This window comes from Notamacropus eugenii, chromosome X (assembly GCF_028372415.1).
Source record: "Notamacropus eugenii isolate mMacEug1 chromosome X, mMacEug1.pri_v2, whole genome shotgun sequence".
NCBI classification, from domain to species: Eukaryota; Metazoa; Chordata; class Mammalia; order Diprotodontia; family Macropodidae; genus Notamacropus; species Notamacropus eugenii.
The window spans coordinates 17,576,976-17,640,143 of NC_092879.1; the positions used below are offsets into that span (position 1 = coordinate 17,576,976).

Sequence of the window (63,168 nt, forward strand, 5' to 3'; positions counted from 1 at the left end):
CATAGATAGTATGCAGAAGAGGACGTACATTTTTTTTGACACGGCTAATGTGGGAATTTGTTTTGTGGGGTTAGGTGTATTCGTTATGAGAGCTTAATTTTTCATTCAAATGAGGAAGTTGTGGGAGGGAAAATTAATAAATTCTTATATGAATGAAAGAATGACTTTAGGAGAAACGATTCGACAAACACCGAAATAGACACGCAATAGTATAAGCCGCGGAGTGGGACCCTAAATATGGAATCAAAGAGACCTTCCCTACTTTTCATGGGTAAAAAAAGTATTACTCTGTATTACTCCATCATTACGTTGCTGAAAGACTGTCTCTAACTCAGCTCTTGGGCTCCCTCACTGGAAAATGTCTCTTTAAAAAGTGCCTTTTCAGAAAGGATGAACGACCGAGAATATAACGGACTGAAATATAGAAAATGAGTATTTTACGGGAAAACCAAGCCCTCTCTCTCCCTGCATCCTCCCACCATTCTACTCTCAGACACTCCTGCCGTGCCATGGTGTTGCTGTTGTTGTTGTTGTGTGTGTGTGTGTGTTGTGTGTTCATTCTTCGTTGCCGAAGAAGACCATGACATCAGAGAAATGATGACATGACTTGCACTTGACTTTGTTTTGAGTGAGGGAGGGCTGTGGAAGTTCACCAGCCTCACTTCCCCTCCTGGGCCATCTGGATCCAGTGACCAGATGACTGGAGACGGCCCAGGATGCCATGGGAAACCTTGGCCTTTTAGGCGAGGGTCTTTTCAGGTACTCATTTAGAGTGAGATAATGCCCATTCAGAGAATAGATAAATCACCGTGGGATGGGCAGGACCCTCAGGGTTGTTGTTTTGAAGAGAAAATCTTACTATTGACATTCACTCTAAACCAAGAGGGTCCAAAACAGCCATTGAACGGAGGTGGGGCAGAGACCCTTTCTTGTTCAATCCATGGGCTTCAGAGTGCACGGGGTCTAAGGTTTTAGGGGGAGAAGAAAGAAGGGAAAAGGAGGGGAGAGGAGGGGAGAAGAAGGAAGGAGAGGAGAGGAGTTACCCAGCTAGCTGGGTCCCCATTTAGGCAACTCAGTCTACTCACAGGTTGTGTTCGTCCTTTGTTTTGTAAGAGGACCATGACATCAGAGAAATTTCTCATTTCCTTTCGTATTGGTTGACTAATGATGGAGAAGAAGGTGTTCCCTAAACCAATTAAATCACAGATCTGGACAAAAAGGTTACAAGAATTCAACATAATCTGGTAAAACTCTCACAAAGTGTTGAAGAGTAAAGCAAAATGAACCAAAAGAATATGCTACTGTTAAAGACAACAGACATAAGACCGTGTGAAATACGCAGAAAACGACACCAAGAAGGATTGAGCTGATCCAACATGTTGGACTACAGCCAACCTGGAAGCTGGCTAATGTTATTCCACCTGATGCTCCCAGCATCACAACTCAGGTGGAATGTTAGTGCCAGGTGGCGTGACGTCTGCCCACGCTGGCTGGGAGCTCTTGGTTTAGTCCCGAGATTCTGGGTCTTTTCCAAATTGTCCTCAAACCTGAGCGTGGGCGTGGTTTCAACGTGATTGCCCATATCCCCCCACCCCATTTTGAAGTTGGGGAAACTGAGACCGGGGGAGGGATGGCCCCTCTAGGAAGTTGACTTTTGAATTCAGATAGTTTTCCACCCCCTCGCTGGATGTTCAGGCCGCTACATGCCCTCCCCTTGCTCAGTCTCGCCTCAGTCCTCACCCCCCTCCCCGGGTAACAACTGCTAGATGATTGGCTGGTGCCTTTCACAGCATCGCTTCGATGCCCACAAGAGGAGAGCCTCCAGCGGCTCGCTGTCCTTCCTCTTCCCAGCCACGTTCCTGGGAACAGCCACACTCTGGGACAGAAGACTTTCATGGAAGACTGTTAGTGCCAACGACGTTGTCACTTTCGCAGGGTTATCTGGGACTCGGGCTCCTTACCTGTTCCTTCTTGCAGCCTGACCACGCTTGTCTTCTAAGCGCTTTGTCTCTCTGTGCCCATCACTGAACCGTTCTCCTGTTTGCCATGTAGATTCCGTCGAATAATTGGATGGTAAGAGAAAAACACTCATCTGAGTTGAGGGATGTCTAAGAAAGTTCCTTCTTCAAAGGGCTTTTAAAAGGGTCAAAAAATGTATTGATTGTCCTACCCAAAAAGGGTATACGTATTTGGATGGTTCTGTGCTTTTAAATCTCAGCACTTAGGACCTGCGTGACTGCTCAGTCACCAAAGACCTTGACAGATGATTGCTGATGCCAAAAATGTCACCATACGAATGGGAGATGGTGGGGATGTTGGATTATCTGGTACATGGGATTTCTTCTCCATGCTTATCTCTACGCCCCAAATGATTCCAATACACATTTAGATGATGAGAAAAAAAACCAAGAAATTCCTATATCGACAGATGTCTAGGAAAGTTCCTCCTTCAGAGGGCTTTTACAAAAGTTGAAAATATATTGATTTTGTTGCAAAATAAAAAAATACGTGTGTGTTTTTATTGTTCTGTGAGTTCCTGTAGATCCAGAGATCCACTCAGATATGAAATGAAGCAAGAGTGAGCTTTGCCTTTGTCCTGGTGTTGATACATTCGGATCCCATAAGAATTGGGCCTAGTTCATCTGGGGATTTCCTCTTGGGAAGGTGGGGAGGTCTCCCCGAGTGTCTGTAAGGGCCACTCAAGCTTGTTCTATAACTTCTACTTATGACATGCAGAGACCCCAGCAGGGGGTCTCAAATCATGTCACATGTGCACTCCCTCAAACTTTACAGCTTTGGTGGACCCAGTAGTAAGGGAGTGGGACCAGACCTTTGCAGGGACAATATATAGGATCAAAGACCTAGGTGGCCATCTAGGCTTGGACCTGCAGGTAGAGACCCTGAGGCAGAGAGAGCCACATTGATCTTGGCCATAACCCTGGGTTTGAGACCTTTCCTACCTGGTCTTCTCCCTACACAGAGATCCTGAAAGGCCCTTCCTGCATGCACTGATCTCCAGTGTGAGAAGCTCACTTCCATCCTCCTACTTCCTCTAGGAACAACTGCCCCAAATGAGGTGGGGCTATGTTGTGTTTCAGTTTCTCTTTCCTAAGGCTGTGTGCCCTGACCAGCTCTGTCAGGCCTACAGTCCTGTATGGTTGGCCCAACAGTCTGACTTGTCCCTCTCAGGCAGAGGTCCTTAGTCCTTACTCTGAACTAACTTTGGTCTCTGCTCACCTCTTCCTGCCTCAGGGCTGGGGGCTCTACCCTTAGGGTTAACACATTCACACTGGGTTTTTTTTGCAACCTGGGGGAATTCTCAGTCTTTTATATTTGCCTTTCCAACTCCTGCCCCTCTCTCCTGTAGCTGCTACACACACACACACACACACACACACACACACAAACACACACACACACACGTTACTCACATACCTACAAACTTCACTGCCACCAGGTCATACAAATTACCCTGAGTCATCAAGACAGTAGTGGTAGTGGTAGTAGTAGTAGTAGTAGTAGTAGTAGTAGTAGTAGTAGTAGTAGTAGCAGTAGTAGTAGTAGTGGTAGTAGGTCAAGCAGGTGGTACAGTGGACGGAGTGTCAGGTCTGGGATCAGGAAGATTTATCCCAGTCTCAGACACTTACTAGCTGTGGGACCCTGGGCAAGTCACTTAATCTCTGCCTCAACTTCCCCATCTGGAATATGAGCTAGAGAAGGAAATGGCAAGCCATTCCAGTTTCTTTGCCAAGAAAACCCTAAATGACTGAACAACAACAAAGTAGTAGTAGTAGTACAAGTAGTAGTCAGAACTAGCATTTATTTTTTTTAAATAATTATTTTATTTGTTTTCAGTGTTATATAATCACTTTCACATATCTTAGATTTTTCCCCTCCCCAAGAAGGCTTGCAATCTTTTATAGGTTCTACACATACCTTCCTATTAATTATAAATATAAATTAAATATAATTTAATTAAATATTATTCCTGTTAAATATAATTTCATATAATATTCATGTTGAATAGAAGGATTAAAATGAATGGTAGAAACCATAAAACAAAACAAAATGAGACAAAACATAATAGAAAAGAAAACGGTCTGCTTCATTCTGTGATCCAAATCCATAGTTCTTTCTCTGGATGTGGAAGGCATTTTGCGTCAAAAGTCCATTGGAGGTTTTTTAGGTCCTTGAAATGCTATGAAGGACCAAGTCTACCATAAAAATTCATCACACACTGTGGTTGTTGCTGTGTACAAAGTTCTCCTGGTTCTGCTTCTTTCACTCAGCATCAGTTCGTATGAGTCTTTCCAGGCCTCTCTGAAGTCTTCCTGTTCATCATTTCTCACAGCACAACAGTATTCCCCATTCCCCAGTTGATGGGCATCACTTTGATTTCCAGTTTTGGGCCACCACAAAGAGAGCTGCTATAAATATTTTTGTACTTTTGGGATCCTTTCCCATTTTGGGGATCTCTTGGGGATACAGTCCTAGAAGTGATAGTGCTGGGTCAAAGGGTATGCACATTTTGTAGCCCTTTGGGCATAGTTCCAAATTGATCTCCAGAATGATTGGATCAGCTCACAACTCCACCGACAATGAATTAGTGTTCCAATTCTGCACATCTTCTCCAACATTTTTCATCTTCCTGTTTTGTCATGTTAACCAATCTGATAGGTGTGATGTGGTACGTCAGAGTGGTTTTGATTTGCATCTCTCTTATCAATAGTGATTTAGAGTGTTTTTTCATAGGACTATAGATAGCTTTAATTCCTTCCTTTGAAAACTGCCTGTTCATACCCTTTGACCATTTATCAATTGGAGAATGACTTTTATTCTTGAACATTTGACTCAGTTCCCTGTATGTTGTAGAAGTGAGGCCTTTATCACAGACACTAGTTTCAAAAATTCCCAGTTTTCTGCTTCTCTCCTAATCTTGGTTGCAGTGAGTTTGTTTCTGGAAAAACTTTTCAATTTAATATAATCAAAATTATCCATTTTTCATTTCATAATGTTTTGTACCTCTTGCTTAGTCAAGAATTTTTCCATTCTCCCTAAATCCAATAAATACACGATTCCTTGCTCCACTAATTTGTTTATAGTATCAATCTTTACATCTGGATCATGTACCCATTTGGACTTTATTCCTGTGTCAGGCTATGCCCAGTCTATGTCTATGCCCTGTTTCTGCCACACTGTTATCTAGTTTTCCCAGCAACTTTTGTCAAACTTAGTTTCTTCTTTGCCTATTCCAATTCCTTCAATTTCTTTTTCTTCTCTTATTGCTGCAGCTAATATTTCTAGTACCATACTGAATAATTGTGGTGATGATGGGCATACTTGTTTCACCCCTGATCTTATTGGAAATGCATCTAACTTATCCCCTGTTCGTCCTGGAGGCTGATGAGCTACCCGAGTCTACTCACCTTTCGCAGGTCTTCGGAGGCCAACCGGATAAACGTACTGAGAGAAGAGACTTTCCAGAGTCAAACAAGGGTTAGGCTTTATTCAGGGTCTTAGTTACATATCCATATGCAGGGTGAATTCTTCCTCAGGAGAGAGGAATCCTCCTCCTCCCAAGGGGCAAGGATCATACAGCAAGAGGATGGGAGTGGAAGAGGGGAGGGACCCTCTTCCCTCCAAGGGCCCCGCAGCAAGAAGAGCCCCTGGAGGGGACCCCCGCATTCAGAAGAGGGCCTTCAGGCTTTCCCGTCCCTACTTAAGCTCTCCCGCCGCATAGTTTGCATGTGAATACAGTGCATGCTCTCAGCCCCTAGCTAATTAACAACAGGTATGCTCAGTCCACTGACCAATCTCAAGGGTGGGATGCTCTCCCCAGCTTCCCACTGAGAAGAGGTGGAAATGCAGTAGATAGCCTGTGTTTCACGCCTCAATCCCCAGCTGTTCCCTGAGGGGCCTCGTGAGAACTCTGAGGTTTAGAGGTCCTCACTTTTACCTGCCCGAGACTGTCTACGTGAAAACTGAGCTTACACCCCAACAATTCCCATTGCATAAAATGCTTGTTGAAGGTTTTAGGTAGATACTGCTTATTATTTTATGGAAAGTTCCATTTATTTCTATGCTCTCCAGTGTTTTCAATGGGAATTAGTGTTGAATTTTGTCAAAAGCTTTTTCTGCATTTCTTGAGACAATCGAGTGTTTTTTGTTAGTTTTGTTATGACAGATAACGCTAATAGTTTTCCTAATATTGAACCAGCCCTGCATTCCTGGTCAAAAATTTCTCCATTCTCCATAAATCTGACAAATGTAGTATTCCTTGCTCCCCTAGTTTGTTTATATTATCCATCTTTATAACTACATCATGTATCCATTTTGACTTTCTTCTTGCGTACATTGATCTATGCCCGGTTTTGTAACCTGCAACTTTGCCAAAGTTGTTTATCATTTCAAGTAGTTTTTCACTTGATTCTCTAGAATTGGTGATAATGGACGTCCTTTATCCCCACTGTTATGCAATATGGTACTAGAAATGTTAGCTTTCGCAATGAGAAGAAAAAGAAATTGAAGGAATTAGAATAGGCAAAGAAGAAATTAAGTTATCACTCGTTTCAGATGATATGATGATATACTTAAAGATTCCTAGAGAATCACATAAAAATACTTGAAATAATAAACAACTTTGGCAAAGCTGCAAGTTACAAAATAAGCCCACATAAATCATCTTCATTTCTATATGTTACTAACAAAGCCCAACAGCAAGAGAAAGAAAGAGAAAGTCCATCTAAAGCTACAGTAGACAATGTAAAATATCTGGGAGTCTACCTGCTGAAACAAACCCAGGGACTATACGAACACAATTACAAACAATTTTTGCACAAAGTAAAGTCAGAGCTAAGTAAGTGGAAAAGCATCAGTTGCTCTTGGGTAGGCTGATCTAATATAATAAAAATGACAATTCTACTTAAATTACTTCACTTCTTCAGTGCTATGCCAATCAAAATACCAGAAAACTATTTTTTAGAGCCAGAAAAAGATAATTTCAAAATTTACCTGGAAGAACAAAAGGTTCAGAATATCAAGGGAACTAATGAAAAAAATGCGTGGGAAGGTGACCTAGCCCAACCAGATCACAAATTATATTATGAAGCAGCAATCATCAAAACCGGTTGGTATTGGCTAAGAAATAGAAGGGTAGAGCAATGGAATGGATTAGGTACTCAAGAAACAGTAGACAGTGAATATAGCAATCTACTGTTGATAAAACCAATGACCCCAGCTTCTGGGGTAAGGACTTATTGTTTGAAAAAAAAACTGCTAGGAAAACAGGATAACAGTGTGGTGAAAACTGAGCATAGACCAATGCCTGACACCATACACAAGAAAAATTTCCAAATGGATACATAATCTATGTATAAAAGTTGATACTACAAACACATTAGGGAAACAGGGAATAGTGTATTTTCCAGATTTGTGGAGAATGGAGACATTTTTGACCAAACAAGAGATAGAGAACATTATGAAGTGCAAAATTGATCATTTTGATTACATTAAATTGCAAAGTTTTTGCACAAACAAACCCAATGCAACCAAGATTAGGAAGGAAGTAGAAAACTGGGAAAGAATTTTTTGCAACTAGTGTGTCTGATAAAGCCTTCATTTATAAAATATATTGTATTCTTCCTTCGTTTTTGAAGAAGACCATCATATCAGAGAAATGATGATATGACTTGCACTTGAGTTTGTTTTGAGTGAGGGAGGGATGTGCAAGGTCACCAGCCTCACTTTCTCCTCCTGATTCATCTGGATCCAGTGACAAGATATTCATCGAGATGACTGGAGATGGCCCAGGATGCAGTAGGAGACTAAAAAATGTACATTCCTGCCCTCCAGTAGTTCACAATCTAATGAGGGAGGTAGCATGGAAACCAGTATATAAAGAGAAGATACATAAAGAACAAATTAAAGATTATCAATAGTAGGAAGGCCCAAGAATTAAGCAGGAATGAGAAAATGTTTCCTGTATAAAGGAGAATTTTAGACAGCACTCCAGGGAATCCTGTAGGTGGGGATGAAGAAGAGAATTCCAGGCATGATGCACAACCTGAGAAAATGGCCAGGGAAAGATAGATGATATGTAGACTATACAGGGAGACATATTTTTTTGTCTTGCTCTCTCAAGATATTGTAATATTCCTTTTAGAATCTAGATGTCAACGAATAATTGCAACTTTCCTCAATGACAAAAAAAAATTGCCAGCGTGAGGTACATAGATAGATATGTGTTAAAATCGTATCCTTTTCTGGTCGCCTGACTACCATCCCTTTTCTACTCAGTATATAAATTTCAGCAGAAAATTAGATGGCAAAGAATATTCCAGAAATCACATACAAACCATCCCAAAGATCAAAAGAACATAATTTACAAATTGTTTCACATATTAGCTAAATTTGACATGCTGGTAAGATGCACTGAATCATGGGAAACCATCGTAGTGTTCCTTGTCAAGGCTTCTGGTCCCATGCTATGTAAATTCCTGACAAAATTTAGAACTCAGCTTCAGACCTGCAGTAGTTTCAGACCATCAGGACATCAAGAAAATGCTGATAACTTTGGAATGATGACTTTAAAGTTTTACTGATAACTTTGAGGTGATTTGGAGATGATGCCCTAAGGCCAAGGTGGTACAGAAAGGAGTTGATTTGTTTCCCTAAAAAGACTTATAAAGATGAGACTCAAACTTCTCCACCTTCCCCCCCAACTCTCTTCCACCTCCATCAGGTCCATGATGCCCAGTGCTCTCTACTACAGTTTTGTGGCTGATATTCTCCGCCTCTCTTCCTCCCTATCCTCTTCCACACGCTACCTGCTTTCTTCCCATTCCCTCTCCCCTTCTTCTGTTTTTCTCCGTACTACTTTTGCCTCTGTTTCTGTGCATTTTTAAAGTGTGAGTGCCACCCTGTTTCCCAATGCCAAGTGATCTTTCCGAGCAAATAACCAAAGAACCAGGAGTTTCGACCGAATTTCATAATTTAATTATCAGTTCAGGTAACAGGTAAAAAGGCAAAGTTACAAAATTTATTAGGTGCTTAAGTACTGTAAGTATAATGCTGAGTTTAAAAATACAAGAAAGAGAAAACAGTCCCTCCCCTAAGTGAATTTTTATTCTAGTGAGGAAGACACAACTCAGGAGCACTTGAAATACTAAGAGAAGAGAAGGGTTTAGAGCTGGTGGCTGGAAGGTGAAGTGGAGGCTTGGTTCCAGGCAAGATGAAGGGTAATCTCCTTTATCGGAAGACGTCTTTGAAAGTACAGCTCTGGGTGGATGGAAGGGTGTTGCTGTCCTGGACAGTGATAGGGAAGTTCAGGAAAGGGGAAAGATAATGATTTCTCTTGTGAACATGTTGAGTTTGAGGCATTAATTTCAAACTAGCAAGCTACCATTTCTTTCTTCTTAACCCTCTTTCCTTCCCTGTATAGGGAAGTGGAAGGTTGCTTCATAGTATATAACTTCTTTTGTTGAGCAAAGTTAGTGATACCATCCTAAACATGATATGAGAAGTAAGCCCAGTTCTAGGCAGAAGGAGCATCTTATGGGAAGGTGGTTTTCTCCAGGATAACTTTGAATTTCTATGAAGGGTTTATTTCAATTAAGCTTAGACCCATGTAAGTAATGATATTGATAATATTAACACCAACAATAGTAATAGGAGCAGCAGAGTAGTAGGAGCAGCAGCAGCAGTAGTATAGCAGTAGCAGTCAGTCATATTCGCTGCTACCATTATCGTTGTCATCGTCATAGTAGGAGGAGGAGGAGGAGAAGTCATAGTAGTAAAGGCAGCAGCAGCAGTAGTATGGTGAGTGAAAGGTTAAATGACTGAGGAAACAAAGGTTCAAGTTATTCAATACTCAAGATATTCTTATATCGCCTTATTAATTACTACATTATAATTTCTTAGCAAATAAGTACCAGGCCTTCTTCAGCTTTGGCACTGGACCCTGAATACAGGGGAAGACAGATTTTTATGAATTAAAAGCAATTAGTTAAGTAAGACCAGTTAATTAATAGAAAACAGTTCACTGGGACACAAAATTAGGTAACCTAATTTCTAATTGGAGGAAAGGTTATGGACTTTCCAAGTTTGGAAAGTTTGGAGGGGGAGAGTGAACAGGTATAATTGCCTGGAATCAGAAAAACAAGTGGTGTTCCACTCCACCCCCACCCCCACCCCCCAATCCTGCCAAGTGTCTGTATTCAATAAAAGGAATGGGGAAATAACTTGTTGTTGCTCGATTTGGGGTCAGTTTTCAAATAAGACGTATAGGTTGCTTGAGATTTGTAATTGTGAGAAAACTCCTTGCAGCAGTTCATGGTTAAGGGTCTGTAAGTGTCAGGTAAAGGTGTTACAGCTTCCTAGCCAGACAGGGCTTAGTTCAAATACTGCAATAAAGTTTTCTGACAGTTCTCATAATTGAACAAACTTTTCTCAGAAGACATAAATTGTCTAGACCCAAGGGAACTGAGCTGCCTGTGCAATTAGGTCAAAGATGGAGTCAGTGTGATTTACTTAATTTCCACTGTCACTTGCTATTGTAATCATAGTAGTAGTAGTAGTAGTAGTAGTAGTAGTAGTAGTAGTAGTAGTAGTAGTAGTAGTAGTAGTAGTAGTAGCAGCAGCAGCAGCAGCGGTACTGTTGGTAATGATGGTAGTGGTGAAGTGGTAGTCATTATGAAAATGTTTTTAGTTTATATTTGCCTAGTATTTTAAGATATGTTAAGCTTTTTGCAAATGTTACCTCATTTGGTCCTAACAAAAGTGTTCTCATTTAGAGGATTTTATTGCTCCCATTTTATAGATGACTAAATTGAGGCACAGAGAATTCAGCTGATTTCCCCATGTTCAAACATCTAGGTAGTGCCTGAAGCAGGCCTCCAGTTTAACTTTTTCTGCTTCTAAGTTCTATGCCACAGTGCAGTTTAGCTGCTTCCCATGTTTTAGAAACTTGGAAATACCTACTGATTTATTATTAGTATAGCATCTATACATGTGGGTCTTCCAAATTAGATTTGCATCTACTTTTCCCACATTTTTTGGTCTACTTTGTGTTTCATTCCTCAATTAAGTCAGAGTATGACATCTTTCTCCTGAAAGGTTCATACCTTTTCATTAAATCCTGATGAAGACCAGCATTACTCATACCAGATCACAAAAATACTGGTGACCATTTGGTGATCAGCAAGTACTCTTTGATCATACCTAGATCCTTAACATATATACAGGACTGTGCAGGGAGGGGGAAGGGGATAATCCTAACTAGAAGGAAAATGGCAAGAGTGACCTTTGACAACTTTGATTACAGCTAGTGACTTCATAATTTTTTCTCTCCTGTCCCTTCCTGCTATGTTCCTCCATATTCAGTAAAAATAGCAGTCAGTAGAAAGCATCCCATCTACTCTCACTTCCATCCTCCTCCTATTGCATTGTACCAGAGTCCCAGAAGGATAAGAGAGCCAAGACGCAGAAATCAGAGGTGGCTCAGGACAAAAGGGGAAAACCAGAGTAAAGGGGAAAAAAAGAGAAAATCCTTTCATCAGATCTGCTTTCCTTGAATTCAAAAGGTAAAAGGTTTGTCTTCACATTTGGTTATGAAGTTTTTATTCTATCAAAAAGTGTTCTTTCTAAAAAAGGTAGTTAATTCAAGTGGGAAAGATAATCGCTGGAGATGACCTTGAAGTTTCTCTCAGTCTGACATTCTGTGAGCAACAGATTCTTTGACATTCAGTATTCCAAAAATCTTTCAACTATGATGTCCCATTTCCTCAGGTCTCTTCCCCCTCTAGCATTTTTGATTTCTAGAGACCTTGAGTTTAGACTTTGGGTCTCACACAGCAACATACTGGGATAGGATACCAAGAACCACCTACACTCAAGCCCTCCCCCTCTACACAAAGTCCAGAGACTCTACCCCCAGTTTCTAATGTCACTGTACTCCAGATCTTTTTAACTGGACTCCTGTGTTCACCCTCCACATCTGGTTGTGAACCTTCTCCCACAGTCTCCAGCCAGAAATGTTTTCTCTCCACCAAGAAGTCTGTAGAAAGAAGTCAAGAAAAAGAAAATGGAAGTATAAAATTAGCCAATGAGAAGACGTATTCCTCTTTGCAGATGATATATGGTATATTTAGATCACTCTAGAGAATAAAAAAAAAATTAAAAAAAAAACTAGTGAAACAATGAAAAACTTTAGCAAAGTTGCAGGATACAAAATAAACCCATGTAAATCATCCACACTTCTGTAATACTACCAACAACTACCTGCAGGAAGAGATAGAAAGAAAAATTCCATTTAAAATAGCTACAGACAATATAAAATGGCTGGGAGCCTCCCAGCCAAGACCAACCCATGGATTACATGAAAATGATGACAAAATACTCTTCACACGAAGACAGATGTAAACAAGAGGAGAAATATGAAGTTGTCATAGGTAGGCTAAGCCAATAAAAATGACATTTCTTCCTAAATGAATTGACTTAGTGCTACAAAAATCTATCCAAGACTTATTTTATAGAACTAGAAAAAATAATAATCAAATTCATCTGGAAAGAACATAAGGTAAATAATTAGAAGGGAATTAAAGAAAAAATGTGAACAAACGCAGTGAGGCAGTACTAGATTTGAAAGTATAATACAAAGTAGTGATCATGAAATCCATCTGGTACTAGCTAAGACACAGAGGTATGAATCGGTGGAATAAATTATGTACACAATACACAGTATAAAATGACCACATTAGTCTAGTATTTGGCAAACCAAAATATCCAAACTTTGCCAGGAAGAGATCAATATTTGACAAAAATTGCTAGGAACGCTGGAAAGCAGTTTGGCAGAACCGAGTATAGATGATCATCATGTCCTAACATATACCAATATGAGTTCAAAATGGGTGCATGATTTTTGTATAGACGGTGCGAGGAAAAATGGATCTATAAGAGCTGTGGATAAAAGAACACTTTACATCCAAACAAGAGCTAGTGAGAATTGTGGGAAGTAAATTAGATAATTTTGATTACGTGAAATTTAAAAAGCTTTTGCACAAAAACTCCAATACAGGCAAAATTAGTAAGAAAATAGGTAGATGGGGGGAAATTGAAAGCAAGTTTCTCTGATAAAGATGATATTTTTCAAACGTAAAAGGAACTGAGCCAAATTTACTTTTAAAAAAGAGGCATTCCACAATTGGTCAATAGTCAATCAATATGAACAGGCAGTTTTCAGGAGAAGAAATAAAAGCTATAAATTATGACGTGAAAAAATGCTCTGTGTCACCACAAATTAGAGAAATGCAAATGAAACTAACTCTGAAAGACCACCTCAAACCTATAAGACTGACTAACATGACAGAAAAGGAAAATGACAAATGCTGGAGGGGATGTGGAAAAATTGGGAAACTAATGCCCTCTTGGTAGAATTGTGAACTAGTTCAACCGTTATGGAGAACCATTTGTAACTATGCGCAAAAGACTATAAAAGCATGTATACCCTTTGACAAAGTAAAACCACGAAGAGGGGGAGGGTTTGACACATTGTTCAAGGACATGGACAAGGAGTGGCCGGGCATGGAGAAGTAAGAGCAGAAGGAAGAACACATGGCTAACGGGGCCAGCCATTCCAGGGCCTGGTTGGAGCTGACAGGAAGAATACGCTTGTAGGCAGACAGATGGAGCTGGACATGGAATATTTAGGAGTGACACGGACACGCGGTTCCCCAAGGCAGATGGACAAAATACAAAAATCATCAACCAAACAATCTGGCGGGTCAGCAGACTGAAACCAAGGTCTCCTCTCTCAGCACTGGAGGTCTCAAGCCAAGCCCTGATCCAGTAGTGCTGGTGGTTGTCTCTCTATAGGTCCCTTCTGCTTTTACGTGGAGGACTTTTTAAAGGTTTTTTGGGAGGTGGCAGGTAGGAGGTGACAGAGGTCCAAGCCCAGCAGCAGGAGCAGAAATGTTTTATTTTATTATTTTCTTGTGTTTCTCCTTCTCTCTCTCTCTCTCTCTCTCTCTCTCTCTCTCTCTCTCTCTCTCTCTCTCTCTCTCCCCCTCTCTCTCTCCTGTCATTCCTCTAATGTCTGCTTTTCATAAGGACAGTGCCTTCTTTTATCTGCCCAACTTTTTATCACTACTTTTGTTTTCTCTTATCTCCTTCTCTTACTTACCTCTAGGGCGAGATGGAATTTTAGGATCAATTGTGTCAATATTTATTTTCCCTTTTTGAATGAATTTAGTTGACTGAGCTCCAAGAACTGGCTACCTGACATTCCCAGCCCCAGCCCCTCCCCACCCTGCATTTTTCAATCCAATGCAAAAGCTCTTCCTTGCATGCCTATTTAATATGCAATCATTTCCCCCATTCTTTCTCTCCGTTCTACCTTTTCCCAGAGCATCCATATTTCTCCCCTATTTTTTTTTACATCATCCCCACCTTATTTGGCTCATTCTCAAACCCTGTTTCTAGAGAGAATCCTTCTACCTACTTGAATAACGATAAAATTCTTAGAAGATATGCATTTCATCTTCTCTTAGAGAGAGAGTTCAACCGTATCGTTTCGCTTATGGAGTCTCTTTCATATTTACCTTTCAATGCTTCTTTTGAGTCTTTTATTTCAAAGTCACATTTTCTTTTCAGCTCTGGTCTTTTCATCAGGAATGCTTCAGAGACCTCTGTTTCATTATTCATTTTTTTCTCGATGTGTTTCCCCAGAGAGTAAGCCTATAGTAACTGGAATGTTGTCAGAGAGAGCATCTTCTGCCACAAGTATCTTTTCTTCGGAATGTTCAGAGAGTAGAGGTGGTTCCCCAGAAAGCAAGCCTGGAGTAAGCAGAATGTTCTCAGATTGTGTCTTCAGCCCCAAATGTCTTGTCTGCTGAGTGTTCGGAGGCTAGATGTGCTTCCCCAGAGAGTTAGCCTGTAGTAATTGAAATGTTCCCAGAGAGACTGTCTCCTGCCACAAGTATCTTTTCCTCTGAATATTCAGAGAGTAGACGTGCTTTCCCAGAGAGCAAGCCTGTAGTAAGTAGAATGTTCTCAGAGTACTCCACCCATAAGTATCTCATCCACTGAATGTTCAGAGGCTAGATGTGTTTCCCCAGAGAGTAAGCCCGTAGTAACTGGAATGTTCTCAGAGAGTGTGTCTTCTGCCTCAATTGTCTTTTCCTCTGCGCACTATAGTTATGTTGACTACTTTTCCCTCTTAAAACAACAACAAAAAATATCATTTGTCACATGGCAAGGCTCTCAGGGAGGAGGAGAGGAAGATGGAGAGACACGTGGGATAACATGATATAAGGTACAGAAAACACCAATAAAAAGCTTTTAATTGAGGTCAAGTATCTAAATGTTATTCATGGGGAGGTGGGAAGGGGAAAGAGAGGGGTCTTGGATGTGCAGAGTGATTCTCTGCAGCCTCAGGATCAGAGTTTGCCTTGAGACTTCCAGCGCTGAAAGAAGAGATTTTACGATGTTCTGCCCATTTATCTTTGTGTCTGAAATCTACCTGGCTGTCTTCTATCCATTCGTGCTTGTGTACCGGGTGTCTTTCTTCGATTCATGTGTAACAGCCTTTCCTTTCCTGTTTGTGGCCGTGTCACGCCTCCAGGTGTCTATCCCTGGCTTGTTTTTCTTTTCGATTCTAGTCAGGCCATCATGTGAATGGCCCCACCATCATCTGATCCTTCTCTTGCTCTGACTTCTTGGTCTCTGGGTGCCACATGTCCTTAAACCATCTGCTTGCACCCTCCCTTCACTGTCACCCTCCCTTGCCCAACAGTCCATTTACACAAAGCAAGAACTCTAGTTGAAATAACAGCAACAAAAACCGACGGCATAAGAGTAAAGGTATTTGGCAGGAATTTGATAGAACAACACCTCACAGAATGTATCAAATTAAACTATAAGGGAATACTTGAAGTAAATATGATCATTAAAATGATAGTGAGAAGTGAGGAAGACTATAAATGAAGCATATAAAATATGAAGCTATAATCATTAAAAATTGCTGTAACTTAGACCAACACCTCCCTAAGTTATCCATTCCTTAGGTATAGATTTAGGTCTCCTACACAGAGAAATACGAATGGCCTAAGTAAACAATCAACAAGCATTTTTTAAGTACTTCCTGCAAAACAGGAACTGGGCTAGGTTCTAGAGATGCACTGTCCCCAGCAACTAGAAGCTTAGGTTCTAATGAGACAGAAAATACATAAAAGTATGTGAATATTAAAGACAAAATAAAGGCAAAGTACAAGGTAGACTGAAAGCCAGGTCACTAACAGTTGGGATCAAAAAGGCTTCATGGAATAGGTGATGCTTGAACTGGGTCTGGATGGAAGAGAGGAATTCTCTGATGCCCAAGGAACTCTTCTTCAGAATCGGAAGGGCTCAGAGTTAAAGTTCTGTCTCACATCCATGCTAGCAGCATGACTACAATGAAGTCACCTAACCTCTCAGTACTCCAGACCACTCTGTAAGATCCCGGACACTTTCATATAGGTTGGCAAACTTACTGAGGAGGCAGAAAGATGAAAGAATGCTTGATTTGGAACATTTGGACTTGCCCTTGCCTGAGGCCCCTTGAGCCTGGATTTGAACCCACATTTTCCTAACACCAGGCCCAGTGCTCTAACCAGTGAACCTTTGAGATGGAAAGATTCAGAGATCCTAGAAGGCTATAGCCAAGTCACTCTCCAGGAGGCTACTATTTAAGAAAAAAGCTCATTCTCACTGCAGGGAAGTTCCAGAAGTGCTCAGTCCCTTCTAAATTCACCAGCCACCCTGAGGAAAAGCTCTAGTTGTCCTACCTGACTTGGGTACTCCCCAAATAGCTTTATGTACAGTAGGTGCAACAGTCTGTGAGTGGGAGCTATCACCCCAAAGAGAATGTAAACTGCTTTTAATGTAAACAGCTAGAGAAGCTTCAACTGTCCCAGGGGAAAACTTAGTGTAAATAAAAATAATCCCCGGTCATCCCTGGCTTGTGGCCTTTTTTGTTCTCCTCCTGCACAATACCTGGCCTGACCCATGGGCAGTGCAGGATAAAAACTCTGCCCTGTTGCCACCACAGGGCTGGTCTCCTGAGTAAATTGCCTTACACAACACAATTACTTCCAGGAAGCCCAGTAAATTCGACATATATAATCCTCATTGTCATGGCCTGCATCTTTCTTTGGAATCACACACCTTCCCATTAGGGTACAGCATAAGGAATTCCACCCCTTGGATGATGCGTGTCCTATCAAGTTTGTTCCCCCTGAAACGGAAACAGGAGAGCTTCAGGAAAAATGCTCTCAACATTGAATTTAATTAGCCCAGGCTGGCACCAAAATGGTGGAGAGAGGTTAAAAGGCTGGAAATTTGTTTCACTCTGGGTTTTTTTTTTGTGGGTTATCCTGCTCTAGAAGTTGTTTAGACTCATTTTAAACAGGTATTTGGAGGGTTTGGGGAGAAAGCTCAAATGAGTTCCTGCTTTTAACTCTGCCAGCATGGCTATCCCCACGCCCAATAGACACTTGTAACTCTTAAGAACTGTATCTCTAACAGGGCTGCGAGAAGGAGTATGTACAGACCTAGAACGTGTGTATAAATTGGCTTTGATGGCATGATATAAAAAATTAAGGAGTGAGAACTTGGGCTGTACAGGGAGAAGAAGGAAGGGAGAGGTAGAATGGAATAAATAATGTCACATTTCAAGGTGCAAAAGACCTATTGCAGTGCAAGGAAAGAAGGGAGGGGGTGGGCATGGCCTGAAACTTTTTCTCAATAGATTTGACTCAAAGAGGAAATGACATACACATTCAGCTGGATGTAGAGGGGGACGGGAATACGTGGGGGCACTGATGGAAGGGAGGACACATTGAAGGACGGGGTGGTCAGAATCAACGCACTACTGAGGAGGGATAGGGTGAGAGGGGAGGGAAAGAAAAGTATAAACAGTGTTAATACACAGTTAGTGATCATCACTGTAAATGTGAATGGGATGAAATCCCCCATAAAAGAGGAACAGATAGTAGAGTGGATTACAACCCAGAATCCCACTGTATGTTGTTTAGAAGAAACATTTGAAGCAGAGACACAGAGTAAAGGTTAAAAGCCAAGCAAATGGATTTTGCTTCATCTGAAGGAAGAAAAAACAAACCAGGAATAGCAATCTATATCTGATACAAAGGAAAAGCGAAAAAAGATTTAATGAAAAGAGTCACTAAGTACTTCTTGCTAAAATGCACCAAATGTTACAAGATCCATATTTCCATTAAATGAGTTACAGGAGAAAATTGACAGTAAAACTACTGGAGGGGGTCCTCACCTTTCTGCTCTCAGAACTAGTTCAATCTAACCACAAGACAAAGAGGACAGAACTTATGGAGGTGACTAGAATTTTAGAAAAGATAGATATGAAAGCACTCTGGACAGCAATGAGATAATGGCCATAATTTGTGGGATATATCTAAATTTTATATCACTAAAGGCTTACCTCAGTGACATAGGGAAAGAACTGATCAATCAGTTGGGCATGCAACTAAAAACGGTGGAAACTGAATGAATTGTAAATCCCCAACTAAACTATGATTTGAAAATATTAAAAATCAAAGGAGACTTAAAAGATGAAAAGTTAGAAAAACCACTAAACTAAGAAATCAAATGAAGGAATGAATGAATAGAAGAAAAGATAATGAAAATTAAATCATTTGGTTTAAAAAAGGAAAGATAAATACCAGATGACCAATACCAAAAATAAAAAAGGTGAATTCACCACCAATGAAGAGGAAATTAAAGCAGTGATTAAGTGTTACTTTGGCAGATGTATGTTAATAAATCTGACAATTGAAGTGAAAAAGATGAATACTTCCAAAAATATCAATTGTCCAGAGTAACAGAAAAGGGAATGGAATATGTAATCCCACTTTATAAAAAGAAATTGAACAAGCCATCGATGAACTCCCTAAGAAAACTTTCCCAGGGTGAGATGAATTCACAAGTGAATGTTACCCCACATTTAATTCCAATACTCTTTAACTTATTTCGCAAAATAGACAAAGGAAGAGTCCATTCACATTGCTTTTATGACACAAATATCGTGTTGATACCTAAACCGGAAAGAACTAAGACAGAGAAAGAAAACTATAAGCCAATTTCTCAAATGAATACTGATGCAGGAATTTTAAATAGAGTACCAGCAAGGAGATTGCAGCAATATATCACTAGGATCATGAATTAGGACCAGGTGGGATTTATACGTGGAATGTAGGGCTGCTTCAGTATTAGGAAAACCATCTACTTATGTGACCACGTTAATTAAAAAACAACAGCAGAAATCATGTTTGTCTCAAGAGTGGCAGAAAAAGTTTTTGGCAAAATGCAGCATCCATGCCTGGAAAAAACACTAGAGAACATAGGATTAAATGGACCTTTCATTAAAATGGTAAGCAATATCTCTCTACAACCATAGGCAAGCATTATCTGTCATGAGGATAAACTAGAAGTTTCCCCAATAAGATCAAGGGTGAAACTAGGACGTCCATTATCACCACTGTTATTCAATATTTTCCTGGCAATATTGGCTCTAGCAATAAGGGAAGAAAAAGAAATCGATGGAATTAGAATAGGCAAGAAGGAGACAAAACTGTGACTCTTTGCAGAAGATGGGATGGTATGCTTGAGGAATCCTAGAGAATCAAGTAGAAAACTAGTTGAAATCATTAGCAACTTTTCCACAGTTGCAGGATACAAACTAAACCAACACAAATCATCAGCATTTCCATATATTACCTACAAAGTCCAGCAGCAAGAGATAGAAGGAAAAATTCCATTTAAAATAACCTGAGACAATATGAAATAATTGGGATTCTTCTGCCAAGATAAACCTAGCACCTATATGAACAGAATTACAAAACAATTTTCTCACAAATAACGTCATGTTTAAACAACTGGGAAATCATCTGTTACTCATGGGTTGGCTGAACCAATATAAGAAAGATGACAATTCTACCTGCCTAGTTCAGTGGCATACCAATCAAACTACTCAAAAATTATTTTATTGAGCTAGAAAAAATCATAACAAAATTCATCTGGAAGAACAAAAAGTCAAGAATATCAAGGGAATTAATGAAAATAAATGGAAAGGAAAGTGGCCTAGCCATATCAGATGTCAGACTATACTCAAAGCAGTAAACATCAACAGTATCTGATACTGACTCAGAAATAGTATAGTGTATTAATGTAATGGAATAGGTACAAAAAACACAGTAGCAAATGACCAAAATAATGTATTATTTGATAAACCCAAGTAGCCGTTTTTTGACAAGAACTCACTATTTATAAAAACTTCTAGGAAAAAAAAACGGGAAACAGCATTGCAGAAATTAGGTTTTCACCAAGACCTTAAATTGCATACCATGGTACTCTGCCCAAAGTAGTCTAATTTTTGGTCCCATAAACCTCACAAGATGTCTTGGAGTTTGATAACTAGATCATTTGCTCTCTTCCCTACTTATTTATTCAATCACTAAAAACTATCTGGGGCAAAGAACTCTTCTGTTCCATCTAGTTTCATTTATGATTTCTTGAAATAGAGCTCTGGGAAACCAGGCGTTGAAAAAGCCAAACGAGACTACGGCTTGAAATCAAATCACTCTGGCTCTCACTGAGTGGGGAATAATACAATCTTGCCTATGACACCCTGATGGCTCAGAGTGAGTGTCAATAGCAATTGTTTCTGTTCTGAGCAGAAACCCTGAGGGTCTTCCCTCTCAGATGGATTTTTTTGAGTAGACAAACTAGGACATCTTCTGCCTCATTTTTACCTCATCTTAAATGACTGGATGGGAGTTGCCTCAGACAAAATGAAACTTGAGAATACCTTATCTTGAAAAGGCAAAGGTCTCCCACTGCATCTGGGGCCATCTCCAGTGGTTCTGACAAATGTCTTGTCATTGACCTCAGATGACTCTGGAGGAGAGGATGACTTTGCACACCCTGCCTTGCTTATGTCCAAATCACTTGCAAGTCAAGACATCACCGTCCTGATGTCACTAGTCCTCTTCCAGAAGTAAGGATTAACAAGAACAACAAGGGAAGATCAAAATGGATAGATGATTTAGATGTAAGTGGTGATACCGTAAGCAAATGAGGACAGTCGAATAGTTTTTACCTGTCAGATCTATGGAGAAGGACGATTTTACTATGAAACCAGAGAACAGACAGCAAATGGACAATTTTAATTGTGTTAAGTGAAAAAGGGTTTACCCAAACAAAGCCAATGCAACCAAGATTAAAAGGAAAGCAGAAAGCTGGAAACCATTTTTAGAAAAATTGTCTTTAATCAAGACCTCATTTCTCAAATATATAGAGAACTACATTAAATTTATAAAATACAAGTTATTCCCCAATTGATAAGTTGTTAAAGGATATGATCAGGCAGTTTTCAGATGAAAGAAAACAAAACTATCTATAGTCATGGGGAAAAGTGCACTAAATCTGTATTGATTAGTGAAATGAAAATGAAAATAACTCTGAGGTACTAGATCACACCTAGGAGATTGCTTAAAAGGACGGAAAAGGAAAATAATAAATGTAACAGGAGACATGGAAAAGTGGCACTTAAATGCACTGTTGGTAGAATTATGAATCAGTCCTACCATTCTGGAGAACCATTTCAAACTATGCCCAAAGTGCTAGAAAAGTGTGCATACCCTTTGATCCAGCAATACCACTCCACATTCTATATCCCAAAGAGATCAAAAAGAGAAAAAGACCTATTTGTTCAGAAATATTTGTAACAGCACTTTTTATGGTGGCAAAACCTGGAAATTGAAGGGATGTACTTTGACTGGGGAATGGCAGAACAAGTTGTGACATTTGACTGGAATGGAATATTACTGTTTTACAAGAAATGATGTGCACCCAGACTTCAGAATAACCTGGAAAGACTTAAATGAACTGTTGCAAAATGAACTGAACAGAACTAGGAGAACACTGTCTACATTAACAGCAATACTACATGATGATCAACTGTGAACGACGTACCTGTTCTCAGCAATACAAATATCCAGGACAATTCCAAAGCACTCCTGATGAAAGATGCTATCCACTTCCAGTAAAAGAACTGAATTTTAAATGCAAGTCAAACATACAATTTTTCACTTTCTGTATTTTTTCAGGGTTTTTCCCCTTTGGTTCTAGGTATTATTTCACAACATGACTAATACAGTAATATGACTTGTATGATTGAACATGGATAACTCATACCAGATCCTTTACTCTCTCAGGGAGGGGAAAACTTAAAGAAGGATGGAGGAAATCTGCAATTCAAAGTGTTTTAAAACGAATGTTAAAAATTATCTTTACATGGTTCTGGAGAGAAATGAGATATTATTGAAAAATCTATATGTTGTCCTCAGATTTTCCCATTAGCCTTGGTTCACACAAGTTACATAAAACTTGAGAGGTGGAAGGGACCACAGCAGACAACTGATCCAATGTATACATGAAAGGAATTTCCAGTGTTAGAGACAAATAGCCATTCAACCTTTTCCTTGAATACCAAGGAGGGGCACCTCAACACCTCTTTAAATCAACCCATTATTCTTTTGGAGAATGCTCATTTTCAGGAAGTTTTTCTTGATACCAGACCTGAATTGGCCCCTTTATACCTTCCAACTATTGTTCATTGTCCTGACCTACAGAGCAAGAAGAGCAAGTCTATTCCTTTATCCGTATAACAGGTTTTTGATTCTTGATACTTGATGTCCCAAGTTTCTCTTCAACACTTCATTTAGGCATCTCTTACCATGTGATAATATTCCATTATATGTATATGATGTAATTTTGGGAGCATTTTGCCAATTGAAGGGCACCCCATTAATCTCCACATTGTGACTAGTATAGAAAAGGATGTTATCAATATTTTCGCACACACAGGTGTTTCCCATCTTTCTTTGGTCTTTTTGGTCAATAGACCTTAATATTGGCATAGCTGAGTCAAAAGGTTTTCTTAGTTTAGAGCTTTTGGAATATACTTTAAAAATGATTCTCAGAGTGGTTGGACCAACTCCTAGCAGCACCAACACTGTATTATTGGGCCTGTTTTCACACAGTCTCTCCAACAATTGTCATTCTTCCTTTTTCTCTTGTCATTTTACCAATCAGTTGGTATAGGGCAATTACTTGTCCCCTTGACTATCTATTTACCTTTCTTTGATATCAATGCCCTATGGTTATGAAGGAGAACATCAGAGTTCCTTTAATTGTCATTTTCCTAACTATTAGTAATTTTGAGCACTGTTCCATATTGTTTGTAGATAGTTTAGATTTCTTCCTGGGAAGACTACTGGTTATATGCTTTGATCATTTGTCATTTGGGAAATTATTCTTATATTTGTAAATGAGAATTGATTCTCCATATGCTTTACATATCTGTGAAACTTTCTGAAAAGATGTTTTCCCATTTGTTGGCTGTTTCTCTTCTTACTTGCATTAATTTTCTTTCACAAAAACCTTTGAGATAATTCAAATGAATGTAACGTGAATGACCATTTTTGCCTACTGGAATCCTCTCTATCTCTTCTTTGTTCCTGAACTCTTCCTCTCTATATAGATGAGAAACGTAATTTCTCAATTCTGTAATTTGTTTATAATATCTACCTTTATGTCTAAGTGATACATTCATTGGAATTTGTCTTGGTTTATGTTGCGAGATGTTTATCTTTACTTAATTTTCACCATACTGCTTTACATTGTGCTCAGAAGCTTTTGGCGAGAAGTAAGTTCTTTCCCCCAGTAGTTATGGTCTTTCGATTTCTGGAACACTGAATGACTAGGTTCATTGGCTTCTCAGACTATGTCCAGAATGCCTCTCCTTTATCACATATTCTAAGATTGAGTGATCATTTCCTCCCAGCATTCTCATCATTTCCATTCTAGCAACCAGTTCCTTGCTATTACTGAGATGGTGATCTAGAATAGTCAGTCAATGATGATACATTAAGCACTTTCTATGTGCCAGGCACATTGCTAAGTACTGAGGAGAGAAAGAAAGGAAAAAGACAGTCTCTCCTCTGGAGAAACTCAATCTAATGTGGAAGATAACATGCAAACAGCTACAGACAGATAAGCTCTGGGAAAAATAAAGTGGAAGGAATAAGCAGTGAGAAGGGGCCAGAATTAGAGGGGACAAAAACACTTTTGGTAGGAGGTGGGATTTGATATGGGATCTGAAGGATGCCAGGGAATCCAGGAGGTGGAGATGAAAAGTGAGAGCCTATCAGGTATGGGGCCCAGTCAGTGAAAATGCTAGGAGTCAGGCGATAATGCACTCTTCTCTTTGATGGTTCCTGTCCTTCACAAAAGATCAAATGATCATTAATGCAATTCAAGAAGCTATTAGCCAGAAAGTTGAGTGGAGGAAGCACCAAGCCAAGCTGTCTCAACATTCCCCATCAAACAACTTTAAATTAGTACCTCACATCAAATTCTTGAGTGATATAGCCAACAAAATGTCAGGTTGAGACATTCTTCCAATGCCAAGACAACATGAGAGGCTGAAAGGAGTGATCTGTAACACAGGGGTGGAGGCTGGCCATGTGCATGCTCATGTAATGAAACACCAGTGGTTGGCCTAAGAGGTGACCTGAAAAGGAATACCATTTAAACCAGTTAGTATTGATGACTTTGATTTCATTTTAGTTGGATTGTAGGATTAAGCTCCCTTCTTCAGGAAAAGCTAGCCCTAACAGCTAAGACAAACTAACAAAGGTATTCTTTTAAGTCTAGGTCACCTATAGATTTAATGAATAGACAGCTTGACAAGACTTTCTTATTTAGTAGCTGATAATTTAGGCATAATTTATAATTTAGAGTAATTTAGATAGTTTAGAGTAAGACACATCTCACTGTAGGGACAAAATAATCAAGGTATTAGAAGACCCTTTTTAAAGGCTAAGTTTCCCTTTCTGTCAGCTAGAGAAAGTAGAGTGGACAAAAGGTTAAGTTCTTTAGACCTCCTGAATAAACTGCTTTATTGTTATGCAGCTAGACATAAAGGATGAGACAAGTAGTATAATCTTCTGAGGTTCCCTTACCCTTTCTGCCAAGTACCAGATTGGGGGATGGGGGTGGGGCGGCGCGAGGAGGGTGACTGCTAACTCCAAATCACAAGTTCCTCTTTCCCACTCTTAGTTCAGGCGACAGGCCCCTTGAAAGGAATCTTTCTGGTAATAAAATGCTTCAGCTGTGGATTAAGTACTACTGGGGTAATCCCACTTTGCCAGCTAAATGTTGCCAGCAGTATAAATTTGGGTTAAGAATGCCTGGGAGAAGCAAGGCACTCAGATGTCCTGCCATGTCCAATTGAATTATATTCCAAACAAGTTCCACAAGATTACTGTAATTTCCTATTCCTCTTCTGTCATAAAAAGAAACTCTGAAATCACTCCTTTGTCACTAATTACTGAGGAATTAGTTGACCTGACTTAAAGGAAGCCTGTCAATCATTACTACGAAATCATTATTTATTTAGTTGGAAATTTTGTAACTGAGTCATTTTCTAATTATTTTTGTTATCTCTTTTTATCCTGTTCTTATTATACTATATTATCCTGTTTATTTTATCAATTTTAATAGTCAGAAGCAGCAGAAGCTTTGGGGCTCTCAAGTCAGAGATAATAAGGGGATCTAGTAATTGGCTAGAAAGACATTACAGAGACCCCTGTGCCAGCACAAGATACAACACTGGAAGCTGTTTGGTTGCTCCGTTGTCTTTACAGTTCAAAGGCAGAGAGGAGTACATTCTGGCAAGAGGGTGCAGGGGCCCTGAGGAACATTATCACTAGCGATGCCTGTTTCACAAGGGTACTGAGGAGTAAGGTCACTTCTGATCAAAAGGGAGCAGAGAGCCTCTGGAGCAACATCAATTGCAGTACCAAGGTATCAGTTGTTCTTTCTGTGTAAGGACCAGAGCACAGACCAGGAAAGAAATGAACTAACCTATTCCCAAATCACATCACTTTGGAACCACAAAAACCCTTCAACCCCCTGAACTAGGACTGAGAACAATATTGTGAAAAGTGTGAAAATGCCTAAAGCTTCAGACAATCTGCTCTCCCCCTGCTCCTAGCAGCCTCCCACTAAACACACCTAGGATTTAACCGAAGCATGAAAGGCAATGGTAAAACTCACGACCTCGGACAAAGTAAAAGCTAAAAAGGACCTAATTCGAAGCGATGAGCAGAGAAAGTACATCTTGCTAAAATGTACCATAGACAATAACATAATACCAGTACTAACAAAATAGGCACCAGATGGCAGAGCATCCAACTTCTGAAAAGAAAAATTGAAATGATTTACAGAAGGAAATGGTAAAACTCTACTAAGTGGTGACCCCAACTTTCCTCTCTCAGAATTAGGCAAATCTGTGCATAAAATAAATAAAAAAGATGTTAAGAAGGGGAAAAGAATATTAGAAAGCTTGGATATGATAGAATCCTCTAGAAAACTGAATAGAAATAAAAAGGAATATAACTTTTTCTCATCTCTACATGGCACCTTCAAAAAAATGAACATATATCAGCACATAAAAATCTCCTAAAGAAATGGAGAGATACAGAAATATTAAATGAAGCTTTTACAGATCACAATGCAATATAAATGACCAAGGTGTGGAAACACAGATTAGAAATTAATTGGAAACTCTATAATCTAAACCTAAAAAAATGAGTGGATTGAAGAACAAATCACTTAACTAAACAATAATTTCATTAAAGAGAATTACAACAATGAGGCAGCATATCAAAATTTGTGGAATCCAGCCAAAGCAGCACTTAGGGGAACTTTCTTCCTATCTCTAAATGCTTACATCAATAAAACAGTGATAGAAGAAACGAAGGGAGTATGAAATTTTAAAAAGTAGATAAAGAACAAATGAAAGGTCTCCAATTAAACACCAAAGTGGAAATAAATCAATCAAAGATGAGATTATGAAAATTTTTAAACATTAAAAATAATAAATAAAACTAGGTGCTATCATTAGTTAAGCTGGTTAGCAAAAAGAAAGAAAACCAAATTACTAGTCTCAAAAACAGAAAGGAAAATGCATAACCAATGAAGATGAAATTAAAGTAGTGCTTAGGAATTATTGGGCCCAATTATATGCCAGGAAAACTGGTAATATACATGAAATGGATGAATGCTTACAAAAATACAAAGTGCCCATGTTAACAAGAGGAAATAGAATACGTAAATAAACCTACCTTAAAAGAAGACGTTGAAGACGGTACAAATGAGTTCCCTAGAACAAATCCCCAACACCACATGGATTTGAAAGAGAACTGTACTAAATATTAAAAAAACAAACAACATTTCATCCCCATACTCTATATACTATTTGAAACAATAGGAAAGGAAAGAGTCCTATCAACTTCCTTTTATGGCACAAAGAACGTTTTGATACCTAAATAAGGTTGTGAAAATAAACATAAAGTAATACGCTGTTGGTAGAGCTGTGAAATGATACATGTATTTCAGGAAATAATTTGGAAATCTGCAAGGAAAGTAAAAAAAAAAAATGTCCAAAACCTTTAAAACAAGGACTCCATTGCACCCTGAGGAAGGCATCAATAAGTAAAAAGTCCCCACGTACTTCCAAACATTTATGACAGCACTTTTTGTGACAGCTATGAATTGAAAACAGGGTAGATGCTTGTCAACTGGGGAATGGCTAAACAAGTCATGGAATACTGCTGCCATGCTGTAAGAAATGATGTGTTAGATAAGTCCAGAGAGGTATGGAAAATACTTAACTGATGCAAAGTGAATTCAGCAGAGCCAAGAAAACCATACATATATACACACACACACAGTAAGTACAACAATTTAAGGAGGAAGAATCACATACAAAAAATCAAAAGTACCCATCACAAAATATTAAAGATCAAGTGCGACTGTAAAGGAAACATGAGAATACAGCATCACCCTCACCCTACTCTGTCCAGGAGCTGAGAGGTCCACTGGTGTTACACATTGCAAACCTTTTTCCAGAATGCATTGATCAGTTGTGCTTGCTTTTCTTTTCCTCTCTAAAAGAAAAATGCAATGTGTTACATGGCATAGCTCTGGAGGATGAGGAGAGGGAGAGATACATAGGATACTGTGTTAAGAGAAGCAACAGAAAACACTAATAAAAAATTTTAAAGAGGTCAAGTGTCTCAAGGGAAGTTATGGAGGGATGGAAGAGAAAAGAAAGGATTCTGGGGTTAGTGGCTATCGAGAGCAGATATCAAACTCTGCTACACATCAGTGATTATGAAAACAATTATCGTTGCTGTTTAGTCCTGACTGAGTTTTCCTGACCAGACACTGGAGTGTTTTGGCATTTCCTTCTCTAGCTCATTTGGCAGATGAGGAACTGATGAAAACAGGGTCAGGATTTTCCCAGGGTTGTGCAGCTGATGTCTGAGGCCAGGTTTGAACTCAAGGAGATGAATCTTCCTGTCTTCAGGCCCTGCAGAATACCTAGTTGTCCAGAAAACAACTGGAAATTGTTAAAAACTGAGAGGCTGATAGATGGAAAAGTATGGGTATGTAAGGTACAGAAGCAAGCAAACAAAAGTATTTAATAAATCCAAATACAGAAGCTGGGCTGAGGGAAGGGCAAGACACACTTTTTGATTAAAAAAATAGATGGGATAATGGAAAATCAGTTTCTTAGTAATTTGAAAGTACAGCAACATTTCACACTGCATATTTCAAATTAAAGTATAAATAGACACAAGAATTAGGCGTCAAGGGGGAATCCATAACAGCTTAGAGGAGCAAGGAGGAAATTAGTTTTCACATCTATTATGGGAAGAGATTATGACACAACAATCAACTGTGAAAATCACAGAATGTAAAATGGATGATTCTGCTTCTTTAAATTTGAAATGTTTTTGCTCAAACAGGTGGAATGCAATTAAATAAGGAAAAAGATCTTTGCAGTACTCTAAGGACTGTTGTATATAGAAGATATAGAAGGAACTGATTCCACTTTCCAAGGTTAAGAGCTATTCTCCAATAGATCAAAGGAACAGAAAGTTTTCGAAGGAAGAAATCCAAGCTATCAATAACCTTTTGACAAAATGACCCAAATTACCTCCTAAGGAGAGATGTGCACACTGAAAAAATTCTCTTCTTTCCGTCTGTAAATCATAGAGATTCATAGGTTCAGGGACCATCCCCTCTTTCTGGTCAACAACAAAATACCTAGAAACCGCCCTTTCCCCATGTTCTGATTTAAACCAAAATAAAAAATATATATATATATCCTTTAATTAAACCATTCCAGACAAAGGAGATGCTATGGAGAAGGTGAGTGGAAGAGTCTCTAGACTATCTCCTCTGTCCCCAGCCCTCAGGACAAGCCCAGGATGGGAGGAAGGGAGGAAAAAAGGATGGAAAACTCCACTTGAGGAGGGGATAGAGGGAGGGAGTGTCCCCAAATGCTTCCCCTTGCTGCCCTCTACCTAACCCGAATACACGACACCCCTCCCCCAAGTACAAGAACTCCAGACAAGTTTCTGGGCAGGCAGGAAGCCCCAGGCAACAGAAGACACAAACATGATCACCCCTGCACACACACACACACACACACACACACACACACACAGATTATAGTACCTACATACACAGCACACCCATAAACAAAGATTTTGATAATCCCAAACCCTTCCACTCACCCTTACACACATCCTCCCGGGGCACTAAGGGAAGCTAATTGTGGAGGGCAAGCTCTGTTTCATGCAAAGGCTGGGGACGGGACTGAAGAGAAGAGAAGGAGAAGAAATGGAGAGGGTAAGGTAGGAGCAGGGAGGGGGCACTTGTCTCACTCACATCCGTTTAGGCCCTAGCAGGATCCTCAGGATAGGTCAGTCTGGAAGATGGGGTTAACCGAGGGCAGGGTGGGGTGTAGAGGGGAAGGGGAATAAAAGTGGATGAGGTGCACTCAGATCAGTCTCTGCTTGACCCACACACATCCTCCTCCAGACAAAGAAGAGTTACACTTAACATAGAGTGGGAGGGGGTGAGGACTGTGACTTCACTGCAGAGAGGAGCTAGTCTCCTCCCAGGACAGAAGGGGAAGGGAAGAGGGAGGGAATCTCTAACATCAGCCCCAGAGCAGTGGGGAGCCCCCCCCCCCAGTACTTTCTCTCAACTCCCATGACCTAAACTGGCCAGGGGAGGGGGCCCCAAGCTGACCAGGCTCCCAGGGTCATGAGAGCAGGCTGCTGGGGATGGAGGTGGATCAGCAGCTTAGCTCAGTTTGGGGTTGTGGAGGGTCAGCCACTTAATGGAAACTGCGAGGGGAAGGAGAAAGAGGGGAAGGGGTAGGACAAAGACAGACAGGGGTGGACAAAGGGGGAGGGGAAAGGGGACAAAAAGTAAGTTGGAGGACAAAGAGGAGAAAGGGTAGGTTGAGGGAGGGATGTGCTTCGCTCCACAAAAGGGAAGAAAGAGCACAGGATCTGCAGCAGCGTCTGCAAACCAGCAGTCTTTGAATGGGACTTGGATTCCTCCCATCCCCCAGGGCAGAGGAAGAAAATAGGGCTGGGGAAGGGGCAGGGTTAAGCCTCCTTTCTCCAGGCTGAGAAGACAAAGAACTGGCTTGGTGGGAAGGGTTGGACTGGAACAGACAGGTGGGCACCCAGGTAGGCAGCGTCCCCACCATTTATGTGTGGATACCCTGGTCTAAATGCTGTCATATAAACCTTCCAGAATCTGGAGAAGAGGGAGCCAATCTCTCTTTTCTGCCTCAGTGTTCACGGGACTTAAGAAATTTCTTTCTAAAACTATTTAGACGAGGGGCTTTGTTTTTTCCAGCACCAGCTTCCCAGCCAATAGTGAATTGGCATAGCGGAGAGACACCTGAAATTGCAGGCAGAAGACCTAGCCTAAAGTTCTACCTTATTCATTGAGTGACCATAGGTAAGCCACTTAAACTCTCTAAAGATTAATTTTCCTATCTGTCAAATGGGGGTGACAAGAATACCTGTGCAAGCAAATTGCAAAGTGTCTGTAAGGTTCAAATAAGATGTTTTGCAAAATGCTTTTCAAACCATGAAGCACAAGAGAAGTGTTTGTCCTTATTATTATCGTCATTATTCATCTCCCTTGGTCTTTTTGATGGAATTTACATATCATGCTACTGATTCTTTTCTGGGTAATGTCCTTCAGAACGCTGCACAGAATTACTGTCTCTGGTAACTCAATCAGAGTATTGGGATGTTAATTCATCTGCTGTGGGCTCCATGAATACATCTTTAGGACAATTCTTGGAGGTGACAGGAATGTGTGAATCACATGTTCCTCGCACTGTTCCCACAATGTTTTTAGTCTTCCCCTAGGTCTCCATATGATGCCAGCTTTTCATGCAGGTGGCTTAGAGATTAGGTACACTTGGTATGGTATTAAAAATATTGTTCTTGAATTTTTATGAATTAGTGTTATGACTAGAAGATGGGAGTCAGAGGGCAATGTTATTTTTGTCCCATGACAATGTTTCAGTTCCAGTACAATTCTTTTTTGAATTCCCAAAGACATCTCTCCTGGGGTCATTTGTAATAGGAAAAATCTATCATGTGAAAGATATTGAGCTTCTGATGGATAATTCCAGCCACCAGTTCATGTCTTGTCTAAGTATTGATTAGGTACTAATGTTTTAAAACCTTCAGTGAAGAGTTGCTCAGTTTCTGCCACTTCCTTCCATAGTCTGTGCTGATTGCTAAATCTGGACTCCTGAAGCAAAATCTGCAATTTCAGCTGACAATGATCTGAAGTGGGATTGCCATCAGAAATCCTCCCCATTTCTATAAACAAACCCATATGATGAGCATGTGCTCTATGATTCTCTGTACACACGTTGTTGGATGAAATCCTGTGGATTGTCAGTATGGACTCCATCTGGACTGCACTCTTGGATCTTTGCTATTTTATAGGATTCCCCCAGAGATTGACCACTTTTAGATACACTGGACACATCCAGGCTTGATCATCTATTTCATTTTTGTTGATTCATTTTTAGTATTGCTAAGTGAAGTGTTACACCTCTGTATTCCATAAGTGCTTCTGTCTGTTTTAAACTTGCTTAATATGTGCCTTTAATGAGAAAAGCTGATTTTTGTGTGTTATTATTAGGTAGATTTTTTAGGATACTTTCCAAGTCTATTGTCCATTTTTGAAGAAATGGGAGAGAGTCTTTCTACATTCCGCCCTTCTGGAGGGGGCCTGGGAAGCAGGAAAGGTTCCCTGTGATGTGGCAGGCAGAGGGTTCAAAGGGAGGAGGATGACTCTGAGAGTTACAGGCATGGCTATAGCTGAGGTGGTATGGGAGCTACTGTGGTTATGGCCACATAAAACAAATGCTGTGTGGAGCTTCAGCCAAGGTACGCTTCCTCATCTAAAAGCTCCCTATGCATGCTCAGGAGACAACTGAGACTTGTTTCGCCCGGACTGACTTCCTTTAGGAACAGAGGGAAGGGATTCTCACCAAAATACAAGGACTTGTTGAATGTTTTAACAAGAGTTCCCTCCTGATTTTTTGCCCCACAACCTTTCTTCTGGGGATATCACCTCCATAAAGAAGGGGTTTCATTGTTTTCCTGAAAGGCATTGATAAAAACAGTTTTCAGTTAGGGATTGAGTGACTGCTATCGCTATGGTTCCCCAATGGCCAGAATACACACAGAGTACACATACAAGTATATACAGGAGTATCTCCATTGTTATATTGCACCTTTGCAGCAGGACTGAGACTTCTTGCCAATGGCAGAGATTGCCAAGAATGACACATCACGTTCCACTCTCCATACATACACCCGGTACAGATCCCAGAGGGGCAACAGATGACAGTCCTGCTGAAATGGGAACTACGTCTGGAGAAAGGAATCTGGCCTGCTCAGCACTAAGGCAACACAGGTCTAGGGGGAGCAGTGGGAAGGTAATCAGTATCAAAGGCCTCATGGTGGGAATCCTGTGACTGAGTCTATCACAATCACACACATACCTATGCAAGCATCCTGGCCCTTCTGTGCTTTAGTTTACCCCTTTTTAAGAGCTTTCACCCAATTCAGTAATGCAAGCAGTATAAAGAGCTTTGCATCTGACATTTCACTTCATTTCATTCAACAACAGAACACACTGTCACCCTCCTAATTAGGATCACCCCAGAACTGAAAGTTTTGTTACTTTTTTCATGATTCATATCTCAAGCTAATGTGTACACAATGTAAACTCCTACAGTGACAGTAAGAGTGGTCTACCCAGTGTGACATGGCTAAGATGGGAATGTGACAAAATGGTGGAACTTGGTTCTTCAAATGCGGATGCTGGTACAATAGAGTGATGATGTGTATGTTTTCGTCCTTCATTGCCAAGACCACCATGTCATCAGAGAAATGATGACATGACTTGCACTGGACTTTGTTTTCTGAGTGAGTGAGGTTTGTGCAGGCCACCAGCCTCACTTCTCCTCCAGAGCCATCTGAATCCAGTGACCAGATATTCATCAGGATGACTGAAGATGACCTAGGATGAGGCAATTAGCATTAAGTGACTTCCCCAAGGTCACACAGCTAGTGAGTGTCAAGTGTCTGAGGTGAGATTTGAACTCAGGTCCTCCTGGGAGGAGAAAGGGAGAAATGGAATGAGGCAAACTATGTCTCATAAACTTGGCAAGAAAAAGTTTTTTCAATGAAGGGAGAAGGGGGGAGGTGAGAGGGAAAAAGTGAGGCTTACTCTTACTTTAAATCACTATTTATTAGAGAGTTACAAATCAAAACAACTCTGAGATACCACATCACACCTATCAGATTGACTAACATGACAAAACAGCAAGATGATAAATGCTGGAGAAGATGTGGCAGAGTTGGAACACTAATTCATTGTTGGTGGAGCTGTGAGCTGATCCAACCATTCTAAAGAGGAATTTGGAATTACGCCCAATGGGCTACAAAAATGTGCATACCCTTTGACTCAGCAATACCACTTCTTGGACTGTATCCCAAAGAAATCATAAAAATGGGAAAGGGCCCCACATGTACAAAAATATTTGTAGCAGCTCTCTTTGTGATGACCAAGAACTGCAGATCAAGGGGATGCCCATCAATTGGGGAATGGCTGAATAAACTGTGATACATGAATGTAATGGAATACTATTTTGCTATAAGAAATGATGAACAGGAAGACTTCAGAGAGGCCTGGAAAGACTTATATGAACTGGTGCTGAGTGAAAGTAGCAGAACCAGGAGAACTTTGTACACAGCAACAACCACATTGTGTGGGGAATTTTTCTGGTAGACTTAGTATTTATTGCAATGCAAGGACTTAAAAAATTCCCAATGGACTCTTGAGGCAAAATGCCTTCCACATCCAGAGAAAGAACTATGAAATTTGATTGTAGAATGAAGCAGTTCATTTTCTTTTGTATTATGTTTTGTTTTGTGATTTATCCCATTCATTTTATTTCTTCTGTGCAACATGACTAAGGTGAAAATGTATTTAATAGGAATGTATGTGTAGAACCTATATAAAACTGAATGCCATCTTAGGGAGGGAAAAGGGAGGGAGGGGGAAAGAGGAGGAGGGGGAAAATCTAAGATATATGGAAGTGATTGTAGAACACTGAAAATAAATAAAATAATTTAATTAAAAGAAAAAAAGAAAAAAAATAAACATGGTATATGATACTGCTGGTGGAGGTGGGAGTGGATTGTCAAATGCTGAAGTTTCCATATTGTCTTTACACTTTAACACAGGTTTAGGTTGTATTTTTTTTTTACACAAAACAAATTATTAGTAATACTATAGCAGTTTTGCTTAGTTACTTATAGCTTACAAAGTATGCTGTACCTTACCACTGTATTTTTTTATGTGAATGATTTAAGAGAACTTAATTGTTTAGGTAAATTAGAAACAGTTGCCTTAAAGAAAATGGTATACACTATGCCATTCAATATAGCAAAAATTTGAAATTAATTAGTACAGTATAAGAAAATTTGTACAGGAAACAGACAATGGAGTGGAAACCAAGGATTTGATTGAGAAATAAAGGTTAGGTGAAATAAAAAAGTAGTAAAGGTAAAGGGGCAGCTAGGTTGCACAGTGGAGAGAGCATAGGCCCTTGAGTCAGGATGATCGCAATTCAAATCCAGCCTCAGTTTCATCATCTGTGAAAGGCGCTGGAGAAGGAAATGGCAAAATGCTCTAGTATGTTTGTCAAGAAAATCCAAAATGGGGTCACAAGGAGCCAACAGAACACTAAGAAAGGGAAAATGAGGTCTAGAAAGCTGAGGAGTTATTTCCATTTTCTAGGCCTCAGTTTCCCTTTCTATGACAGCATCATGGTGAACTATATGATATCGTGAGGCCCAGCCAGGTTATGGATAATCACACTCCTGCCACCTCACCTTTCAAGGCCACAGTTTCCCTTTCAGGAACAGCAGGGGGTTGGACTCTATGAACTGAGAGGTTGTGTCACTGTGCCCGTTTGGGGGATATCATGCCATTCGCTTCAGCTTTCTAGGCCTCAGTTTTCCTTTTAATAAGATGTCTGATAAAAGTATGGCACCTGAGAAGACCATGCCAACTTATAGGTGATATTATACTAGGAACCTCAGCTTCTTAGGGTTTGATTTCCTTTCAGTTAGAGTGGGTCTGTGGCTCCAAAATGTAAAATATCACATTGGAAAAACAATTGACCTGGAAAATTCATCCAGGAGAGAAAAATCTGAGAATTATTAGTCCACCAAAAAGCCATGATGAAAGAAAGAGCCTGGACATATCTTCTGAGACATCAAGGAAAATTGCCCTGAGGTCCTAGATCCAGAGGGCAAAACAGTCATTGAAAGAATTCACCAATCACCTCATGAAAGTCATCCCAAAACGAAAACTCCAAAGAATATTGTTGCCAAATCCCACAACCATCAAGTTAAGGAGAAAATACTGCAAGCACTCAGAAAGAAACATCAAGGAAAAATAGTCAGAATCACATGGGACCCTGCAGTTTCTACATTAAAGGATAAGAGGGATTGTTATATAATGTTCTATAAGGCAAAGAGCCTGGACTACAATTAAGAATCAATCACCCAGCAAAACTGAGCATAATATGTCATGCCAGGAGATGGACATTCAATGAAACAAGAGATTTGCAAATGATGAAAAGGCCATAGCTCAATAAAAAATTCAATCTTCAAATACAAGTCTCAAGAGAGGTATTAGAAGGTAAGCAGGGGGAAAAATGAAAACGTTATTCGATATGGGTAAACTGTTTACACCCCTATAAGGGAAGATGATATTTTCAAATCTTGATACTTGTATATTTATTATGATATTTAAAAAAGGATATACATACATAGAGAAAACAGTTATCAATTAACTGATGTGATGATAAAAATGTGATTTATGGGTACGTAGGGACTGTAATGGGACATGTGAAAAGAAAGAGGTAGACCAAGGTAAATTACATCACAGGAAGAAGCACAAAAACATAATATAGTAGAGGGAAAGAGGTGAGGAAGATGAGCACTGTTTGAGATTTACTCTCATCTGATTTGGTTCAAGGAGGGAACAACAAACTCAGTTAAGTGTGGAAATTTAACTTGCCCTACAGGCAGTAGGAGGTGAAAGGAGAAAGAAAGGGGAGGGGAGGTTAAAAGGAAGGGAAGAAATGGTAAGGGACAAGAGGAAATCAATGGAGGGGGGCTGAAAGAAAGGAGGGAAGATTGAGGGAGGCAATGGTCAAAAATTAAAACTCTATTCTGGAGGGGAAGGGAGAAGGGAGAAATAAAAGCGTAAATGGTGGGGAGAGGATGGAGGGAAAGACATAGATAGTAATCATAACTGTGAATGTAAATGGAATGAGCTATCCCATAAAACGGAGGCAGATAGCAGAATGGTTTAAAACCATAATCCAACAATATGTTGTTTGCAACAAACTCATTTGAAACAGGGAGATACACACATGGTCAAGGTAAAAGCTTGGAGCAAAATATATTATTCTTCATCTGATGTAAAAAAGCAAGAGTAACAATTCTAATCTCAGACAAAGCAAACAGAGAAATAGATCTAATCAAAAGAGATAAAGAAGGAAACTACATCCTGCCAAAAGGCACTACAGACGATGAAGCAATATCATTACTAAGCATATATGCACCAAGTGGTATAGCATCCAAATTCTTAGAGAAGTTAATGGAGTTACATGGAGAAATAATCTGGAAAACTATACTACTAGAGCACCTCAACCTCTCCATCTCTGAACATGGTAAATCTAACCTCAAAATAGAGAAGAAAGAAGTTAGGGAGGTGAATAAAACTCTGAATAAGGTAGATATGATAGATCTCTGGGGAAAATTGAATGAGGATAGAAAGGAATATACATTTTTTTCAGTGGTACATGGCACATATACCAAAATTGTCCACCTTAGGGTATAAAAATCTCACAGTCCAGTGCAGAAAGGCAGAGACAGTCAATGCATCCTTCTCAGATCATAATTCAAGAAAAATTATGTGTAATAAAAGTACATGGAATGATAGACCAGAAGTTAATTGGAGACTAAATAACATAATCCTAAAGAATGAGTGGGTTAAACAACAATTCACAGAAACAATCAATAACTTCATTCAAGAGAATGACAATAATGAGACAACCTACCAAAACTTATGGGATGTTGCAAAAACAGTTCTCTTTTTTTGAGATTTATTTATTTTTTATTAATTTATTTGTTTTCAGTTTTCTACAATCACTACCATGTCTCAGATTTTCTCACCCTCCCTCGTACCTCCCTCCACAAGACAGCATGCAATCCTACATGGGTTCTACACATACATTCTTATTATTTACATTTTCACATTAGTCATGTTGCATAGAAGAACTAAAATAAATGGGATTAACTATAAGAAAAATCCAAACAAAACAAAGCATAACATGAGAGAAAATATTGTGCTTCATTTTGCGTTCCAATTCCATAGTTCTTTCTCTGGATGTGCATGAGATTTTGCCTCAAGAGTCCTTTGGGAATGTTTTAGATCCTTGCATTGCTGTGAAGGGTTAAGTCTACCAGAAATATTCCTCCCACACTATAGTTGTTACTGTGTGCAATGATCTCCTGGTTCTGCTCCTTTCACTCAGCATCAGTTCATACCTGTTTGTTATTTCTTATAGCACAGTAGTATTCCATTACATCACATACCACAACTTGTTCAGCAATTCCCCAATTGGTGGGCATCCTCTCCATTTCCAGTTCTTGGCCACCACAAAGAGAACTGCTATAAATATTTTTGTACATCTGTTTACAATGCCAACAACAGTATATTAGTGTAGCAATTTTCCCACTTCCCTCCCAACATTTATCTCTTTCAGGTACAGATCTAATCCTGGTATTACTGGGTCAAAGTGTACACAGGGTTTTTATAGTCTTTTGCACATAATTACAAATGATTCTCTAAAGTGGTTGAACTAGTTCACAACTCTACCTAAAGTGCAGTAGTTTCCCATTTTTTTCACATCCCTTCCAGAATTTGTCATTTTCCTTTTCTGTCATGTTAGGCAGTTAGATAGGTTTGAGGTGGTACTTCAGAGTTGGTTTAATTTGCATTTCACAAATTTGTAGTGACTTAGAGCATTTTTTTCATGCCATTATTGATAGTTTTAATTTCTTCTTCTGAAAACTGCGTGTTCATACTCATTGACTATTGATCAACAGGGGAATGATGCTTTTTAAAAAGTAAATTTGGCTCACTTTTTTTTATATTTGAAAAATAGCATTTTTATCAGAGAAACTTGCTTTCAATTTCCCCCCATCTGCTCTTTTCTCTCTAATTTTGCCTGTATTAGGGTTCTTTTGTGCAAAAGCTTTTTTAAATTTCACATAATCAAAATTATCTATCTTATTTCCCATGATCCTCTCTATCTCTTGTTTGAGCATAAAGTGTTCTCTTATCCATAGCTCTTACATGTACATTTTTCCTTGCTTCCCTGATTTTCTAGTGATAGCACTGTCTATATCAAAATCAGGTAACCCTTTTGACCTCATGTTGGTATGTTTTAGGACATATTGGTGTTCTATACTGAGTTCTGCCAAACTGCTTTCCAGTGTTCCCAGCAATTTTTGTCAAATGGTGAGTTCTTACTGGCAAAGCTTTGCTATTTTGGTTTACCAAATACTAGATGGCTGTGGTCATCTCCTACTGTGTATTGTGTACCTAACTGATTTCACTGATCCATATCTCTATGTCTTAGCTAGTACCAGATAGTTTTCATGATCACTGCTTTCTATTATGCTATCAAATCTAGTACTGCTTCACTGCATTCCATCGCATTTTTTTCATTAATTTCCTTGAAATTCTTTACCTTATGTTCTTCCCAGATGAATTTGATTACTATTTTTTCTAGTTCTGCAAAATAAGTCTTGGATAGTTTGTTGTTGATAGTTTGTTGTTGCACTGAATAAGTCAATTAACTTAGGAAGAATTGTCATTTTTATTGGCTTGGCCTATTGATGAGTACTTCGTATTTCTCTTCTTGTTTACATCTGTCTTTATGTGAAGAGTATTTTGTCATTGTTTTCATGTAATCCATAGGTTGGTCTTGGCTGGGAGATTCCCAACTATTTTATATTGTTTGTAGTTATTTTAATGGAATTTCTCTTTCTATCTCTTCCTGCGGATAGTTGTAGTTTGTTGGTAGTATTATAGAAGTGCTGATAATTTACATGGATTTATTTTGTATCCTGCAACTTTGCTAAAGTTTTTCATTGTTTCCACTAGATTTTTATTTGATTCTCTAGAGTGATCTTAATACATCATATCTCACCTGCAAAGAGGGGTAGTTTTGTCTTCTCGTTGCCTAACTTTGTTCGTCCAGTTTCTTTTTCTTGACTTCTTTCTATAACTAGTATTTCTAGCACAATGTGGAATAATTGTGCTGATAATGGACTTACTTATTTTGCCCCTGATGTGGGGGGACTCCAATGGCAGCCTCTGTCTCTTACTCCACCATGGCCATAAGTGGCATAGGAAGACCCCTGATGCCCCTGGCTGACCCACTTTCTTTATGACAATGAGGTTGTAGTCCTCCTTGGTTGTCCCCAGGGAAGACCTTGGGGTGGGGGGGAACCTGGCTGTCCACTCTCAGGTCCAGATCAAGGTGCTCCAAGATCATCCTGGGCACCTTCTTCATGAGGCCACTCACATCCCGCTCACCTGACTTAGACCTTTTCATCACAGACACATTGGGCTCAGCTCTGTAGGGGTCATCTGAGCCATAGTTCACATAGCCCTCCGGCAGGTCCATGGTCTGATTCCCTCCTCAAGATTTGCTGGGAGTCGGGGAGGGTCCATGGATCACTCCTTTTTGAAACAATTTTGCCAAAAACCTTGGCGCTTTTGATCCAGGTGTTGAGGTCCTACTGGAAATCGTGTCCTCCTGGGGTTCCACGGGGTCCACAATCATCTAGAGGGCACAGTGAAACTGGAAGTAAACCAGCTTCTTTGACAGCAGCAGAACCATGTTTTTATCACTTTCCAGGACCCAGGAGGCAAAGTGCAAGATGTACTCCTGGTGCCTCTGGATCTTGGTCATAGTCCAGGGCTGGCACTCCTCCTGGCCCACCATCACCTTCTGGGCATGGTTGACCAGCACTCCGCTGTGCTTGTTCAGCTCTTTCATGATTTGCAGGACAGTCATTTTTACATCCACTTCTGCACATCCATCACCTGGCGATCAAAGTGTGCACTCAGGAGGGTGTTCTTCTGCAAGGTGGCATGCTTATCCCCCAAACGCTAGACCATGGAGGCCAAGAGCTTTCTCTGGTTTCTCACAGCATGCTTCAGGAATTGGTATTGGTGGTCCTTGGGGGCACTGAGCTGGCAATCCCTTCAGGTGAGGGTGTAGCAAAACAGAATCGGGGCACGTGCTTGTGGACTGAGCAATAGACAGTGTGCTCTCCATCACGGTACTTGGTAGGACCAGTGGAGCAGATGGTGTTGTTCTTGGTGTACTGACCCGCTGATGCACCTCCATGCAAGCCTCACACAGGGACTCCAAGCACTAGACACAGTAACTGGTGGCAGGGGAGTTGTCCTCACACCTGGAGCACAGATTGGCATCCTTGGGTTCTGGGGGGTGCCTTGGTTTGGCTGTCTCTCATGAAGTAGATTGACACCATGTCCTTGGCAAAGGACTGCTGCTTGCAGATCAGATAATCAACCACCATGCTGTTTTCGTGTTGTTGGCACCAGCCGACCCTGAGGTAGAGTCTGTGGCGCAGCCAGGGGAAGAGGCCGGGCCTAGCCACAGGCAATGGCCGCACACCAAGTGCAGGCAGAGCTGCAGGAGTGGCTCCTGCTTGGGCCCCAAGCACTCCCAGCACATACTGCTGTGCTCCAGCAGCTCACTACCTTGCTAGGTCTGTCCAGCCTGAAGCTGCTGCCCTGGAAGCAAAGGAGGAGGCTGAGGCCCAGGACCTGAGGTCCCCCCACCACCACTCTGAGGCCAAGGCTCCCACCCCTCTCCACTCCCAGGCTCAATGCTTGTCAGCATGCCCCTGGGCTACTCCTGGGAACCAGGGCTGCCCTCTCCTCGGGCCACTGCCACAGATGCTGCCATCTGCACTGCTGGCCTATTCTCTCTGACAAAAGGTTTTGAAAACTCAAAAAAGCAGTATGGCAGAAATTAGGTGTAAGGCAGCATCTGACTAAACAAACCAAGAGAAGATTTAAATGAGTACATGAACTGGACAAAAGGGAGACATTACAAACAAATTCTCGAATTGAGACGTTACCTTTCTCTTCTATTGATAAAGGAAAAATTCAAGAACAAAGAAGAGACAGAGAGGATCCTATGATGTAAAATTGATCATTTAAAGTACATAAAACTCAAATGTTTTTTATAAGAAGAAAATTAATGCAGCTAAACTTTAAAAAAGCAGGTAAAAAGGGGAAAAAATTTTGCAGCAAGTTTCTCTATTATGTAAGGTACATGGAGAAGAGATTCTAATTTGTAAACATGAGAGAAATTTCCTAAGTGATAATGTTCAAATGCTTTCAGAGGAAGAACTATCCACCAGTTGGAACAATTCCCAAATTACTAATATTTTAGGAAAATGAAAATTAAAGTAACTCTGAAGTTCTATTTTACAGCCCTGAAGAATAGGGCATATATCTATATATCATATATATAGATCATATGTATATCATATATATAGATAAGAAGATAGATAGTTAAGAGAGTGACTGATTGTTCTTTATGAATTGATTGGTAAAAATGACAATAAAAAGGGAAGATGGCAATTGTTGGAGGGATTGGGCCAAAACAGACCCATTAATAAACTGTTGTTGCCACTGTGAATTGGTCCAGCCATTCTGAAAATTAATTTCAAATCATGTTCCAAAAGCATGAAACTGAGCATACCTTTTGACCCAACTATACTACACCTGGGCCTATATCCATACCCCAATAAGATTTTTAAAAGAGGGGTACACATGTGTACAAGAATATTCTAACAATTTTTGTAGAGGTAGTAGTAAAGTGGAGACTAAAGGGATACACTTCAATTGACAGAATCCCTAAACAAATGATGTTATATGAATTTAGTGGAATACTATTTTAGTCTAAGAAATGCTTAAATAAAGAGTTTCAGAGAAAACAGGGACATAGAAACAAGAAAGCAAACACAAAGGTCTGTCATGTGAATGAATGATTAGAGGGCAGAAACATGAGCAACAGCTGGAAGTTATAAAGAGAACAATTTAGGCATGACCTCAGAAAAATCTTCTAAAAATGGGAATTATCCCAATGTGCAGTGGGCTGCCTTGAAGGAGGGGTGATTTACCCCTCTTTAGAGGGGAACCAAAGAAAACCTGGATGATCATTTGCCTGGTATGTTACTGTGGGGATTGATGTCACATATAGATTGGATGAAAGGGGCAAATTCTGTGAACCAAGGCTAACAAGGAAGTCTGAGGACAACATAGGGTTTTGAAAAACAGTTTACTCGGGCTGGAGAAGACCGAATTGTAGAGCTGAGCTGAGCTTTCCCTGGACACATCTGAAGATATGTGTGTAGCACTGGCAGACTTTAGGCTAATGTAGCAACCCCTTAGTTCCAGAGACAGCAGCAAGAGGAGGCTGACCACCTGCTACCTCTAATCTTTCCCTCCAAGTGCTTCGCTGACTTAGCTAGACTTCCCCCAGTGATGCCTGTCAGAGAGGCCTAGCTTCTAAGAATAAGGAGGTAAAAGGCCATCCATGTTCTACAAGAGGACTTTCCTGTCTCCAGCTGATGGTGTCTTTCCCCAGAAATGACTTTGTATTTTCTAGATAATTTGTATATATGAAATTAATATATTTTCTACCCACACAGACATAGAATCAGAGACACATACTCTCACAAACATATACAATATATATGTATACATATACATATATATAGGTTTATGTGGGTGTGTATACATTTATGTCTACATATAACCATATGTATGTATACATATATGTCTATGCTGTCTTCCATGATAGAGTATATGTTATGCAAAGGAAGAGATTGGTTGTTTTTTGGTGTCCCTAGGGCCTACCTGCGTGTCAGGTAAATAGTAGGTGCTTAATAAATGCCTGATGCTTAGTGGCTTGATATTTAGGGGCACCTGGGCCTTTCAGTTTTCATCAAATAATATCACAGACATGACTATCTCATATTTGAGCTTGACAGGGAAAATAGGATAAGTGAGTACAGAACTTGGCATATGGTATCTGGGGGAATTCCCTGTACCTCGGGGGTACAGGGACACCTAATAATATTTAAGGCAAAGATTTCCTACCTAGCAGAGTCTCTCTTTTTCTCCAGTGTCCTTCTCGAGCTACCCTCTGCTCTCAATCATGGTTTCAAATATATTGCTCTGATTTCCAAGGTCCCTGCTCTGCCACATCCACCTGCCTCTATTGCTCTATACTCTCTTGTAAAAAGGCAGCAGGATTGTATCTTATTGCAATCCTTGATTCCCCTGTGCTATTCTGTGCACAGCACCCAGGCCATCCCTTCAAGGAAATTATTGACCTCCCAAAGTTGAGGAACTTCCTCAATCCACCTCTATTTTCCCTCCCTTGGAGCAACTGCTTTCCCTAGCAGTTTGTGCACAGAGCTGGAGATGTGGAGGAAATCTTCCTATTCCTTTCAGTTGCTCAATCGATACTGTTCCCCTCCCAGCAAATTTATGCTCAGTCACAAGAGCTCAGCTGCATAGAGCTGTCCCTTCCAAAGTGCTGATCTGGTTTGGGCTTCTCATCCTCCCAATTCCTCTTATCCAGCTTAATGAAAATATCCCCCTCCTATGGAGCCCTCTGTGTCCTTCTCGAGAAGCCAGTCTGGGCCTCTCTACAGGTACAGGTGTGTCTGGTGGAACTCCTCAACTGGAGCTGACTGGAAGGGAAGGGAATGACAGATGGATTCATCCCTCTGTATATTATGTTGAATCCCTTCTATTACATCATCACGCTATTGTGCCAGCATCCCCACTTTACAAATGAAGTTCTACCATTTCCTCATATTCCCATTCAGTCTTACTTCACACTAGGCAGATCACTATTACTGTCACTGCAGAAAATTGCATTGTGTACACACAAGCTTGAGATATGAATCATGAAAAAAGCGACAAAACCTTCAGCTCTGGATTGATCGTAACTGAGGGTGATACTTTGTTCATTTGTTGAATGAAATGAAATTAGGTATTGAATTGGGTTAGAGCTCTTAAAAAGGTATGATCTAAAACATACAAGGGCCAGGGTTCTTGCAGGGGGATGTGTGTGAATTTGATAGATCGAGTCACAGGGTTCCCACCATGAGACTTTTGATATTGATTACCTACCCAATGTTTCCTGTGTTTTCTTTAGTACTGAGCAGCCCAGATTCCCTTTTCCAGATGTTGTAAAAATTTCCAATTTTCTGCTTCCCTCCTAATCTTAGTTGCATTGACTTTGTGCAAAAACTTTTCAATTTATTGTAATAAAAATTAACCATTTTGCATTATATAATGCTTTTGAACTACTGTTTGGTCATATATTTCTCCATTCTCCATAAATCTGACAGGCAAACTATTTCTTGTTCTCCTAATTTGTTTATAGTATCAGGCTTTATATCTAAATAGGGTACCCATTTGGACTTTATTTTAGTATGTAGTGTAAGATGTTGGTCTATGCTCAGTTTCTGCCTTATTATTTTCTGCTTTTCCCAGAAGTTTTTGTTAAGTAGTGAGAAGAACAATGTTTTAATAGCATACTAAGTGCTCTTAATCTGTAAGTTGCCTGGAAGAAAAACTTGCAACATGTAGAGACCTAGAGGAAGACCTGAAAACAATGTGGGAACAGCATGAGGAACTAGTGAGGAACAAGTGAAGAACTAGAATTGTCCTAAAGGTGTATTCATGGAGCCTGAAGCAGATGAATTAATATCCTAATACTTTGATTGAGTGACCAGAGACAGTAATTCTGTGCAATAATCTGAAGAACATTATACAGAAAACAATCAATAGCATGATATGTAAGCTCCATCAAAATAACTAAGGGAGATGAATAATGATAATAATAATGATAAACACTTCTCTTGCGCTTTCTGGTTTGAAAAGCAGTTTGTAAAATATCTCATTTGAACTTTACAGACACTCTGCAATTTTCTTGGCACAGGTGTTATTATCACCCCATTTGACAGACATGAAAATTGAGCTTTAGAGAATTTAAGTGGTTTGCCTATGGGCACACAGTGGGTAAGGCAGAAATTCAGGGTACGTCTTGTGCCTCCAATTCCAGGTGTCTCTCCCCTATGCCAATACACTTGTGCCAGGCAGCTTGTGTTGGAGAGAACAAAACCCCAAATCTGAAATAGTTTTAGAAAGAAATTTATTAAGTCACTTGGTAGAGGAGACTGAGGCAGAAAGGAGGGTGTGGCTCCCTCTTGTACAGCCTCTGGAAGGTTTATATTACATAGGATTTAGACCAGTGTACCCACACACAAACAACAGGGGCAGACACGATGCCTCCATGAATGTCCCCCATCCCCATCATTCCACACCCAGCCTGATCTTTGTCTCCTCCTGCCTGTAGAAAGGAGGCTGAGTCCAGCTCCTTCCCCAGATCTCTCCTTTCTTCTCTGCTCTGGGAAATGTGAGGAATCCAAATCCCATTCAAAGACTTACAGAGGATGCTCCAGCTCCTGTGCTCTTTCTTCCCTTTTGTGGAGCCCAGGACAGACCTCCCTCGACCCCCCCTTCCCCTCTTTTTCCACCTTCCCCTCTTTTTCCTCTCCCTCCCACTTTCTGTAAAGGGGTTGTCCTTCCACAACCCTAAGCTGAGCTCTGCTGCTGCCCCACCCCCAACCCCAGCAGCTTTCCCTCAGGAACCTGGGAGCCCCAGGATCACTTCCAGGTGGAGGATGCACTTGCGGCCCCTTCATCTAGATAGACTGAGTGATGGTGCCTGAAACGACTGGGGGGGGAGGTTCCCCCACTGCCCTGGGCCTGATGTTAGAGACCCCCTCCCTCCCTCTTCCGTTCCTCTTCTCTGGGAGGAGACTAGCCTCTCCATGCAGTGACATCACAATACCTGGCTCCATTGTTAACTGCAAGTCTTCTTTGTCTTGTGGTGGATTTGAATGGGGTGAGCAGAGAAAGGTCTGCGTGCCCCTCACCCCCTTCCTTTCCCCTTCCCCTCCACACCCTACCCATTCTATCTTTTTTCCTCACCTTTCCCGCATCTTCCACACTGACTGATCCTGAGGGACCTGATAGTGCCTAAGTGGCTGTGAGTGAGGTAAGTGCCCCCGCTCGTGCCTCAGCCTCTCCCTTTCTTCTCTTTCTCTATCAGACCCTTTGCAACTGATTCATGAAGGTGAGGCACCCCCTCCCCAATTGCTTTTGCTTAGTACCCAGGAGGATGTGTGAAAAAGTGAGTGGAGGGATGTAGGAGTATAGATACTTTGATTTGTGCCTGTGTTGTGTATGCAGGGAGGATCATCTATGTTTGTGTAAGAGTATCTGGCTGAGCATGTGGATGTGTGGATGGATATATGGTTGCGTGCCTCCTTCTCCAGGGCTATTCTTGCCTGCTCAGACATTTGTCTGGAGGTCTCAGGCTTGAGGGGCTAAAGGGTAGGTTGAATCCAACAAAGAGGCCAGCAGGGAGAAGCCTGTGGAGACACTCCCTCCCTCCCCTCCTCAGGTGGACATTTCTATCCTTTCTTCCTCCCTTCCTCCCATCCTTGGCTTGGCCTTGGGGCTGGGGAGAGAGAAGATAGTCTAGGAACTCTTCCCCTCACCTTCTCCATAGCATCTCCTTTGTCTGGTGTGGTTAAATTAATGGATATGTATATATTGGTTTTGGTTTAAATCAGAACCTGGGGAAAGGGCAATTCCTAGGTGTTTTTTTGTTGGGAACGGAAAGAGGGGATGGTCCCTGAACCTATGGATCTCTATGATTTACAGACAGAAAGGAGAGAGTTATTTTAGTGTGCACATCTCTCATTGGGAGGGATTTGGGGCATTTTGTCAAAGGGTTATTAATAGCTTGTATTTCTTCCTTTGAAAACTTCCTGTTCCTTTGACCTACTGGAGAATAGCTCTTAACCTTGGAAAACGGGATCAGTGCCTTCTATATCTTATATACACAACAGTCCTTAGAGAACTTTACTACAAAGATCTTTTTCCTCGTTTAACTGCATTCCATCTGTTTGGGCAAAAACATTTCAATTTTATAGAAGCAGAATTATCTATTTTACTTTCTGTGATTCTCTCTGTTGCTTGTTCTGTCATGACCTCTTTCCCTCATGGATATGAAAATTAATTTCCTCCTTGCTCCTCCAATTTGCTATTGGTACCTCTTTTACACCTAATTTGTGTATCTATTTGTAGTTTAATTTGATAGGTGGTGTGAGATGTTGATGTCCTATCAAATTTCTGGCAAATTGTTGTTCCTTATCCTATCTTTTTTTTTTTAATCAGAAAATGTGTCCTGCTCTTCCTCCTGCCCAAATTATGTCTTTGCTTTTATTAAACACTTTTATTTGTTCAGTTGTACATATTGAATCCTTTATCTTTTCAATTAATCAGTCTTTTAACTTTTAATTTTTGCAGTGTCAGGAGAATTCCACAGCTTGTAGTTGTCCCATGCAGTGCTCATCTTGCTTGGGCTTCTCAATTCTCCAATTCCTCTTATCCAGCTTACTGAAAATATCCACCTCCTATGGAACCCTGTGTCCTTCTCGAGAAGCCCGTCCAGCCTTCTCTACAGGTACAGGTGTGTCTGGTGGAACTCCTCAATTGAGCTTGTTGGAAGGGAATGACAGATGGACTCACCCCTCTGTACATGATGTTGAGTCCCTTTTATTACACCATCACACTAGGGGCAGCTAGGTGGTGAAGTGGATAGAGCACCAGTGCAAGAGTCAGGAGGACCTGAGTTCAAATCTCACCTCAGACACTGGACACTCACTAGCTGTGTGACCTTGGGTAAGTCACTTAATGCTAATTGCCCCATCCTGGGTCATCTCCAATCATCCTGATGAATATCTGGTCACTGGATTCAGATGACTCTGGAGGAGAAATGAGGCTGGTGACTTGCACAGCCCTCCCTCATTCAGAAAACAAAGTCCAGTGCAAGTCATGTCGTCACTTCTCTGATGGCATGGTGGTCCTTGGCAATGAAGGATGAAAACACACACACCATCACCCTATTGTACCAGCATCCCCACTTTAAGAACCAAGTTCTACCATTTCATCACATTCCCATCTTAGCCATGTCACACCGGGTAGATCACTCTTGTTGTCACTGCAGCTATTTGCATTGTGTACACAATAGTTGAACATGTGAATCATGAAAAAAGTGATAATATTTTCAGTTCTGGGGTGATCCTAATTAGGAGGGTGATAGTGTGTTTTGTTGCTGAATGAAATGAAATGCCCTTCATACTTCTTTCATTATTGAATTGGGTGAAAGCTCTTTAAAATGTATGATCTAAAGCATAGAAGGGCCAGGATGCTTGCACAGGTATGTGTGTGATGTCTGATGGTATGTGTGATTACAGATGTGTAACTGTACTCAGTTACACTGGGTGCGTGAATCTTGGTGATAATCCAAGCTCCTTTACCTTCCAGAATATCATATTTCAAGTCCTCTAATCCTTTATTGCAGAAGCTGCCCAGTCTTGTGTAATCCTACCTGTGGCTCCTCAATATTTGAATTGGTTCTTTTGGGCTGCTTGTACTTTTTTCTCCTTCACCTGAGAGTTCTGGAATTGGATTCTACTATTCCTGTGAGTTTTCGTTTTCTGGTCTGTTAGAAGGTGATCAAGGGATTCTTTGAAAATCTATTTTACCCTTTGATTCTAGGATATCAGGGCAGTTTTCCTTGAAATTTTCTTCACAGTTGCAGCCCTGTCTCTTTTTTGTTTTTGATTATTGCTTTCTGGTATTCCAATAATTCTGGAATTATGTCTCCTGGATCTAATTTCCATGTCAGTGATTTTTGCAATGAGGAATTTTATTTTCATTTTCATCTATATTTTTGTTCTCTTGATTTTATTTGATTTTTTCTTGCTGTCTCATTGTTACTGAATTAGCTTTCCTATGCTGAGTTCTAATTTTTAAAGGAATTATTTTCTTTGTTTAGATTTTGTATTTCATTTTTCATTATGCCAATTGTCCTTTTTAAAGAGTTGTTTTCTTTAGTGGATTGCTGCACATCCTTTTCCATTTGATCAATACTCCTTTTTAAGTAGTTTTTGTAGGTGAATTTTTGTACATCATTGTTCATTTTTATGTTTCCTTTGCCAAACTGTTTACCCTTTTTTATGATTCTTTTGCATACCTCTCATTACTTCTCCCATTTTTTCTTCTGCCTCTCTTATATGACTTTCAAAGTCCTCTGTGAGGTCTCTCAGGGCATTTCTAGGACTGAAATGAATTCAGATTTCTCTTTGAGGCTTTGCATGTAGATGTTTTGGCATCATTGGTCTCTTCCGAGTTTGTGTTTGGATCTTCCCTGTCACCATAGTAGCTTTCTGTGGTCAGGGATTTTTTGTTATTGTTGTTGTTTTGGTAATTTTCCATCCTATGCTGTAAGAATTAAAGTTGAGCTCTGGTCTTGGGGTACAGGAGAAAGTGTCCCAAGTTTCTTGCACTTGAGGGACAGGGCTTGTTACTCTGGCCCCTGACTTGTTACTCTGGTGCCTCAGGGGCTGGCTTTTTGTCTGCTGCTCCTGAAACTCCAGACCTCCCAAGCCTGGCAACTAACCTGCTGATTCATGCATCTCCTCTTGGAAGATGAGGTTTTCATGAAGTCACTCCATACCTACCCACATCTTGAAACCCAATACATAAGGTGAAGTATACCCAGAAATGCTCAGGGCTTGTGGAATGAATGAATTTTTTGCATGTAAATGGAGGTAAAAAGTGGTTGAAATGAACATTGAAGTTCACCAAGGGGAGAGAGGAGAGAGAGAGAGAGAAAGTATGTATACACACACTGGGGTCAGGGAAAGTGGGAGCTAATGACTCATGGGTCCTGAGCTCCCTGTAAAGGGGTCTTACTGCATCATAATCTGGACTACAGCTCTATCTCCAGTGCTTTGAATAAGGAAGAACTGAGTTCAGATCCTGCCTCTGGTACTTAGAATTTGAGTGACCCTGTGCAAATCACTTAACAAAACTCTCCACCATTTTGGTGCCAGGTTGGGCTAATTAAACTTGGTACTGAGCAGGTTTCCCTGAGGCTCTCCTGTTTCCATTTTAGAGGGAACAAACTTGTTAGGACACACCCCACTCAAGGAATGGGATTCAGTATGTTATACCCTAATAGGAAAGTGTTTGATTCCAAAGAAAGAAGCAAGGAGTATGCCAGCATGGATTATATAAGTCGATTTGCTAGGCTGACTGGGGCTCACTGTGTTGCGTAAGGGAATTTACAAATGACACCAGCCCTATGGTGGCAATAGGACAGAATGTTGTATCTCCACACCACCATTGGGTCAGGTCAGGTATTGTGCAGAGACAGAACAAAGAAAGTCAAGAGCCGGGGATGACTGGTGGTCAAGTACAAGTTTTCCCATAAATAGTTGAAGCTTTTCTTGTTGTTTACATTAAAGGTAGTTTACATATTCTATGGGGTCATAGGTCCACTCACAGACCGTTGCACCCACTGTACATAAAGCTACTTGGGGAGTTCCTAACTCAGGTAGGGCAGCTAAAGCTTTTCCTCAGGATGGGTAGTAAATTTAGAAGGGGCTGAGAATTTGTAGAACTTCCCTGAAGTGAGAATGAGCTTTTGTCTTATACTTCCCTGTCCTCGAGGCAGCCTCCTGGATAGTGGCTGCACAAGAGTCTTCTGAAATCTGTGAATTCTTCCATCTTGATTCACTGGTTAGAATACCAGAAATAAAAAGTTTAAATGTATTAAATCATTTTTGATTTCCCTTTTCTGTTAACTTTTTTTATGCTCCTCTTGAGTTTTGTATTTGGAAGTCAGATTTTTTGTTCAGCTTTTATCTTTTCATCAAGAATGCTTGAAAGTCCTCCATTTCATTGAATGTCCATTTTCCCCCTGAAGGGTTATACTCAATTTTACTGGGTAGGTGATTCTCGGTTGTAATCCTAGCTCCTTTGCCCTCCAAAATATCATATTCAAAGCCCTCTTATCCTTTAATGTAGAAGCTGCTAAATCTTGCCTTACTCTAACTGTGGCTCCACTATACTTAAATTGTTTCTTTCTGGTTGCTTGCAAGATGTTCTCTTTTACCTGGTTTCTCTGGAAGTTGGTTATAACATTCCTGGGAATAATTATTTTGGCATTTTCCTGGAGGTGATTGGTGGGCTCTTTGGATTTCTCTTTCATCTTTTGTCCCAAAATATCAGGGCAGCTTTCCTGGATAATTTCTTGAGAGGCGCTGTCCAGGATCTTATTTTTGATCATGGCTTTCAGCTAGTCATCCAATATTTTCAAAATTCACTCTCCTGGACCTACTTTCCAGGTCATTTGATCTTCCAGTGACATGTCACATTGTCTTATATTTAATCATTCTTTTGGTTTTGTTTTATTGTTTCTTGATTTATCATAAAATCATTACCTTCCATTTGCTCACTTCCCATATTGAAGACATTATTTTCTTCTGTGAACTTTTGTGTCTCCTTTCCATTTGGTCAATTTTCCTTTTGAAACCCTTTTTCTTCAGTAAATTTTTGTGTCCCTTTTTCTGTTTTACACTCAGCTAGCTGGGGTCACGAAAAGAGTTCAGACCCTGAAATCAGAAAGATTCATTTTCCTGAGTTCAAATTTGGCCTCAGACACTTACTACTTGTGTCACCTTGTGCAAGTCACTTAAGTCACTTAAGGCAAACAGTCTTACTTTCTCACCTGTAAATTGAATTGGGGAAGGAAATAGTAAATCACTCCTGTACCTTGGACAAGAAAGCCCCAAATCAGGTCAGAAATGATCAGGCACAACTGAAAGAACCCCAAAACAGCCACAACAAAGATAAAAGTTTAATTTTCTTCCTTTTTTTAAGAAAAATATCAAACCAATATTAACAAGAGCCAAAATAAATTAATTAATTTTGGTATGTCATCTCATTGTTATCATTATCTTAAATGAAATTATTGATCTGTTTCTCACCTTATTTATTAATATTAATTTGTTTAGTTTGTAATTGATTTTTAATATAGGTTTTCATTGCAATTCAGTGAATATAATTTTTAATGTTTACAGTGTAAATAATATTTGTGCTTTTTAGTATTTGTTGTGAGGATTTCATGCCCTTATACATTGTGAATTTTTCTGAAGTTATCCTATGTAGCTCAGAAAAGGGTGCACTCCTTTCTATTCCCATTCAGTTTTTTTTCCCAGAACACTCTCCCATCTAACTTTTCCAAAATTATATTCACCTTCTTAATTTCTTTCTTGTGTGTTTAATGGTAGATTTATCTAATTTTGAGAGAGAAAGTTGATGCCTCCCACTTGCATAATTTGACTGTCTATTTCCTCCTATATCTCAGTTAACATTTCCTTTAAGATTTTGGATTCTATGCCATTTGATTCATACAAGTTTAGCATTAGTACTAGTTCATTGCCTATGGTTCCCTTGAGTGAAATGCTATTTCCCTGCTAATCTCTTTTAAAGATGGCTTTTGCTTTATCTGAGATCACTATCACTTCTCCTGTTTTTTTCATCAGCTGAAGCATAATAATCCCTTATTTTAATTATTTTCCTTCTCTGTGTGTCTCTGTTTCAAGCATGTTTCTTGTGAACAACATATTGTCGCATTCTTGTTTCTAATCCCTTCCGCTATCTGCTTCCGTGTTTAGGACTAATTCATCCCATTTATATTCAAAGTTATAACTATTATCGGTGTTTATTTTCCTCCATCTTATTTTTCCCGTTTGTCCTTATCCCTCTCTCCTCTTCCCCTGTCCCTGCTCAAAAGTTTGTTTTGCTTTATACCATTACTTCCCTTAATCTGCCCTGACTTTTGTTAGCCTCTCCATCTTTACTTTTTCCTTTCCCTCTGTGCTTTTCTGTTAAGCTACATAAATCTCACCAACCAACTGAATGTCATTCTTTGAGTCAGTTATGATGAGAGTAAAGTTCAAGGATTACTCACCATCCCTGCTCATATTCCTGTCCATTTTTAGAGAAAAAATTCTCATCTGGTTGCTTCCTCAAGATTTGTTATTTCATTTAATTAGGAAACATTAACAATATATTTTTAATGTTATCACTTTATCTATTTCTAAATTTTGGAGGATATCATTCCTATTGCATAATCTGACCACAAATACAGACTGGAATTCAAAGAGAACTCATATTTACATCCTACTGTAGGAATTCAGAGATGATCTAATATCAATCTATTAATGCATAGATTTTGTATTGTATTTATACAACTTGTCCTACTCAATTACTGAGATCATATCAATTTGCCATAAATGAAGTGTAGGACCATAGTCATATCAATGATATATATAATAACAGCAGGAAAACTCCCCTAGCTCTGTTTGATTTCAGCCATGCATCATGTCTGACAGTCAATTTATAGTCACATGGTATCAAAAACAAGGCTCAGGATTAAGAAAATGTGGAAATTTCCTGTTCAGAAAGGAAATGGCAGAATGGGGAAGCTGAGTCAAGGGGATCCTACCTTAGGTCATGGCAAAGTTGTCCCCAAAGCTTCTCCCAGGCACAGATATCTAACTTTAGCATATCTCAAACTGTAGCACAAGTCCTTTCTGCTATTAGTTTCATGGCAAATCAGATCATTCCTCTAAGCAAGACTCAAAACAATAGTAAATTGTGATCTCAATAGTTTTTACCTCAAATAGTAACATTTCACTAATCACAATTTAGGGCTTGAAAGTTAATAACTCCTCATGTTTCCACCACAGTTATATTTCAAGTTTTCTTTACTTATAAATTAAAACTAAGCGTATTATGGAGTTTCAAACACACAGTATGCCTGAGAGTTGACTAATATTGATGTATTCTATTCACATCCTTAAACCACTCCTATGTATTTTTGGTAATTTTTATGTGACTGCCCAAGATTTTCAAATTAAACTCATCCTATTCTAATAAAGTTATATCATCTGTTTCAAAACAAAGTATATCACACTGTTCAAATATTTGTTTTTATCACATTTTTTAAAAGTTTGATTCATAATCAAATAATCTTCCATATAAAAAAATATATTTGTCTAACAGCATTGCTGATACGATTGAAACTCAAATTAGAAATATAATGCCCCACCAAGCTTCCACAGTCTCGACCACTACACTGGTATATGTTACCTATTGGTACTGACCAGAGTTGATCTACACAGACTGGTCTGGTCATGTAGCCAGTTTGGAGTGGCGGGAGAGGTACTGCGTAAGCTCAGTGTGGAAGTCAGTTGATTGATTTTTTGGCTTTAAATTTTTAAATTTCTTTCAGAATCCAGGTGCTTTGTATCATAGAGACAGTGAAAGTTTCTTTCTCTTTGCTGCATAATTTCTCTTTCGGAGAGGAATTAGAGAAAATGTTAGCTTTTCAATCTATCATGTATATGACTATTATACATTTGAATCAATTGTCTATATATCATAAAAATGAGACATTTAGTTTATTAGAGAAACTTGCAGAGTAGATTTGTTCCCAAATTCAGAGAGTTGGCATGGTTCAATAGCTCTGTATTGCTTTCCAGAATGGCTAGGCCAGTGCACAGTTCCATTGACAGTACTGAAAAATAGCTCTTTTACTACACCACCTCCAGTATTTGAGTGTCTGTTTTTTATTTTTGTGGATTTTGGTTTTTTACCTTTATTTTCATAGTTCAAAAACATTCTTCATAGGGATATTTTAATAGAAACATAATTAGAAACAATTTCTCGAGTCACCTTGTGCAAGTCACTTGAGTCACTTAAAGCAAGTAGCCTTAGTCCCTCACATGTAAAATGACTGGGAGAAGGAAATAGTATATCACTTCTCTACCTTGGCCAAGAAAACCCCAAATCAGGTCACAAATGATCAGATACAATGGAAAGAACCCTAAAACAGCAGCAAAACAATAAGAATTTGATTTTCCTCTTCCTTGTAAAACAAATCAAATCAATGTTAATAGGAGCCAAATTAAATTAATTAATTTTGACATACTGTCCCATTGTTGTCATTCCCTTCAATGAAATTATTGATTGTTTCTGCAATCTGCTTTTTGCTTTTGTCTTCAGGATTAGATTCTTTAGTTTCTAATTGATTTTTGGTCTGTGTTTTCATTGCCATTCAGTGAATATAATTTTTAGTGCGTTATGGTCTTATAAGGAAGCTTTTTAATATTTCTGCTAAAAAGCAGAACATTTGTGGTGAGGATTTTATGCCCTGATACATTGTCAGTTTTTGTGAAGCTCCCATATACAGCTCAGAAAATTCTGTGCTCCTTTCTATTCCCATTCAGTTATTTTTTCCAGAAAAATCTCACATAAAACTTTCTTCAAATTTTATTCATCTTCTGAGTTTCTTTCTTGCTTACTTTATGGTTACATCTATCTAGTTTTGAGAGGAGTAAGTCGATGACCACCACTAGCATAGTTTCAATGTTTATTTCCTCCTATAACTCAGTTAACAATTCCTTTAATGTTTTGGATGCTATGACATTTGATTCATACATGTATAGTATTAATATTAATTTGCTTTCTATGGTACTTCTTTAGTGGAATGTCATTTCCCTACTATCTCTTTTCATAATGTCTCCTTTGGCTTTTGCTTTGTCTGGGATAATGACCACTTCCTCTGTTTTGTTTTACTGTCAGCTGAAGCATAATAGTCCCTTACTTTAATTATTTTTCTTCAAATTTTATTCAAATTTATTATCCAAATCTCCACAATCTACTAAGATGTCTTTGGCAGTTTTTTTTAACCTGACCTTTTGCTGAAAGTCCATACTTAGTGTTAGTCCTGCTTACGGTGACAACTGCTTCAGCTTTTTGGCATTTTTTTCTGGCTGCCTGCATTTTTTGGAGAGAGATACAGAGATATATAGATACATTAAATATTCCCCTTTTTCCTAATGCCATGTAAAATCAGTCTTTACATTTATTTTTCAAAATTGTGAGTTTCAAATTCTGTCCTTCCTTCCTTTCCCTGTCATGGAGCAGGCAATAATTTGATATAGGTTATACATATGCAAAACAAATTTCCATATTACTCAAGTTATGAAAGGAAACAGACAAAAAAAAGAAAAATTATAAAGTAAAAAGAAGTGTGCTTTGATCTGTATTCAGAGTCCATCAGTTAATTCTCAGCAGATGGATAATATTTTTCATCATAAGTCCTTCAGAATTTTCTTTGATCTTTGTATTGCCAAGGCCAGATAAGTCATTCAGGGTTGATCATCATGTATTATTTCTGATACTCTGTACAAAGTTTTCATGGTCCTTCTCATTTCACTTACTTCAGTTCATGTAAGTCTTTGCAGGTTTATTTTTTTTTCTGAGAGCATCCTACTTGTCATTCAATGGACATTCAATGAAACGGGATTTCCAGACTTTCCTGATGAAAAGTCCAGAGCTCAATAGAACATTTGACCTTCAAATACAAGTCTCAAGAGAGACATAAAAAGGTAAACAGGGAAGAAAAACAACTAGTTATTCAAGGTGGGTAACCTCTTTACATCCCTACAAGAGAAGATGATACATGTTAATCTTGAGAATTGCATAATTATTATGACATTTAAAGGCCATATGTATAGATAGAGCGAGTGAGTATAAATTAAATAATGTGATGATAAAAATGTGGTTTAAGGGTGTGAAGAGATTGTAAAGGGAGACGTGAAAAGGGGGAGGCGTAAAAAGTTATATTACATCACAGGAAGAGGCACAAAGACATATCACAGTAGAGAAAAAGAGGCGAGGGTGATGAGCACTGTTTGAGATTTACTCTCATCTGATTTGGTTCAAGGAGGGAACAGCAAAATCAGTTAAGTATAGAAATCTAACTAGCTGAATAGATAGTAGGAGGGGAAAAGGGGAAGAAAAGGGAGGGAAGGCTAAAAGGGAGGGAAGAAATAGTAAGGGAAAAGGGAACATAAAGGGAGGGGGGCTGATGGAAGGGAAGGAAGACTGAGGGAGCTGGTGGTCAAAAATTAAAACTCTGTTGTGGAAGGGAAGGGAGAACTAAAAGCATAAATGGGGAAATATATAAATACAAATATTTAAATAAATATTTATAATAAAATAAATAATAATAAAATAATTTTAAAAACAAATAAATACATAAATAATAAAATTAAATATTAATACCCTAAAGCCTTTCCCAAAGTCAAACAAATCATAAACACAGTTCCTTCTGGTATTCTCCCTTCCTTTGAGTCAATAATAGTGTAGGTCTGAACATGGAACCTGATTTGTCAATCAGTCCACAAGGATTTATGTTTATTTATACTTACAATGTCTCAGGCACTTTGTCGAGCTCTGGGGACACAAACAGAAAATCTAAATGGCCCCTACCCTCAAGAATCTTCTATACTAATAGGGCAGACAACATGTGCATACTTATAGGCACTGGTCTTATGTATGTATCCATACATAAGAGATACAGGGGAAACTGGGATGACCAGGAAAGGTCTCATGTAGAAGGTGGTGTTTGAACCAGTCTTATAGAAAACCAAAGGAGGTAGAGGGGAGGAGGGAGGGCATTCCTGGCATGGGGAAAGACCAGTGCAGAGGCAGAACGATGGGACATCGAATGTCCTGTTGGAGACAGGACAGGAGGAACAACCAGGAATATTGTGACTCAGCCTTAGAGGGCGTGGATGGCTAGTGTCAGAAAGGCAGGAAGGGGAGAGTTTATGAGAAGCTTTCAGTGGCAAACAGAAAAGTTTGTATTTGGTCTCAGAGGTAAGAGGGAGACACTGGAGTCTGCAAGAGTGGGGTGGGGTGCAATGAGGGAAGGAATGATATGGTCATACTTGCACTTTAGGAAAATCACTTGAGTAGCTGTGCAGATAGTGATTTAGCACGGGGACAATCGAGGCAGAGACACCACTCAGGAGGCTATTATAAAAGCCCAGGCAAGCGATACTGAGGGTACTGAGGTGGTGATGTGTGAGTGATGGTAATAAAGTGGCAGCGTGAGTGGAGAGAAGGTGGGAGACTGTGGGAAAGAAGATGTGGAGACAAGAGTCTCACCAAGGCGGGGGGAGGGGAGGAAGTGGAGGCAATGGAGTTGGATAGGTGTTTGGGGGAGTGTGGTCGAGGATCAGCTGCTTCAGGTAAGGAGTCACTCTCCAAAAGTGGGGCACATTGTGGAGCTTGTCTCAGCTGCTAATGATGTGGGATTGGGTACCAGAAAAAGACTAATGATGCTGTGGGTGTAAGATTTCAGATGTTTAATTGTTACAAGGATGGAAAGAATGAACAGTGCAGATGGTTGTAAAGGAGAACAGCATTGTTTGATGCAAAAAAATATTTCTAGAGTCCAATGTGTTGAAAAAGACACCTTCCATAGGTTATCACTTACACATTTAAAATAGTCCGTAACTGGTTTAATAACAAATATATAGATACACACATACATGTTACATTAAACTATATTAACATATAGTATAATAATGATATATAGTAATCATATATATCAGACCAAAAGCCAATTCACCACAGATAAGAGGTCCAAAGATATATCCAAAGAGCTCTTAAAAGAATTGCACAGGATAAACAACCATATGAAAGAATGTTCAAATCATAAATAATAAGAGAAATGAATATCAAAACCACTTTGAGTTTCTCACTCATACCCAGAAAACTGATGAAGATTCTGCCTGGTAAGAGCAAAAGGATAGCTTCTGCCGTCTCCATTCTATCTCTGTCTCCTGCCCACTTCCATGGCCACTCACACTACTAAGATGAGCAAGGAGTCACCAACTATGGCCCTTTAGTAACATGAATTATCATTGGGACCTAACATCTATCTTGCCTCTGTTCCCTAATGTCCATCTGGCATTACTACTTGCCCTGCTACGATACAGTCCAGCCCCGTTGGTCTTGATTTTGATTTGGCGACCACACTTGCCAACCCCCTAGGTACTGCCATATGAACTGCCAACAAGTATTTACAGATTCCTGGGCCCTTCTATCTACACTGCCATTGCTTTTACTTTTCCAATTGCAAGAGGGGTTTGTTGGGAATATAAGCTGTCTGGATCTTCTATTCCTATACACCACTTTATTGGAAAAATTTTTATTTTACTTTATATTTATTTTATTTATTTATGTATATATTTACTTTATATATTTATCAACTGTATTTTATTTATTAATAAAATCTTTGTTTTATTAACATAAACTTCACCCTTAGATTTACCCCCTGGGACAACTCTCCCTTTCTATAGCCTATAGAAACTCTGAGAGAAGAAATACCCAACTCTGACCAAAACTAACTCCAAACTGAACTCAGGAATGTCACTAATCATAGAAGGAAAACCCATGTATATTTGTCATAAGGGTTTTGTTTTTCTTTTTCAATGTAGTGCGTGAGGTGAGAGGCAGAGAGGATTTGTACATAATAAGTACAATATAAATGTGTGAGCCAATGATTCTCTGCAGAGACCTCCTGCCTCCAGTCCCACATCTCCCCGTAACTAACAAGATACCTTACATGAAGGTACTTTGCTTTTCTTGTCCAGTTCCTTTGACAACTACTCAGGGCAGAGAACCAGGGCAGGGAAACAGTTGGTTTTATTGCGGAAGAACAAACCGTTAAAAATTAAGTATACACATACATTTTACCTTGAACAAAACCTCCCTGGGCATTCAGACAAACTTCCTCAAGGACACATGTCTTGTGGGTGATGTCTGGGCCTAGAAAAGATCATCTTGGCTTCAGCAAGACATCTCAGGGCTGATTGTGTGTGTGTTTGTCCTTTGTTGCCAAGGAAGACCATATCATCAGAGAAATGATGACGTGACCTGCACTTGACTTTGTTTTGAGTGAGGGAGGGCTGTGCAGATGACCAGCCTCACCCCTCCTCCAGAGCCATCTGAATCCAGTGACCAGATATTCATCAGGATGACTGGAGATGACCCAGGATGACACAATTGAGGTTAAGTGACTTGCCCAAGGTCACACAGCTAGTGAGCGTCAAGTGTCTGAGGTGAGATTTGAACTCAGGTCCTCCTGACTCCTGCACTGGTGCTCTATTCACTGCACCACCTAGCTACTTGGCACATAGTACGTGCTTAATAAGCAAATGTTTATTGACCAACTAGATAATGTCTAATGGTCTTACTGCTCTAATTGTCCATGGTCTATGATCTAGAACAAAGTTTCTTAGGCTGAGGTCTATGAATGCTTTTCTTAATGGTATTTCAACATAATCGATTCCCTTTGTATTTTGTTTAATGTGTAACAAACACGATTCTGAGAAAGGCTCCAACCATAGACTTCCCCAGACTGCCAAAGGGGTCCAGGGCAGGACTAGAGAAGTGGCCAATGGTGAAGGAGGAGTGAGGCTGATTCCACTGGGACTCCAAGTAGGTATATGGGAGGAAATTCACTTTCTTAGCTGTTCAGCGGGTAACATTTGGTTGTGTATGTACTACTTTGTTTTTCTTTTCTTAAAATTTCTGATTTACTTTTAACATTTTTATATGAGTTCCAAATTCTCTCCCTCTAGCCCGTGCTACACCCATTGAGAAGGTAAGCAATGTGATATCAGTCATACATGTGAAATCATGCAAAATATGTTTCCACATTAGCTACGTGGCAAAAAAGCATAGAAAAATAAAGTGAAAAAAATTATACTTCAATTGGCACTCAGAATTCATTAAGGTGAATAGCATCTTCCTTCATAAATCCAAATCTTTCCATGTTTTTCTAAATCAACTGCCTCATAATTTCCTATACCACAACAATAGTCCAACACAATCACGTTCTGTCTGAGAGATTGTCTATGAAAGTTTCCCCCAATTTTCTATATCACTTCTGTTCTTGGCTACACTGGTTTTATTTATACAAGAACATTTTAATTTAAAATAATCAAAATTCTCCTTTTTTTACACATCAACAATGCTCTCACCTTATAATATACTTGAAGATCTTGCTTTACATCTTTTCTTCCCTTTCTTAAAATTCCTGACCTTTTGTTCTTCCAAATGATCTTTATTATTATTTTTTATAACTCAGTAAGAGAATTGTTTTAGTAATTTAATTGGGATGGTGTTGAATAAATAGATTAGTTAAGTAAAATTATCATTTTTAATTATATTGACTTTACCTACCCATAAACAATAAATATTACTCCAATTATATAAATGTGATTTTATTTGTATAAAAAATTAAATTTGTGTTCATATAGTTCATGTATCTCTTTTAGCTGGTATATTCTCAGGTATTTTGTATTGTCTAGTTATTGTAAATCGTCTAAAACAATATCGAATGATATTACTAACACAATTTCCCCATTTTTCTCTTTTGATTAAATCTATTTTATCTTTACCTTTGTCTGAGATCATGGATACTGCAACTGCTTTTTTGCATACTAAATTCTACACTTGTTCTTTATTTTATCTTTGTGTGTATCTCTCATTTTTATTGTGTTTTCTAAAAGCAACATACTGTTGAATTCAAATTCTTAATCTTCGATCTACTTCTGTTTTAGGGGTAAATTTATCTTGGGAATCCGTCTGGTCCTAAGGATGTTTTCTTACAGAGATCATTTATGGCTTGTTCAGTTTCTTTTTCTAAGGTAGGGTTATTTAAGTACATTCTATTTCCATTTCTGTTAAGGTAGGCAACTTATATTTTTGTAAATATTCATCCATTTCATTTGAATTGTCCCTTTGTACTTGGCACATAATTGGTGAAAATAGCTCTTAATAGTCACTTTAACTACATCTTCATTGGTGGTATATTCAATCTTTTCATTTTCCATACTGGAAATTTGGTTTTCTTTTTTCCCATTTCAATCAAATTAACCAGTAGTTTATGTATTTTATTGATTTTTCATAAAACCAGCACCTATTTTTATTTATTAATTCAATAATTGGATTTTTTAATTTTCTATTTTATTATTATTTGCTCCTTTGATTTTTGGATTTCTATTTTGTTGTTTATTGGGTATTTTTAAGTAGTTCTTTTTCTAATTTTTTTAATTGCATGCCCAGTTTATTGATCTGACCTTTAATGAAATTATTGTTTCTATGATTTGTTCTTTTCTGTAGGATTAGATTAGTTTCCAATAAATTTTTAATCTCTGCATTTATGGCCCTTTATTAAGTGTAATTTCTAATTCATCATGGTCCCCAAAGGTGCATTTAATATTCCTGCTTTTCTGCATTTATGAGGCTTTTAATGCCGTGATATGGGGTCACATTTGAGGTACAATGTATATATAGATGAAAAAAGATATATGCCTTTTCATTTCCATTCAATTTTCTCCAGAGGGCTATCATATCTAACTTTTCTACAGTTCTACTCATCCCCTTAACTTCCTTCTCATTTATTTTATGGTTAGAATTATCTAGCTCTGAAAGGGGAAAGTTGAGGTCCTTTACTAGTATAGATTCACTGTCTGTTTTCTCCTATTACATTTAATTTTTCCTATAAGCATTTGCATGCTTAATTGATTAATTAATTGATTG

At 39.4% G+C, this 63,168-nt stretch overlaps 1 pseudogene; it reads right to left on the bottom strand.

Moving 5' to 3' along the window:
* Positions 1 to 1,762: 1,762 nt before the first annotated feature.
* LOC140516266 (transcription intermediary factor 1-beta-like) lies at positions 1,763 to 47,342 on the bottom strand (annotated as a pseudogene).
* Between the last annotated feature and the right edge of the window lie 15,826 nt (positions 47,343 to 63,168).